We start from the raw sequence: 60948 nt of genomic DNA, 5'->3' as shown, positions 1-60948 counted from the left end.
TAATCACAATATTGTTTTACTCAGAACAAGGTCAATAATTAGATTACTGCTGTCCATATAAACACAGTCATACAGTGGGGGCGCACTAGGCATGAAGCTAGATGCCATTACTAATTTTACTGTTTGTACCTTTTTGGCTTTTTCTTTGTTAGACAACTTTTGTGGATTTACCCTTTCTTCTTTTATCGGAGGGTTCATCATCCCATTGGGTTTTACTATCTTCCCATAAAGATAAAGCGAGTTTCATGTATTCATAATCCCAGAGTTGGGATCTCCCCAACTCTCAGAAACACACAGCTCTGCCGTGAGTAAATGTGCCTCATTAAAAGTTCTATCACGGGGCTAAGGATGGAACTGGGGCTGACTTTCTGTTCAGCCTGCTAAATTATCAACAAAAGGTTACACAAAAAGCCTTTACCATAGTCATACATCCACTGATTTGGTGTGATCCTAGACTGACCATTTCCACCCATAGTTATTAATTTATTAATTTAATTAGTTTATTAATTTAATAATCACAGCTTATAATTTAAAATTATGAGAGGATATCAGTGTTGGTTCAATCAGATGACAGGTATCAGATGCTTTGTCACATCACGTGGTAACACTGTGGACTAAAACAGAATCTGTCGAATCACATATGCACAGCGTCTCTAAGACAATGATCACGGAAACACTGTGAGCCAAAAAGGCAGGGTGATTAGAAATGTTCAAAACAACACATAAATACACAAAACAATTTGGCTCTGGTACATTGTGACACAAACTGGAGACTTTCAGAATTGAGACTCAGAGATCATGCCTAAAACTCATCTGGACTTGAAATGAATTGAGCCTTTAATGGACAAACTTCTCATGTTGTTGAGTCAATTAAAGATATAAGAAGATATTAGAAAATGAACAAGTTTTGGTAATTTGTTGCCTTCTGTTGGTCAGTGAACTACAGTAACACAGTATGCTGACCAATAACCGGACATTAGAAGATATCAGTCTAAAATGATAAAGTAATGGTGATATTTCCACCACAGATAAAAAGGCAAGTCGCTGGGACTTGTTATTGACTTGAATTATTAGGCTCAACAGCAAGCGTAAATTAGTCAAACTGTAGCATGTGTCATAACGCCAGTGCTGTACCATCACCATCATTGGTCCTTAATGGTATCCACTGGACATAACCTCCGACAAATAGAAGGACTCCAGAGACTTGTCTTTTTATCAGTGGTGGAAATATCACCTTGAATCTTTAGGTTCTGTTTTTTTTTTATTTCTTAGTGGTGGGCTATGTGGGCTACAACTTGATTATGGATTGTAATGGTCCCTGTGGGTCTCTACTGGTAATTTGTTGCCTTCTATTGGTGGGATGTTATGTCTAGTGGATACCATTAAGGACCAGTAATGGTGATGGTACAATAGCAGACTGAAAGCTGTTCAGGCAACGTGACTTGGAGTTGTTGTGCGTATTGGAAAAAGTTGTCATGGAGGAAGTGTGAGTTAGTGTTCAAGAGCTCCATCTGCTTCGCTGCAGCATGGACGACTTCTGGGTGGCTGTGACCCTTCTGGAAAATAGTGATGTTCGCTACAGTATTGACTCCTATTGTACAGAAAATAACAGTGTTGACTTACAGTTTTACTAATTTACACTTACTGTTGAGCCAAGTCAATAAAAAGTCCCAGCAAATTATCTTTTTATCAGTGGGGGAAATTTATTGTAAGTTATAAGAGTATATTTTATAAAAAGACAAGTGGCTGGAGTCATTTGAAATAAAGAATACACACAAAGATTTTAATTGAATTCCCCATCTTCTACTCTATTTAAACATCTTCATTGGCCATTACTTTATCGTTTTAGACTGATATCTTCTAATGTCCAGTTATTGGTCAGCGTACTGTGTTACCGTAGTTCATTGACCAATAGAAGGCAACAAATTACCAAAACTTGTTCATTTTCAAATTTAGAATTTGCCTCATGTTAATAATGAGTGTCCATAAAAGGCTCAATTAATTTCAAGTACGTTTTATTTGACAGTGCTGTTGAGCCAAATAAACTCCTCCATATATCTGCTGCAGTGCTTTTGTTTCTTTGTTAGTTTAGAAAATACTTCAATCTTGATCCTAAGAATGGTGTGGAGTGACTGAATTTAAAACTGATGTGCAATGAACTACGGTAACACAGACCCAAAGTCACCCTGTGGTCTCTGGCTAGCACACACTCTCTTTGTGTGTATTTTTTGTTTCAAATGATGCCAGGGGTGGAAATATCACCTTGAATCTTTAGGTTCTGTTAATGAGTGTCCATAAAAGGCTCAATTCACTTCAAGTATGTTTTATGTGACAGTGTGAAAAAGAAAGCTGTTTATTTGTTATATAAAATAAGCAGTCACTGATGTTACCATAGTTCAGTGACCAATAGAAGGCAACAAATTACCAAAACTTGTTCGTTTTCTAATTTCTTTAATCACCACACGTTGTTGCTCAATTCATTTCAAGTATGTGGCACACATCCCACCGTATCACCTTGAATCTTTAGGTTATGTTTTAATGGTTATAATGAGAATTGTATTGGCTTTAATGGAAACTGTAATGGTCCCATTAACGCCAATACAATTCTCATTATAACCGTGTCCATAAAAGGCTCAATGCATTTCAAGTAGGCTATGTTTTAAGTGACAGTACTGTTGAGCCAAATAATTCAAGTCAATAAAAAGTTCCTGCTGAAAAAAAAACCCCAAAAGAAACCCTCATAGAATTTGTAATGGTTTTAATGGTTATAATGAGAATTTTATTGGCTTTAATGGAAACTGTAATGGTCCCTGTGGGTCTCTACTTGTAATTTGTGAAAAATTCTCACAAATTCTAATTCTATTTCTAATTTCTTTTAATCACCTCATGTTGTACTAATTTTAGTGTCGTTTACAATTAGCCATTCATTTCCTATACTGTGAAACCGGATAGTTCATTTAACTCAAAAAAAATTGAGGAAACTAATTACCTCAACATTTTTTTAGTTGATAAATCAATTTCTTTAAGCCACAAACACTTAAATATAACAAAAATTTAACTCAAACTTTGTCATTTAAAATTATTGTTTGTTATATTTAAGTGTATGTGGCTTAAAGAAATTGATTTATCAACTTAAAAATTTTGAGGTAATTAGTTTCCTCAATTTTTTGAGTTAAATAAACTTATGCGGTTTTACAGTGTAGTAATGAAATTAAATCGTTATATCGACCAGCTGACGCAGCTGCAGCAGGCCTTCAGATAAAAACAAAAACAAAAACAAAACAAAAAAAATACAGAACCTAAAGTTTCGTGATATTTCGTGTTGGCGAATCGATTCTCCGAATCGAGTCAGTTTAAGGAGTCGTTCGTTTATATATATATATATATATGCACTTTCTCTCACGCGCACTCTATCTCGCGCGCTCTCGCTCTCTCTTCCACTCACTGCGAGCTTCTTCTGCATTCTCTGCACTCTCCGAGACTCTGCAATGGCAACGGAAATTTTTAGTAAGCAGACAACCATCGATCTGAGAAAGAAGCACATTGGGTAAGGAATCAACTTTAGCGTGGGTTACTTTTACTGGAGTAAATTACGATGCATCGCTCTGGATGTTTAGACAGAGCGCACGAGCAAAAGCCAATATTCCCACATAGATCAATGACTGCTGATTTTATATAACAAATAAACAGCTTTTTAAACTTTAATATATATATATATATATATATATATATATATATATATATATATATATATATATATATATATATATATATATTTTAGTTCTCCTTTCTATTAGTTTCAATTCTAATTTCTGTATCACTGGTTAGAACGTAGGTTGCACGGTATTGATGCAGACTAGTTCATTAGGATGAAAGTTCCCATTCTGTCTCTTCTGTTTAGTCCCTCCTGTAAGGTTTTCTTCAGCCATGACCCCATCAAGATCGTCCGAGCCAGGGGTCAGTACATGTACAATGAAAAAGGCGAGCAGTACCTGGACTGCATCAACAATGTCGCCCATGGTACATGCATAAGGCATTGCACTTATTTTGTCCTCCATGCCCTGTCATATATTATAGCCACTTCCACCTTCCTGGCTAGTAATATAAGCAAAGAACAGGAGTATGTGTACAAGAAGTAGCCAGCGAAAAAGTTTAAATAAAGTAGAAGATGGGGAATTAAATACTCTTTGTGTGTATTCTTTATTTCACATGACTCCAGCGACTTGTCTTTTTATCAGTGGTGGAAATATCACCTTGAATCTTTAGGTTCTGTTTTTTTTATTTATTATTTCTTTATTTATTATTTCTTAGTGGGTCACAGCCACCCAGAAGTCGTCCATGCTGGAGTGAAGCAGATGGAGCTCTTGAACACTAACTCACGCTTCCTCCATGACAACCTTGTCCAATACGCACAACGTCTCCAAGCCACGCTGCCTGAACAGCTCTCAGTCTGCTACTTTACCAACTCAGGGTATGTCTGTTCACCTGCCATGCCAGAAGAATCATGAGATTGTGAATGCAGCTCTTTGACATGCTGAATATCCATTCCTCACATATGGTCAGGAAGCACTGAGGTAGCTTTTCTCTGGAGACGAGAAACAGATCTTGTTTGCTCATTTTCCTTATATAACCTGTGAATGTTCTGTGAATCTGTATATTATATGTTGTTGCCATAGATCAATGATCAGAATATATTTTATATATATAAATACAAGCAATCCATCCATCCATCTTCTACTGCTTACTCCTTTTCAATGCTGTTTTCAATTCGAAAATGACTTGGAAATTGTAATCTAATTCTAATTCTAATTCTAAAGTTCAAGTATCAGCCACTTGCTATAACATGTACATGTGCTGGGTGAGATCAAAAGGCCAGACAGTGTTCTTACAAAAATAGACTCTGAGCAACGAGAGACCAAATGGAATGCTATGCCAACCAATCACTAGACATGTGTATTAAGGCTCTGAGACAGCTAAACATGGTACTGTAAACATGTGCAGGTCATACAGAGAAGATGTCACTCTCCCATAGAGTTCAAATGATTTGTACATTTCTCCCCATCTTGATTACAGAAACCTTGAACCTGTACAATATCCATGTGCAATCCAGTACTGTTTAATAAACTGATTGGCAACAATCAGTATGTTTAGGAACTAGGATAAAGTTGCATAACTAGCCACATTAAATCACTTTTTTTTTTTTTAAACACAAATCTGTGCTTTTACCTTTTAATTTTTCTGTAAATAGCAGATAAGCAAAAATATTGTATTCAATGCAGTAAAATTAGCAATAGTCTGACAAGATCATTCACTAACACCCTGTTATACTGGGCTAAAGTTACAGTTTAGATGAGTTAAGGTGGTTATAGAGTAGCACAGCTGTGTGTCTAACGAGAAGTAAATGGATTACTGTAAGAAAAATATTTAGCAATGTAGGTTTTTTCATGACTCCTTGAAAAGTGTGGAAAACTTTCAAAATGGCTTTTGCCGTTAGAGGACTAGGAAATCCTTAAGTGCCTTATACACCACAGCCAATAATCACTTGCCCCCATTCATTTTCAATAAGAGGAGAGTAAATGATTTGTCATTCTGTCAGCCTGTCATGTGAAAAGCTCTTAATGCAAATGCTGAATATTCAGTATCTCTGAAGACTGGAAGACTGGACTTTACAATTACAGTTGACATTTAAAAAAAAAAAAAAAGTCTACACACCCCTGTTAATATAGCAGGTTTTTGTGATGTAAAAAATTAAACGAAGACAAATCGTGTCAGAACCTTTTCTACGTTTATTATGAACACCTGTGCACAGCCCTTTTCAGGTCACCCCTCAGATTTTCGATTGGATTTAGACCTGGACTCTGGCTGGTTCTTTCCAAAACCTTGATCTTGTTTGGGTGAAGCCATTCCTTTCTTGACTTGGGAGTGTGCTGCAGGTGATTGCCATACTGGAAGCTGAAATTCCTCTTCTTTTTAAGTGTTACAGCAGAAGCCTTAAGGTTTGGGGCCAACCTTGACTGGTATTTGAAGCTATTCATTATTCCCTATATCCTGATAAAAGCCCCAGTTCCAGCTGAAGAAAAAAAAGCCCCAAAGCATGATGCTTCCACCTACATGCTTCACCATGTGTATGGTGTTCTTTTGGTCATGTGCTGGGTTTTTTGTGCCAAACATATTTTTTGCTATTATGGCCAAAAAGTTCAAATTTGGGCTCATCAGATCATAACACATTAGTTGTACTTTATTGTATTTATTTATTTATTTGGGTTAAAAAAAGGCTTCCTCACTTTAATTTATGGCAGGTGTTTACTAATTAGTATTTAATTTGAGTTTGAATGTGATCGGTTGATTGAACATCAGTTAACATCAATTGGCCACATTCCCAATTAAAAAAGGGTGTACACACTTATGCAAGCTGGGTATTGGAAGTTTTTTGTTTTTCTTTTATTTCCCCTAAAACATTTCTGGTTGTTTGTCACTTGGTTTTATATGTTGCAATTTCACAATAAAAGTGAAAAGGTTCTGACACTGTTTAACTTAGTTTCATATATATATATATATATATATATATATATATATATATATATATATATATATATATATATATATATATCACAAAAACCTGCCATTTTAACAGGAGTGTGACTCTGACTGTGACTACACTTTGTAAATCCACTGTAGTTATATTAGCTGTAAAAAAAAAAAAGAAAGAAAGAAAAAAAAAAAAGAAATCATTTTATAAAAAGTACATATCTGAGGTTAAAGATAATAAATTAAAAGAAAATGAACTGTTTCATTGAAAAGAACAGCTCTTCAGGTCTGACTGAAAGGCACATTTTAATTATTTTCATGATGACTCAGTATCTCAAATGACTTCTTACACCTTGACCTTCAGCTCTGAGGCCAATGACCTGGCCTTAAGATTAGCTTGGCAGTACACTGGCCACAAAGACATCATCACGCTGGACAAGTAAGTCAATACTACAGTCCATCTCTGTCTGTTTTTTCTCTACATACATAAAGAGTAACCATGTTCGTAGAAGTGCTGAGCTGTCAGCTTACACATTAACTCTACCAAGTGTCGCCTATCTGCTGGTGAACACAGACAAGCTGTGTCAGCTATTAGTCATAATGATATGTCATGACAGTATTATATATTGTATCCTGAAACCACTCTGGCAGGCCATTAGTACTTATATGTGAAATATACCCTTGAACTAGGTATTTAAATTTGCCCAGATGTGAAAAAGATCATTATTAGCTGCTTATTTTCAGTGTTTCACTTAAAAGAAAATTATTAGAGAGTTTTTTCATTACATGCTCATGTTCACTGTGCTCTTCCTGCAGTGCCTATCATGGTCATCTGTCATCACTCATTGATATCAGTCCCTACAAGTTTCACCAGCTGGGACAGTGTGAGCAAAGCCAACATGTGCATGTGGTGAGTGTTGAAAAAACCCTCAAACCCAATGAAAAGCACAAACCTGCACGTACATACACACCCACACATATTTGCCAACTCTCAAATCTACTCACAATCTTTTGACCCTGACTCAAGCTCAGTATACTGTTTACAGCTATATTATTATAGTAACCACACGTTCCAGCTTTATAGCTCAGCAGAATCAGGAGGAGATAACCATAGGTGCATGGGAGCATTTCCCATTCACTGCTACAGTATATTTCAACACATTTAAATGAGTGTATTAACACAATGAATTAGTACCCGAGACTGATTGTGGTTTATGGTAATTACATGGGGGGGGGTTTCAGTACAACACCTGTGTCTAGAAGGTTATATGTGTATAAGAATTTCAAGCTGATTGGAAGCAGCAGCAAAGATATAGAAAAAGCCCCTGCCACAAAATGTAAATGTGCCCATTTGGTCATAGTCAAATAAATAAGTAAGTAAGTAAATAAATTAATAAATGAATAAATAATAATAATAATAATAATTATTATTATTATTATTATTATTATTATTATTATTATTAATAATAATAATAATAATTATTATTATAATAATAATAATAAGGGATAACAATAGCCTATGTTTCTACCATTGCCACTAACAATAACAATAAATACAAAATAAAATATTCTTAACAAACTTGTAATGAATAGTTGAAAGGTGCATGATAATTAGGCAGAGGTGGAACAGTGGGCAGAGCTTCCTTTAAAGAGCTATGCAGCAGTATCTTAAGTATTAGTTACCAGTGAGTATTGGTTACTTATTTAATGACACTTTCTTATGCTTATTTCTTATGCTTAATTATTTCTTATTTCTTAAGTTTTATAGTATGTTTTGGGGAAATACATCTAAGTGAAATGAAATCTAAGTCCAAGTCCAACTCTCTAAAGTGAAAGGCATTCTTATCTTTGATTTCATGATAGCTAGCAGTTTCATCCATATAATACAAACATAAAATTTACATCAACATAATTGAACATGAATTCAACATGATTACCTTCTTGATTTTCACCGTTTTGTTTGGTAAAATAAAAGTAAATAATATTTAGTAATATTATCTCCTAGGTCTTCACAGAACTTGGTTTCATGCATCCTACTCCTTCCCCAAAAGTCCAGGAAATGCTCAAGTGCCTAAAAGACAGTGATATTGAGACTGATTTTCACTCTCTTTCACAACTTATAAAAATATATGCCACATTATCTGTCTCCACATCTTCTGTATTGTTGAACGGTCATTTTCAAAGTTTAAAAAAAATTGTGAAATCCAGACTTTGAAGTCTATGTAATGAAAAGATGCTCTCTGACCTACCACTACTCCCAGTTGAGCGTGACATTCCAATTAACCATGAGGAAGTCATTCAAATGTTTAAAAGCACAACAGACTAATACTATTATAAATACAGGTGATTTATTTAATAAATAGCTACATGTTTAAATACTGTAAAAAACAAAAAACAAAACAAAAAAACACACATTTGGTTATGTACGTTAAAGTAATAATATTTATTTATTTGTTTGTTTATTGAAGTGCATTTTTTTGGTCCTTCCGCCCCTGCCCCAGCAGAGATTTGTGCACGCCACTGCAGAAGGCCTTTTAAAGACTTTACTATTACCACTGTATATTTTTCTGAAGTTAAAGAGAAATGAAGTGCACTTAAGTGAAATGTAATATTCTTCTTTACTGTCTTTTTTCGTTTATATTCCAGATTGTTCCAATGACAACATTTTTAAAAAATAAAATTGTATATTTAGTACACTGTAAAATTACACCTTTGCCTCTTTTCGTTTTCCTAAATAACTGTCTCAAACTGGTACTTTCATAAAAGTTGGCAAAGTTTAGAAAACTCTGTGTTGATGACTTCAAAAATCTACAAGACCATTGTTTTATTAGGCTCCAAGTCCAGACATCTACAGAGGGAAATACAGGGAAGATCACGCAGACCCTACTACTGCTTATGCAGATGAAGTTAAAGACATCATTGAAAAAGCTCATGCAAAAGGACATAAGGTATGGTCAACAATACATTACCTCATGACTGTTTAGTAAATACTATAAAAAATAATACAAATATGTATGATCAAATTCAATACATTTTTGGATTATGGATTAATTCATGGATTAATTGAAGTTAAATACTTCTTGGACTTTCACACTCTCATACAGTGTTTTTTATGACGTCTCTCCGGTTCCTCATCATTATTTGACTTCCTCCTTTTCCCTATCTACACCTGTCTCTTTGTGCTTTTTTTCCAGGTTTTATAAAGCCTTAAGATCTCACTGATTTGCACATGATAAAATGGCTCTTAACCCTCTATTACAGGGAAGTGAATGTCTGTTCCTACAGACAGACATATCTGATAAGTGAGATCCAGACGTCCCATGATGGAATGAAGACCGATGTGAATGGATGGAGTTCTCAGATAAAGAGAAAAAAGACTGGGTGTTTATTCCTGGATTCTGAAAGAAGTGCCCTTTGTACATGATAACTTCTTTAAATGTCCTTTTCTTGCTCATTCTGTTGCACTGCCTTCTGCTTACAGCAAGTTTTCCTTTTTTTTTTTACTTTACTCTGGCTCTTGCGTTTAGCCAGATGGCTCCTGAAAGGAGCACACATTATTAGATGGGGTATGCAACCTCTTTGCACTTTTTGCAGTTGGGGTTTGTGGTTTTACATGGTCTTCTCTTGTGTAGATTGCTGCTTTCATTGCTGAGTCACTGCAGAGTTGTGGAGGGCAGGTCATTCCTCCAGTGGGCTACTTCCAGAAAGTGGCACAGTATGTACCAGCAGTCAAACAATTCAAGCGTTTAAGTAGCAAAATACAGTATAAAAATGTCTTCCTGATGTGCTTTAGGTCAAACACAGGGTCCATTGCTGGCTATGGAATCACTTAGTCATTTGGCTTTTCTAAAGTAATAATCTTCTTGACCCATATTAAAGAAAGCACTGAAAAGCCACTCTGAAACACGTTAAATATGTTTATATTGAAATATTTCGGGTGTGGTTAGATGACTCTGGTGCTATTTTTTTTGTTCAGAGCTGTATTTTCATTATTCATGTAAGAAGTTAGCAGTTGTATACTGACTGCTTGGGGGAGGGGCATTGTGAGCACAGTTACTGTGGTTTTAATAGGAGAAAAAAAATATAACATAATTGCTCACAGTTGGGTTTCACTATTAGCTCCTAAAAACAACAGAGCAGGATGTTATTTTCTCACTTACTATTCTCCAGTGACATTCAATGTTATGTTAATGAGAAATCCAGCACTGAACTTGGGCTCCCAGTTTCCAGAATGCTAAGTTATTACAGAGACTCAGTTTGGTGAGTTAGTGATCTAAGAGATGAAAAGCATGATGGCAGTGATGGCAGTATTAGCAGGAAAATTGAAGCTTTGGAACCTGATGTGTTTGGGCAGAGTGTACTGGTGTGGAGGTGAGAGACCTTAAGAGACTAAAAGAATAAAGCACTGATGCATTGGTCTCTTGAGGTAGAAATTAAGCGAGAACTAATTCCCACTGACAGTACTGTCAGCGAGTAGTCAAACGGCATTGTGGGTAATGTAGGAAACCGTCAACCAAAGTGAAAATAGACCAACATGTCCTTGAAAGAAATTTAAACTAAAAGAATCAACTCAGTATTTCTTTACAAAATAAATAGACAAGTCTTTCAGGATGGAGTTTGTTTTTTTCTGTATTTGTACGTTTGTACAACACAATCCTTCTTTCCACAGACATGTGAGAAAGGCTGGGGGCGTCTTTATTGCTGATGAGGTTCAGGTTGGCTTTGGAAGGGTAGGCACTAATTTCTGGGCCTTCCAGCTGCAAGGGGAAGACTTTATACCTGACATTGTCACTATGGGCAAACCGATTGGGAACGGACATCCAATGTCCTGTGTGGTGACCACCAGAGCGGTGGCTGAAGGCTTCATGTCATCTGGAATGGAGTACTTTAACACAGTGAGAACCAGAGCTACATTTGAATCATTTTCACTGGTAGAATGACACTTTAAAACAATGAGACATGAAAACAGTGCTTTTATAATGTTTTTAATTTTATAGATTGGACAATTTTAACATGACTGAAGAATGTCTGTTTATGTATGCCTCAGTTTGCTGGCAATCCTGTATCCTGTGCTATTGGGCTAGCTGTACTGGATGTGATTGAGAAAGAGGATCTCCAAGGCAATGCCCTTCGAGTAGGGAGATACCTTACGGACTTACTGGAGAAACTGAAACAGAGACATCCTTTAGTGGGAGACGTCAGGTCTTCTTAAAATGCTTTCTTCTTATTGCTTTCAGGCCATTGTTCATATTTTTCTCATTAAATTTTTTTAAAATCTTGATATCCATCTCAATAATTAACCGCTTAATTATGAAACTTTCAGAAACTTTACCAACATAGCTACATGAACTCTATTTTATCTTAATACCAAATGAGTTGTGCATATTAATACTGTCTTAGCCATAACAAAAGAATTTCACCTCTGAGCTAAATGAGTTGGAATAAGGTTTGTGAATATTCTAAGGAGTGCCAGGTCTGAGAGAGGCATTGTTTCATAGGTTTAAAGTCAAATGTTGAAGTGTGAAAAATGAAGGATGTGTGTTTTACAGAGGTTGTGGCCTTTTCATTGGGGTGGAGCTGGTGAAAGATCGGTTTAAAAGAACCCCTGCAACAGCTGAAGCTCAGGATGTCATATATAGGTGAAAACCTTTGACAGTTACCTAAACACCCTAAAGCAAGGGTCATCAATCTTCTCTCCAAGTGGCTAGTGCGGCTACATTCATTCCAACCAAAAAGGAGCCACACCTGATTCCACCTGTTTAACAGTTAATCTTTGCTCTAGAACAATTATCAGCTCCAGCAAGACTGCCTGGTTGGAATGAAAACCTGTAGTCACACAGGCCCTTTGCACATAAGATTGATAACCCCTCCTTAAAGGATTATTTATGCTAAAGTTCACCAATCAAAAGTGATATAGATATAGAAATATCTCCTCTGAATGGAGATTAACATTTTATGACCCTCCCACAGACTGAAAGATCAGCGGGTTTTATTAAGTGCAGATGGACCACACCGTAACATCTTGAAGTTTAAACCACCTCTGTGCTTCTCCAGAGAGGATGCTGACTTGGCAGTTGAAAAAATTGAACACATTCTAACAGGTAGCCAAATATATATATATATATATATATATATATATATATATATATATATATATATATATATAGTTTTACACACACATACATAGTTTTTGTTTTGTAGTTCACAACTGTATGTTTAATGCATTCATGCTTTTACTTTAAGACCTTGAGAAGGTTTTGGGCCTCAATACTTCTGACACTACGGACCCTGTAAATGCACAAAGCAAGCGCAAGGTAAGTTGGAGTCAAAGTTAAAGGAAAGGGTTTTTTTGTTTGTTTGTTTTTAAAGAAAAATAACCTTTGCTACATAGTAATCTACTGCATCATTATTTCTAACAGTACCAATATTATTTAACTGTTGCAGACATAGTAGCAATTTCTACTATTTGATGGAAAAATAATATAAAAAGTGATATTTTTGATTGTCAACTGGAAGCACTAATAAAGTCATTGAATTTTCATTTGTCCCCAGGAGTCAGTCAAGGAAAATGGCCATGGTATTCATTCAGGTGGCATCAGTGGCAACCGTCACATAACTAAGACTAACAAAAGACAAAGAACATAACGAACATAACATTATATTATATATCTGTCCAAAGTCCAACCCCAGGGCAGCCTGTTGCTTCTCTCTTAAAATGTATGAAATTTTTCCATTCACCTGAGAGTGGCAGCAGACTGTGTTAATACAGTTAGCTTAATTGCTAACTGTATTTTTTCTCTGACTACACCTGCAAATTAATTTACTGAATGATATTTAATCATGGTTACACACAAAAAGTGCAAAATTAACAGTGAGAAGGAGTGATATCAAATGAGCTGGAAACAAGAATACTTTTTCACAGGGAGCCATAGCAAATGTGTGCCTCATCAAGAGCCTGTTGGAGTAATTATGGAATTTAATATGATGAGACATTCTGAAACAAATCACGAGCAATGCAAAAGATGAGGATGAGAGAGCAGAGAAACACAGAATGGGGCACAGAACATTACCAGAGCTAATAGGTAGCAATGCTTCCAACCACTAAGCATGGACAAACTTTCATTAATTCTTGAAAGTCCTTAATTAAAGTAGTCAATGTAATTTGTCCTAAAAAAGTAACATGAAAGTATAAATATAATTTTGCATGTCACAACCACAGCTGTCAGGTTATACCATGCTGCAGTTATTCCATGAAAATGAAATTCACTATATATAATATTATATATATATAATAATATTTTGGTGACACCATATTTTGATGTGGGAAGTCTAATCTGGCCCCCTTTGAAAAAAGTCTGGACAGCCCTGAACATATATTAATTATACATTAACATAAAATAGGAAACGTATGGATCAAGATCAATCTTCTGATATTAATTTCCATGTTTTAATGGATTTATAATGTGCCCCATGATCTAAAAGTAAAGCGGGTGCTATTTTACATATAATTGCTCACAATTGTTCTTTTTCATGAGGGAATGGAAGTGGCACTAAATATTATTAATTTCATTAACTAATTTAATGAAGCAATGTCAGGTGGAAATGAGATTCAAAACCATGTTGAATTTAGAGGGGTTTCATCCACATACAATATGCTAAGTGCAAAAATATTTTTAACCACATAAGTGTACAAATTTTTAAAAAATGAAATTCATAATCTAACATGTTATGTAAAGATTGAATTGGATGCCTACATCAGCATCAGGCAGTAATGATGGGCTGAAAGTGCAGTTTTGCAATTCTACAAAATAAAAAATAAAAAACAGGAAATAGCAGGGGCAAAGTGCTAAAAGGCAACCTAATCAACTGTGCAAAGTTCACATTGTTCTTTTAAATGTAAACATTACACTGATGTATTAGGCAAGTGTACTCCTCTGCACACACTCTCTGAACACAGCCGCTGGTGCGTAAGCTGTTGACATGAACACACACTGAACTGAGTGCACTCAGCTCTTTCAGCATGACCTCATATGATCAGAACAGCTTGTGAAACACTGGCCTATGCAGCTGTAATAGAGTGGAAAGGACCTTAAAATGTCCTGCATGAAGGCCAATCATGGTTGTACTTAGTTATCACAAAATGTTAGTAAAAACATTGCCTATAGTTTTAGATTCTTTTATTCTAATTGTGTGCAAGATAAAAATGACTAATAAAGTATTTGTGTTATTTTGTAGTGATTAAGTAAAAAAAACAAAAACATCTCAAATATAGGAAAATGTATCTAATTTTGAAATTATGGTTAAAGCAATAGATAGTATGAGTAGACCTTTTTCTAGTCATTTTAAAAGTGTCTTATTCTGTAGGCAAAATGATTTTGCTTATTTAAAGCATCTTTAGATTATAAGCAAAATTATCTGCAATCATCTTCCTTGAGTGCAGGGCTGGTTCTAGACATATGGAGGCCCCCCACACCCCACACAGTGACTTAGTAATTAGTACATTCGCCTCATACCGCTGTTCCTCCCCGAGTGCAAAGACATGCATGGTAGGCTGATTGACATATCCAAAAGCCAAAGTATCCGTAGTGTATGAATTGGTGTGTGAATGTGTATGTGAGTGTGCCCTGCAATGGACTGGCACCCCGTCCAGGGTGTACCCCGCCTTGTGCCCCATGCCTCCTGGGATAGGCTCCAGGTTCCCCGCAACCCAGTAAGGATAAGCGGTATAGAAAATGGATGGATGGATGGATGGATGGATGGATGGATGGATGGCCCCCCATACCACTCCCCTCCACCTTTCAGAATAAATAAAAAGCACTTGAAACAAATATGATATGTAATCTTTTTATTTATACAACATCTGTATTAATATTTGTATATTTGTACTTATATGGCCATATTAATTAAACTTTAACCAAGGTAAACACTAAAAAAAAGAATTAAAGAATGAAAGATCATTTGGACCATCTCTTATTCCATTGATAAGAATGCTATCATGGCTATGGCCACCTACAGATGCACTCTGCTGGACAGGATTTCCCCCTTCTATTGAACCAATATAGACTATAGATATAGTCATATTATGGGCTGTAGTGCAATACCTTAAATATGCACTGCAGTATATACATATAAATCAACTGCTAGTGGAAGTGAAAGAGACAAACTAAGCAGAAAGAATAGTTTATTTCTTCATAAAATTGTATGCTTATGTTTAAAAAAATATAAGGAATATTTATGATTTGAAAACTAAAATGAAGTATTATGTTAAAGGATTAATGTAAACAGCGGAATTTAGAAGATCTACAGACAGTAGAGGTACTTTTTTTTAAAAACATTTAAAAAATGCTCTAGTGTGTTTGCTCTTTGACTTTCAATACAAACTTCTTTACTTTTACTTTAGTATTTTGCTAGTCAGCTCCTGACACAGTCATTGTACGCACAAATTCGTCTGGCAGTCTCTGCATGGCTATGGCGCTCACACTCTTTTGAACTCAGAATAAACCGGAAATTATCTATCCCAAAATGACGCCGATCAACACATACCTGCATCAACGATCTACAGTTGTTTAGCCTTTCGTCCAGCAGCCCCTGAAGGATGTGATCGTTTTGACGAAGACTTAAAGTCAGTCAGCTGCAGAAACGTTGCATTTTTGCATTTAATTTATCGTACCTTATCTCTTCATACATTCAGAGGGTGGGACCCACTTTGAAACAGTAATATCAATTGGTTTCACTACAGGTGAGTGACAATTCATCTATATTCAGTGGACAAAGAGCCTAATCTTTTGCTGCCAGTCTTGATTGGTAGACTAGGATGTTACAGTTATGCAGGCCCCGCCTCCAAGCCCGAGGGCCTACTCAATTGCCTACTCTGCCTATAAGTAGCGCCAGCACTGCTTCAGTGCCTGATGCAAGTATCACACTGAAAACCCACATTGCGTTGTTAAAGGCACAGAGCTTTTCATTTTGGCTGATCCTCACCATAATGCCATGGTCTTACTGGTGCTTTAGAAAAGAAGGTCCGAAAACACTGGCTGTACCACTGAGTTCTCGGCAGACTTTGAAAGAGTTTGGTGTATATGAAACGGTTCCCTACCACAGATCCTGTAATGCTAAATGTCCCCCTCTTGTGTATGAGGGAAGTGCAGCATTTTATAACATGTAGAAAACCGCAAAATATCAAAAGCAAGTGTTTTGGCAAGAAATGTGTTTTTGAAAAGTCAAGCAAATGATAAATTAATACACCGCATTAATACATCCTAGTTCACATAATGAATATGCACATAATGCGATCAAAGCTCTGTAAACTATTCACATGTTTTACTGATGGCATACAACACTTTTGTCTGAAAACATATTTGTGAATACATAGTGATTCTCATTATGTGTAATCACTCACTCACTTTTAGTTTTATCCTGATCAGGGTCGTGGTGGTTCTGGAGCCTGTCCCAGGAACACTGTCTATGAGGCCCTCTGGATAGGACACCAGCCCATTACAGGGCACCAGGCTCGCACGCACGCACACGTGCACACACAAACAGTCATAAAATGAGTTATAAGTAGTAATATTCATTACTACTCATACATGCTCAGAGTTCATATTTAGGCTCAAAAACTCATCTTGGACCTGCACCACTTTCTGATAAAGTTTAAAGAATAAAGGCTCATCTACAAGGAAATGATAATGATAATAATAATTATTATTATTATTAATAATAATATAAATAATAATAAATATATATATATATATATATATATATATATATATATATATATATATATATATATATATAGTAGTGCTGCAACTAAGGATTATTTTCATAATTGATTAGTTGGCTAATTATTATTTCAATTAATCAGATGGGGGCAAACATTTTGTTTATTTAAAATAAAATCCACAAACAGTGTTACAAATATAAACTTTATACTAAAACTTTACACAACTGTTATAAACAATTATATGAGACTGAAAAGAACCCAATACACACAGACACACACCAGAATATATATTATTCATTTAGGACTGTAGTTTAATTCAGTGCTTTTTGTGCATCCATAAAAAAATAATGCATAAATACTATATATATATATATATATATATATATATATATATATATATATATATATATATATATATATAGTATTTATGCATTTTTTTAATGGATGCATAAAAAGCACTTTTATGGATGCACAAAAAGCACTGAATTATATATATATATATATATATATATATATATATATATATATATATATATATATATATATATATATATAAATAAAATAGTATTTATGCACATTTTTTTATGGATGCACAAAAAGCACTGAATTAAACTACAGTCTTGCATTAATAATAAAAACTCACTTTTACTGCACCTTGAGGTTTCTGTTGCTCGCTGCCTTTAGGAATATTATTTTACTCGTGTTTACTTTTAATCGTAGTGTTTTAATTAGACATTCCATATCTTACTCGCACTCCCAGTGTGTATCAGCACGTCTACACCGCGCGTGAGGAGCAATGCGGCCTCGTAACTAACAGATCACTTCCGTTATAATAAACAGAATTTACACTGATACAGCATATAATGACAATAAACTTAAATGAAACTAAACTTTTTAAGCAACTCGAGACAGCATCACTGTCGTGATTCAGTGCTTCACAAACTCCGCTTCATGAAGTTTGATCTTCTCCGCGGTGTTTAATATAAAATGCTCCTCTGCCTTAGAGGACTTGGAGGTCTCGCACTTTCTTCCTCAGTCACGTGATAATTTTTCCTCCTTCTGATGGTGACTGAGGTCATAGACGATGACAAACAGTGAACTGAAGGTTATTGTCGGTGACTGGCTATTCTGGCTAGCGGCGTCGCATTGCGTGCGTATGACGTCATACGCCACTGACTAGGAAGCGGCTTATACTTCCGGTTAGTAAAAAAAACCCGCTAGTGTTCCATTTGAGATGATATTACCTTTCTAAAATTCATACACAAGACGGTAGCGTACACAGTGCATAGTGTAAGTGTATAGTACTTCATTTGGGACACGGCTTTAGTATTTACTCTCCGGAAGAGAAGCAAGGTATTGAGTAAACGCACCCCGTGCTGCACGCAGACCAACTAATCGATAATGAGATTCGTTGACAATGTTTTCATAATCGATTATTATCTATTTTATCGATTAGTTGTTGCAGTTCTAATATATAGTAAATGCATCATTTATACATTTAAAAAAATCAAACACATCAGAGTTGTATAAAGAGCTTTTATTTTAATTTTATATAGAAAAAGCCACTCCCACAGGACAGATTTAAATCCCTTTCTAGCTTTCTTTAACAAGCATGTAATTTACTCCATATGTAAACTGATTTTTATCATTTAGCACAGAGCTCACATACAAGACATGTCTTCCTTTCCCAATCAGGATATGCACATTTTGCATAAACTCACTCACATACACACAAAAAAAATCATAATCACGCTGATCCAGGAAGGAAGGGCATTTTCTGTTCATATGCAGTCATCCTTCTGTCTCTGCCTGTGGCGTGTGCCACATGAAAAGGCCTTGTGCAGATTTAACCCATGAGATAACCACTGCAAAGGAGACATCAAACACAATCATAAATGTGCTACACTTAATACATTCTGATTAGTTCATGAGAAAACAATATGCACGATTTGACACAAGCTTTGATATTTACAAGGGTATTGAAATTATTCAAAGGAATTATCTTCACGTTGTTTTCAACCATTATCCTTATCATATTTGTGAAAGAAAGGTGGCAACACATTGTACTTGTAGTCAAAAGTCTATTCATTTCACCAAAATGTTTGAGATTTACTGAAAATACAAGTGCATTTTAGAACAGCGTTTTTGTTGTTTTTTAGGGGGAAAAAACGTTAATCAGCAGTTTTCATTAAAAAAATAAATCATTTTTAAAATGACAAATTACTTTTGAAAGTAATTCAAAATTACCTTATTTTTTTCTTAAAATTGTACATTTACTCAGTTGAAACATTTGATATGTTTTCTATGTTCTATTGTGAATAACATGGGTTTATGAGATTTGCAATTCATTGCATTGTTTTAATTTACATTTATTTACATTTTACACAGCGTCCCAACTTTTTTGGAATTGGAGTTGTACTTCATATATTCTTTGTTGAGGTTTACCTTAACGATGGTTTCCAACCTGCTTATCAGTTGATGGCTGTAACTACCATCGACTTCTTCATTACCAGTACAGAGAAATATCCAATCAGTTGTTTCATTAGCTTGGCAATGAGCATCTGTCACACACCAATCTCAAAAACGTTTGTCCAAACACTGATTGTTGATTGGCAGGTCATTCATGTTTGGCAGCTTCCTCTCACCGTTGTTTTTACATTCATTCTGATATGTCGCCTAAATGCCTTTTTATGTTCCTTCTACTTAAGGTGGTCCACGAAACCACTTAGGTGCTGTGCCTAAACCTTTCAATCGTAGGGAAAACCCTGCATGTGATTTTAGCAGCCTCCTGTAGCAAAATAATTCTGCACTCATACATAAACCTCGAACCTATTAAGAAATATTTCCTTGAGGATTTCATGTATCCTTCAAAGCAACGCTGAATTAGTGGAATCAAAGGTACAGAAGACTAACTGATATATTGGGATAAATGTTGGACTTACGGCAGCTTCATCCTCATGAAAACTCGGGCCATGAAGAAGCTCAGCAGCACACTCACAAATCCAATGAAGAGTAGCAGGAAGCGGTTGAGTTTAGGAATATTTGGCGCATTGGAACGGTCCAGAATGATGAAGCCGAGACCGCCCATAGTGAAGAGGAAGCTGGACGCCAGACCCTCCATGATGTACTGCCCGTTGACCCTGAGACACAGACAAGATGAACGGATTTGTCAGAATGCATTTAAACCTCACACATATTTGCTACAGAAAAGTGGGTGCCATTATTGAGGTTCTCACCTGTAAGCCAAAAACGCCACAGGTCTCTGATGACCGTGTTCATCAGTCATTGAACCCACACTGGGCGGCTCAACGATGACATCATAGATTATACCTGGAAGTAAAACACATTTGGGATTAAACTTATTAAGCAAACATTGTTTTAATTCCACCTGCATGATGGCAGAGCGGCTAGCATTTCTGCCTCACAGCTCCAAGGCTTCTAATCAATCCTGAGCACGACTTAGTCTCTCTGTGGAGTTTTTGTGCATGTTCTCTCTGCATTCACCTCTCGTTTCTTCTGGGTTTTCAAGTTTCCTCCCATGTCAAAATATTTATTACATACATGCGTGCGTACGTGCGTACATGCATACATGTATATGCACACAAGCAGGTGGACTAAATATAGTAAACTGCCCATAGGTGTGAATGTGTGCATGTGCCTTTGATAGACTGGTGTCCCATCCATTTCCAGGTGTATCCTGCCTCATGACCAGTGTTTCTGGAATAGGCTCCGGATCCAGTGCGACCCTAACCAACATAAAGCGCTTACTGATGAAGATAAATAAATGTTTTATCCCTCTTTTTTTTTTTTTTTGGACCATCATTTTCATTATGAATATCCACATGCTTTTTATGATCTGTGGCACATCTGTATGTGTCCTTGGATACTGTAAAAGGCTCTCTTAAACAAAATGTTTTACTAGTACAATCATTATTATTACAATAATGGATATCATAATATCACCAAGCTTGCTATATGTAGCTAATGTTCAAAGTAGATAAGTCTAAATGTTGGTGGAGTGGGGGAGTGGTTGTATTATTAGATTATATGTATTAGTATATTCTAAATGTCATTTAGTTGCCTCTTTTTTTTTTAGTTTATCTGCTAATGCATTAAAAAACACTGCATGACAGCTAGATAACTAATTATATTACAGCCTGCAGTTTAGCTGAATGGGAGATGTGAGCCTAATAAGCTAACTCTGGTTACCTACTTACTTCAATAAACGTGGGTGCAAACTGTTAATGCGAAATGTTAGGCATCAAATAAAAGTTAACATCAAAATAATTACATTATATTATGAAGGGAGCAGAAAGTGAGCTTGCAAAGTATTTCCACAGCACAACTATCACAGACACACAGCAGGCTAACACTAGTTTAGTAATAGTAGCAGTATGAGTAGTACAGTAGTAGTAGTAGTAGTAGTAGTAAGAGTAGGAGTAGTAGTGATGAGTAGTACAGTAGTAGTAGTAGCAATAGTACAGTAATAGTAGAAACAGTAGTAGTAGGAGTACAGTAGTAGCAGTATTAGCAGTAATAATAGGAGGAGGAGGAGTAATAGTAGTGGTAGTAGTAGTAGCAGTAATAGTAGGAGTAATAGTAGTAACAGTAGGAGTAGTAGTAATAGCATTAATAGTAGCAGCAATAGTAGTAGTAGTAGCAGTAGTAATAGTAATAGCATTAGTAGCAGTAGGAGTAGTAGCAGCAGTAGTAAAAGTAATAGCATTAGTAGCAGTAAATAGCATTAGAAGCAGCAATAGTAGTAGGAGTAGGAGTAGTAATAGCATTAGTAGCAGCAGTAGTAGTAGTAGTAGTGGTAGTGGTAGTGGTAGCAGTAGTAATAGTAATAGCATTAATAGCATTAGTAGCATTAGTAGCAGTAATGGTAGGAGTAGTAGCAGAAGTAATACTCACCCCCAGTGATGAGAAAGTAGGACACAATCACCACAGCATACACGGTCATAGCAGAAGGCATGTGCAGCCAGGACGGCTTCTTCAGCTTGATATTTGGACATTCTAACAAAGTAAACGGCAGGCTAATTAAAGTTTCCATCATTCGTGTCCTTTTCACGCTCCTGGCCGGTTAGTGAAGCGCCGTAAGAGCGACGTGTACAGGAAGTAGCTCAAACACACAGGCGTACACAGCTAACCGCCACAATAAAGGACTGCCTTCAGTACATAACGCGATTTCTTTATATAGTTCATTACTAGACTACATTTACAAGTTTACATTTAAATTGGTACATTTATGTCCTGACCAAATTCTACCAAAATTTGAGCTAGGTCCGAAACTTTATCGACAAATAGTGTCAAAATAATAGCACAACGCCTCTGTAGCCGTGCCTTAAAACACCTGGCTGTGTTCCATTCTGTAGTGATCATCGCTATGCCCTAATCCCTCAGAAGGGAGCATTCTCTAGTCTAAACCATCTTTATGCACACCTGTTACTATACAAACCTGGTTAATTCTCATAAGGTTTCCGGTAGGTTCATATATGATAAAACAGGACGGACACAGTGTCTTAATAATAATAATAACTTCATTTTTTATATAACTATAAACTGTATAACAGCAGTAATGATATTGTAATAGATGAAGTGGATGAGCAGTACCCTTGTTGAGAAGTAGATGTATCAAGGACGCGGATTTTAAACAAAGAAAAAAACAAACTGTCCATGCCTAATTTCACCTCAAAATGCCCCGATCTTATCTGGTCCAGTGAAAAAGACTTTATTTTAAATGTGTAATACAGAATTACGGGCGTCACATTTGCCTCCGGGGTTTGAGGTTCGAATCCCGCCTCCGCCTATATATGGGTTTCTTGCCCCAGTCCAAAGACATGCGTTGTAGGTTGATTGACCTTTCCAAATTGTACGTAGTGTGTAAATGTGTAAGTGCGGTTGTGCCCTGTGATGGGTTGGCACCTCAGGGTCCAGTGTCTCTTGTCTTGTGCCCCGAGATCCCTGGGATAGGCTCCAGGCTCCCCCGTGACCTTGTGTAGGATAAGTGGTATGGAAAATGGAGGGATTGAATACAGAATTAATTCACAGTCCATTTTGATCAATGAAATACTGTATACAGTGGCAAATCTTTTATACAAACATTTATACAAATGTTTATCTAAAGGATGGTGCAGTGATCCTGACCTCAGGTAATTATCTGTGTGGAGGTTCATTACATGTCCTCTCCATGTGGGTTTCTTCCTGGTTCTCCAGTTTCCTTCCACCTCCCAAAAACAAGCTCGAGGGATAAATTGTTCCTTGGTGTGAATGAGTGTATGAATATGTGTGCACACACATGCATGGTGCCCTAATCAAGAAAAAGTGTTTATAGAAAATGAGTGAGTGAACGTTGATCTAAATGGGATGTCTGTACCTGGAATACTAGCATACTAAAATAACCAAATGTGAAACCCATTTACATCCAAACGCTAACATTATGAAAAGGTTTGTGTCTTTGCTGGGAAAGTTGTTCATTTAGTGCAATTTTGTAAATAAACTAAAAATTAAAAATAAATTAAAATGCACAAACTATGGACTGTTACAATAGGTAGGCATTTAATAGTAAATTATTAATTTCCTATTAATAATTTACTAAGTGTAACATTTCATACTTGTCCTTGACCTTCATTTACAGGTCAACACACTGATCACTGGCACAATTTTTATTTTATTCAGCAGATTCTCAAAAAATCTAACACCATTTCAAGTCAATTGTTTCAGTATTTCAACCCTATCAAGAACAGCCATGGGCAATTTACACTTAGAAGTGTACCGAGAAAGCTTCATCACTTGCACAGGTACAGTGGATGTTGACCTGCTATGGGGCATTACTACCAGTCACACCTCCTCTGGTGCCCATAGGATTGACCCTCACGTCCTTCAACGAAACCTCAAGCATACAGGCCACCCCAGTGATTAACGCTGTAGCTGTAAACTGTCTGATTATCTATCCATCTATTTATAAATAGTTTGAGTGGCAGAGTCAAAATAACTTCCACTTTTGCCTTTCAGCCTAGTTCATTTCCTGCTCCTAGCTGCATGTGTACTTGAATATCTACAGAGTTTTGTGGGTGTCCTCACATGCAAATGAGCTGTCCGGAAGGCACTTTGCATTTTATGGGGAATCAACATACATGTGCAAATATGGAGAACAACAAACAAACAAACAAACAAACAACAAAAAAAAACAGCCCTTTCAAACTTTTGTAAATCCGGCAGAAGGTTTTAGTTTGGTTTACACAAACATTTACACTCTGAAAGATTGATAAATGATGCCCAATGATTGTTAAACTCGATCAGCTTTGTAACTACCTGTGATGTACAGGAGGGTTTTATGAAGAAACAAAAAAAATTCAAACTCCACGATTTATAAAGCATAACAGGATACAAATGTCTGTTCCGAAACATTTATTTTAAAGTACAAACACTCATTTACTTCGCTTTCTGACTCTGTGCCTGTGCCTTGAGAACTTTGACAACAATCTTCTGCTCCTCAATAAGGAAAGCACGCTTGATCCTGGAAGAGACAAAACATGTCAGTTAGCTTCACAACATGTATATGCACTGCAAATAAATTATTCTAAAATGCTGTAAAAGAAATTTCCATATTGTGCACAAGTTTACATTTTACACAGGGATGGAGAACTTGTTAGAAATTGTACTATTTATCAACAGAAAAACAATCAAACTTCAAGCACTGTATCCTGTATGTGCATAACGGACATGACAGATGCCATCAATAGCCTACGTGGATCAAGGTAGGGTTACATACAGCTGCAGAGCATACCTGCTGTAAGGTTAGTCATCAAGATAGCTGGAATGCACATGCACTCAAGTGATCACATTACCCTATACATGCTATTCTAATAGCAAATAATGCCACTCAAAATGCTCTCAAATAATGTCACTTTTCACAGAAGAATCTGCTACGTGCATTCCTCAAATAATAAATAAATAAATAAACCCCATCTGCTGCTCACTTCCGGTGTAAAATTTTTTAGCAGTACAGAGCTTACCGAGATTATAAACTGCAGTTTTGTTGTCATTCCACACAAGAGACGACATCTTTACACACAGCACGAAGTCGATGCGTTTTCCCACCCTCGTGATTGACAAGATATAATCGGCCCTGATCAGCGGATGTTTTTAAACTATCGGCCGATACATCGGTGCATCTCTACCCATCACCCATGCATCACTGACATATATTTCAATATTAGTTTCTTGATAAAAATTAAACACTCAGTTGTGGCAGTAGTGTGACCGGAACAGACGGACATGTCCAGTATAAATTAAGGGTTAGTCAGCTCCAATGACTTTTTTGCACACACCAGGAAAGATTGGAATACATGACTACAAACTCTCCCAGATGTGTGAACACTTAACCTGCAGTCAACAGTTGTGAAACACTCGTTTTTCCCCCCTACATTTTATTATAATAAAGTCATCAAAACTCTGCAATAACACAAATTGAACTATGGGAATTATGTTGTGATAAATAATAATGATAATTTAATATTTCAGCATCTTCAAAGTAGACACCCTTTTCCCTCAGAAGTTTCAAAAATATATTCTTGGCATTTTCTCAACCGATTTCTTGAGGAATCTCCCTGAGATGCTTTTTAAACAGTATTAAAAGAGTTCCCACCTATGCTGGACACTTATTGGCTGCTTTTCCAGAATATTTCGCTCCAAGACGTTCGTTTAAAAATAAAAAAACATTTTTATAAATAAAATGTTGGGTACCATTAAATGTTACCGATTTCAAATGTTTAATCATACACCTTCTTATCAAAAGATTTTTAAGATCATAAACAATTCAGTCATGTGTCTCCAAACCAGTAGTGTATATTCTTGTTATATCATTCACGATCCCAGCCCACCTTCGTCTGAGATGCAACTGCATGAGTAATTAGAAAAAGGCAATTTGATCATTATCATTAACTGTTTGACAGTGTCCTGGAGTAGTCTGGAGTTCACACACTAAGCTAAGACAACCAGAAAAAAAGAACAAACTCGTATACAGAACAAAAATAAGTAAGGCTTTACTTACTCAAACTAATGTAACATATGAATGCTCTTACCTGTCACGCACACATTTGGCACACATGGAACCACCATAGGCTCTGCTCACATGCTTCTTGGTCTTTGAGAGCCTCATCAGAACCTGAGGTCTCACTGCACGGATCTGTTCAAACAAATATTTGAGCACTCAGAACTTTGAACACACTCAACAGGGAGATTATAACATATGCATCAATATTAACAGCACCAAGAACATTAACATGACCACAGAAAGTAGTTCCTAGCTGAACAGAGCTACATCCATTACGCTACCATTTCAAGCCTGATCAACTGTATCAAAGGATTTCAGGGGCAAAACATGTGCACTTTGACGTGTGGAAGACCGGTTTACTTACAACCTAATTCAGTTTAAACAGTACCGATCCTGATGGATGCAAATTAAAATGTTTGATTCGGCTGTAAATTACGTAAAGGCTTGAACAAGCAAAATGTATACCCAACTGATATTTAAGATGAAATTAAAAAGATAAATCAATATTTCGGATAAAAATGAAGACATTTCCTCCTTCACTTAAGTCAGATGCACAATTTCCTTTGTGCTCTTGTGCACAGTGTTACCGCTAACATTCACTTTGTCTACTTTGTTATGGTTCATTGTATTAAATGCAATTTTAAAGGCTTGTGAAAGCATGCACACCTACAGGGCTTTCAGATTTTGTTTTCATAAATAAGCAAACATGAAGCAAAAGAGCCATTACTGACAATACTATATTAGCCTATTTGATCACTTGAATTAAATGGGTTTAACCCAAACCCTAACGCAACAAAAAGTAGACCTATAAACAATGTTATATGAATCCAGTAGACAACGGTCAGGTTCAGGAAGTTCAGAAATAAACTCTATTTATTTAACAGTTACAGGGTTTCATGGTTGAAAAATGTTAAGATTTCCTCGCCTAAACTACGTACGTATTGGTCAACTGGACATCAACAACATGCAGGGTCTTGTGGACTTGTGCTTAGCAGTCTCTCCAAGATTCTGCGATCACAGGAATTAACGCAAAACCAAGAAAACGCCGCAATAGTCGGAGGAGCTTGCACGTTTTCAAAATTAGCACAGATTTGTGACAAGACGAGCCACGTGACATCAGCACAATGCACATTCAACCAAAGCATTCGTCGATTCATGGGTTGAACATGAGTACAGCTAAAAAGTCTCAGTTACCAATCATCACCACACAAGATCGTGCAAAACAAATTTGTGAAAATTGCAATTTTGCCAATTCAAGTACTTTTCTGCAAAAAAAAAGCATAAAAAACGCTACAAGTTGCATCACAAATTTTATTTTTAAAAAGCCGCAGAAAAATCTAACATTTTTGGCCGAAACAATCATAAAAAAACAAATCTATCCCGTACAGAATGATTTATGAGTTCTGGAGATTATTTTAAGCAAGATCACCTCTTCCAAAAAAAAATTCTCACCGAGCTGTTGGAAAACGGTGACCACTGTACCGCACTGTGACCATATTAGGTTAATATTTTTGGTTTGTACACCCAGTGACAAACTATTCTTCTTGATTATATCTCTTTTAACCACATTTAAAGCATCACAGCCTGAATACTATAGAGTAAACACGCTTGATATAAAGCAATACTTACACCACGCAGTCTACCGGGGCAGATTCCACATGCTGACTTGGGAGCCTTGCCAGTCTTCTTGGTGTACAGATATACGATCCGGTTACCAGGGGTCCGGGATCTGATGGCGAAACAGAAACAACTGTTAATCAAATTCAGCATCAATGCTGAGTGTTCACCACAGCAAAACTAGTGTGCTCTATAGGACAGTAACCTATGATAGGGTGGTGTGATGCTGTTAGCAGTACAATGTCGGATATTCTCCTCCAGCACATCCTAAAGTGTTTTTCCCTTTTAATAAGCACTTTGTGAATTAAGAATTCAATAGAGCAGCAAATTAACATAATTCAATGACCACTTGGTCCCTGTGCAGTGTTGAAGTACTGATGATAACCCACGATGCTTTCAGAAAAATATCTGTCATCACCCAGACCTAACATGATTGAACTACTCGATGTCCATGTTTTCTGTCTTTAAGCTGAAGACAGGCCATGAACACTTCCAGTGCTGTTAAATCGGTACACATGCAAGGCAGTACTAAAGCCTCTGGTATACTTCGTTATTTTTCACGTGTGCTAGCATATGTGAACAGTCATACGCATAACCTTTCACAGTATACACCACTTGGAATGTACACGTACACAAACGGTCGTAGTCAGTACAGAGCAGTAAAGTAGGTCTTTGTGTGAAGGATGACAATGAAGAAGAATACCAACACAAAGAACAATACTTGGGCAATCTCTCACCACGATTAGCACCCGTTTACAAATAACCTTGTATTCTTTAAGGCTAGAATTATACAAATGCGGGTCCTTTCTAAACTGCACTCCACTGTTTCCTCAACTGTTTCCATTTCTTCAGGTTTTTTCTTCAACTACCTTGACAATCGATGGACCCAGGTCACTGTTGCCACCTTGTGGAACAACAAAATAGTGCTAAAGAATTAAAGCACATGTTCGACCTGCATGTAGAAAGTACGCAAATTTGAAATTTCTAACGCAAGTTAGAAAATTTGGGAAGCGCGCGTACAGTACGCGCATACTCTGCTGATGAGGAAATTTGCATAATGCGTATTGTACACTGTCCCCAAGCGTACACGTAAAAAGTGAAGCATAATTTCTGCTTAAGGCCACATTTACACTACATGCTTCAAGTGACCCAATTCAGATTTTTCCCCCCTCCCATGTGGCACAGATCGGATATGACCCATGGACATGTAAGCAGGGGAAAAAAAAGCACATGGATTCTGAGATAGTCTCAGATCTGTTTTAGGCCTCATTCATATGTGGAAATAAATCTGATACGTGCATTTGCGTCAGCCATGTAAGCAGACAAATCGGATATTCCCGTCAACACGAGTCTTACACCATTAAAAAAACGACGGTGGTGAATGAGTTCAGCTCAGGTGGACACCAACCACGAAGACAACTCTCATTAAGGGCTCTCCTTTTTTCCCCCCTCTGCCTTAAGAGGCCAGTGTTTTGCTTACCTTTAAATACAGTGTGGGAAGAAAAAGCTTGTATTATATTTTCATCTGCGTCCATTGCAAACTGTGCCATTTTTATTTCCTTTACAGCCTAAGCTTTTCTGGTAACTTTGGGTTGTTTCACAAAGTGTATAGTGTAAATGAAAATATCGGATATGGGTGGCTTTTAAAAGATGTAAGCGGGTCATCCAAAAAAATCGGATATAGTCAACAAATCAGAATTGGGCCTCAAGACCTGCAGTACTAAATGTGCAGTGAGTGTTAAAAGAAACTGACTGGGTCTCACTCACAGCCTGGTCTTGTTGGAGGTGGTGTTGTAGGACAGCCTACGGCGGTAAGTCAGGCGCTGAACCATCTTGACCTGGAGAACAAAAATACGGGCAGTTATTAGAAATGCTTTGTTGAAAAACAACGTTTAAAGTGACACATTTCAGCTGCTAAATACTCGCATGTTAGAGTTCCGTTAAACTTAACCAAATTCCGTTAAACAAATCATACTTTCCTTTCAACATTTAATAATGAATCGTTTGCAAACATATAGGCATTTAATTCAATAAAGACTGTAAGCCTACATGTATATAATAAGGGCCCCGAGTGACACCGGTTTGAGCCAACTAGCTCACATTAGCGCTAGCACTCAAGCAGAGCAAATTAAAAATAAACTTCTCGACATGAAAACCAAGCCAATATCTTACAGGTTTAATTCTTTACACTGTAAATAACACGTATATACCAAAACTATGTGGATATGAAGATCCAAAATTGAAGATTACAAGCGATAGCTTTTTCGTTTCTTTCGCGAAAAGACGGAATCCGCCATACCTGGTATCACCGAAACGGAAGAGGAAGCCAGAGAGAAAGGGTGAAAGTTGAAAACTCTTCGACAACCGGAAATGGTTTTTGGTGTAGTCAAATTAAAAGTTCGTTGAAGCCGGTCATCATGTAGTTCACCACGTTTCTCAAAATGTTTGCAAATTGTTTAAAAAATAATAATAATAATAACGTAAGCGTGTGCAAACTCGCTGTTCTGTCTGAACGCCACGGCATTTTCAGCAGACTTTCTATAAGCCGAATGCTCTCCATTCAGCAAAACCAGACTCAATGGCAAATACTTTACATATAGGTCAGGGATGTGTAATGTCATTTTAAACTTTTATTGTTGACACTTAGACATGTGGATGTACACCGTCCACTTTAATAGGAACACCTGTACACCTACTCATTTATGCAGTTAACAAATCAGCCAATCATGTGGAAGCTGCACAATGCATAAAATCATGTAGATACAGATTAAAAGCTTCAGTTCATGTTCACATCAAACATCAGAACGGGGAAATGTGATCTCTGTGGCTTGGCATGTATGTTGGTGACAGATGAGCTGGTTTGAGTATATCAGAGACTGCTGATCTCCTGGGAATTTCTCTAGAGTTTACACAGTGTTCTGTGGGAAAACAAAAAACATCCCGTGAGCAACACACCTGTGGGTGGAAGCGCCTTGTTGATTAGAGAGGGTCAGAAGAAAATGGCCAGATTGGTTCATGCTGCCAGGAAGGATATAGTCACTCATATAATCACTTTTTAAAAACTTGGTGAGCAGGAAAAAAGCATCTCAGCATGCACAAAACCTTGAGGTAGACAAGCTTCAACAACAGTAGACCACATTGGATTCCACTCCTGCAGCCAAGGTGATTTTTTTTCTTCTTCTTCTAATCTTCAACTATCCAGTTTCAATGAGTCTGTGCCCATGATAGCACCAGATTCCTTTTCTTGGTTGACAGTAGTGGAGTCTGAATGTAGACCCTAAATGGATGAAAATAATGTACATTATGACTTAACCCCAACCGCTCCCAGTGGTTCTCAAAGTGGAGTCTGTGAGCAATTGTTATTTATTTATTTATTTATAATTAATTAATTATTATTATATATAATTACTTAGGTTTTTATGTAGAAATCACAACCCAAGTTTGTTTATTATTGAGTTTCTGTAGTTTTTAGCCGATCTAATCTCCCTTGATCATTTTTAATCACTTTAATCCAAACCTAAGTAACTCAAAAACATTTCAATATAAACTGACAATAAAACTACATATACTATCATCTTGTTTTGTTGGTGGAAGGTTCAGGAATAGCAAGATATACAGTATGTCTCCAATATATAGACTTATGTTTAGATATATAGATTTAAGTAATGCTAATGAAAATACATCTATACTCGGGGAGACCTGCGTAACTTTATTTTACAGTAAAATGGACCCTTGGCTACCACAAAATTTGAGTCACTGATCTAACAAACTTCACTTGAGTTAATAGAGTAATAGAAAGACACTGAAGATGGCGTCTGGGATTTCCTCAAGGGTTAATAGAAAGGGCAAGTCGACGAAGGTATGTCAAAAAGAGTATTGTCTCCTGTGTTGAGCGTGAACAAGGACTTTTACTTTGAAACAAGTGGTTGCTGCTAGCTAGCATAACTGAACTGTAAACATGAACCTCTGTAACTAGCAGCAAATTACACGTGACTTTTTAAGGATTGCAGTAAGTAACTCTTGTGTTTAGATTAAACGCGTATACACTCTGAGATGGACCTCGAGGTTAAATGCAGTAAGGAAAGCTTTTGGTCTGCGGTTGATATTTGGATAAAGAAGCCTCATGTAGTGAATAAGCGGCTGTGCGGAGTGACAGAGACTGAATACAGACATGTGAGTTGTGAGGAGCTCGAGCGCTGCCTCTGTAGTTTCACCGGGATTAGTCTGCGGGATTTACCGGAAATTTTACTTTTCCTGCAAGCGCACACTGCACCCACGAGCCACCAGACTGTACCAACCTGGAGTGTAGGAGGGAGAACCATCATCCCTAAAGCAGGTCTACAGAGCAGTGCAGCAAAGCTTTACAAGGAGATTATTGTTAAAGGTAAAATACCACTCTTAAACTGTATGAGATTTTATGGTTTTGCTATTGTACGTTATATTAATGTAATCCTTAATCCCACAGATGTGAATGGACAAACAGTGACATTTCTGCCAGTTGAAGAAAACACTGAAGGCCACATCATTCTGAGGGACAGTAATATTTATCAGATTCAGCTTCAGGGAAAAACAGATGATTCGTAAGTGTCTTCTCGGACTATATTAATGAGGGTAGATACAAACACAATGCTTGGAATGGGAGAGAAATATATTTCGAGGGAACTTAACCCCCCTGATGAGAGTCAACTTCCTCCTTCAATGTTTGGGTTTCTTTCATATTACTAAGAATGTGTCAATTCAAATACAGTGTATCAATTTCATGGCCAATACTGGCCTCAGATGCTGGATTGGATTTGAAAGATTTTCTCATCCGATCAACAGACATTTTAACGCGGTAATGTTTGTTATCTTGCACGTGAGTTCAGCACCTAAGTCTTAAAGCGCACCACCATTATCACACCTCTTCTTTGAACATGTAAATATTTCGATGGTGCAAAAAAGATGTCTTTTCTGACATTAGAGCTGAGCCAGAGTCAAAGCTTTTAAAATGTCTTTTTTATGACTGTTGTGTGGTCATATACAATATGTCAAACTTAATGTAAAACAAACCAAAAAACGGGCATAACAAGAGGCTCCATTGAGAAAGAACTCACCCAAATAAAAGTAAGGGGAACAGTAAGGGAGAAAAGACTTCTCCAAACTTGGTGTAATGAAACACCTCTTGAAATGCAATCTCGTATTCACACTTTTACTTTATATACGTCTTGAACAGGAACTAACACCCACATGCAAAATGTTTGTATTCTTTTGCCTGAGATGGTCCTTTTTATCCATCTCAGATGATCTGTCTTTGTTTACTACTTGGTTTCTATGATCATTTAGACATTTGCTGTAAATGATTTTTCACCCTATATCAGTCATTGTGGAAGATGGGAATTAGAGGTATTCGAATCGAGATCACACTATATCAAAATCCACTTTTTCCGGCAGCCATTGCAGTTCCTTACAGGACCAATAACAACATCAATTTATGGACCATTTGGGACATAAATGGTAAGACCAGATTGGTCCATGTAAATGAACATCCATTGATGTTTCTGGACAGTCTGTGCTTACTGTTTCCCATAACATATAAAGAGAAGCTTGCAAAGAGCAGGCACAATTATTAAAGGATACCCAAAATGTTATGATTATCTGTACAGATGTATCGAATGATTATGATAATGTTAATACATATTAGAATTATAATATGCCTTGCAGTAAAACACCTTGTATAGTTTATTTAAAAAAAACACCACAGAAACCTGTACAATCAGGGAAAACTAAAGATGAATTTTCGTAGCAGAACTGTAGCTTCGTGTGCACGTTAAGTCTTCCTCACTATCAGTATTGCAAACACAACTGTTACAGAAAGGATTAACAGTTGCTGTATAGTGCAGCCCTGTTATAATGTGTCTGCTGCATTATTATTAGACTGTTGACTGTATATTCCTGTTTTGCTTAGGATACTGTCTCTTCATGTCCTGAGACTTGATCAGTGGTATAGTGATGGCGTGGCCTACCCAAAACTCACCTGGTTGACTTCAGAGCTTCTCCCTAAACTAGCACGCTGGGCCACAGAGAGCAAAGCCACAGAGTTCAAGAGTACTCTGTCTCTCATTCCTATCGAAAAGTACAGCGTACTCTACCAGCAGCTGAAAAACAAATACAAAGAGCTTGTCAAGGTAAAGAATTGCTGATCAGTTTGTCATTTTGACATTTAGAATGTATTAGTTTTCTAGCTGTACTTTTCTTAGAAATATTTTGTACCATTTAATGCTGAAAATTGTCTATATATTGACTTTTGGTTGATTGCAGGGTAGCAAAGGGCAAAAATGCTATAAGATTGTATAAGACTGCAAATGAGTTTACAGTTTTAAAAAAATATTTTGTGTACCATTAATACCACCGTGTTGTAGGTCTGGCCTGAAGTTACTGATCCTGAGAAATTTGTCTTTGAAGATGTGGCCATTGCCACATATCTTCTTGTAAGTTTAACCTCACTTTTCCCACTGTGTTGTGGTGTTAATAAAGTTTTACATGTGTTTCCATAGCACAACTTGCGGTTGGACCACTTGTATGAGTTAGACCTCATGTATAAGTTAGTAAAAATTAATTTAATTTGTCATGTTCAAGTGAAGTGTTGAAAGGAAATTAACTTGTATTCACTGTCACCGTGCAGGTTTTATGGGGTGAAGAGCGAACTGAAAAAGGAATAACATCCAAACAGTCTTTTGTGGACCTTGGTTGTGGAAATGGCCTGCTTGTCCACATATTAAACAATGAAGGGGTATGTCTTCACTGTTATTTTCATTTGTTATGGTGTTAAATTATTAAACCATGCACCATATGCCCTCAATCCAGTCTGTGAATGACCTTTGCCACTGAGGACTTCTAATCTACCAAGATTCATTCAGCATTAAAATCAATGACATGGTAGAGGCCAGGTGAAGGGGATAATGAAACCACCTAGCTTTTCGTTCACCTTTTTAATTATACGACAGATTAGAAATCCATACCCTTCACAGTCCCCTACATGCATTCACACTTGGATGCTGAAATGTAATTATATATAGGAGCCTTTATGCGTGGGGGCTGATTAGTCACTGATTTTGTTGGCTAGAGCAGTCACAAACTCTTGTTTTACAGCATCCTGGAAAGGGAATTGACATTCGCAAGCGAAAGATCTGGGACATGTATGGACCCAATACACACTTAGAGGTAAGAGACTTAAACCAGCATAGATGCTGCATTTTTATGCTTCATAAGAAAGTGACAATAGGCCTCATTTATGAACGGATATATCAACTAGGTACAAACGGATTTATTAATTTAAACATGCATTTGCACAAGAAATCAAAAAATCCAGTTAGTTTGAAAAAATGTTTGTATCCTATGAAAGCTCATGAAAGTGTATCAATTAACGATTAAGCTAACTCAGTAATGTGACGCTCGATTGATCGGCGTCAAATGGTCTAACTGACATAAGTTAGTGCAATTTTATATATGGATTATTCTTTAGCTTATTTATTTAAAGTACACACATAAATCTAATGACAATTTTGTGAAACTCAATTGTTTCATATTCATGACTTTAAAGAAGGAAATTCAAAACAAAGCCATACATTACGACAAATAAGAGCATTGTATTATGACAAAGAACAATTGTGTGATCTTCTCAAAAAGAAAGTCTGTAGTAGCCGACGCTCCGCAATGGCTGCGCTGCATTACTAGAGGATGTTAGAAGGTGCTGTTTTGCCATTTGTTTGTCATTTTGTCAGCTTTGCCTTGTATGGAGAGAGTTTAGAAGAGAGTTTAGAATTTCAGCTTTTATTTCCTGGTATTTAAATGTAGATGTGTTAAACAACATTAAAATATGTGCATTTTGCATCAAACCACCCAATTTGTAGATGAGCAAAAATATTGGAGCATGTGGCTGACGGGTGTTTCTTGCTACCCAGGGGTGTCCTGTTCGATTGATTTTTACACAATAAATAGCTCTGAGCATCTACTCTTGGTTTTAGCCTTCAGTTGTGAGACTTTTAAAATCTTTTAGACTTTCTTAAACTTTTAGAATTTTAGACTTCACCTGTGAAGACTGCATTTGTTGTTGAAAATGATAAACCAACATGAAGATCAGAGAGCTGTCCATGGGAGAAAAGCAAGCCATTTTGAAGCAGAGATAAGCGGGAAAATCAATCAGCCGCATTGGGCGTAGCCAATACAAGAATTTGGAATGTCCAGAAAGTGAAAGAAACCACTGGTGTACTAACAATCAGACATTGAACAGGTTGGCCAAGGAAAACAACAACAGCTGATGACAGAAACATTGTGAGAGCTGTGAAGAAAAACCAAAAAACAACAGTCATGGCATCACCAACCACCTTCACAGTTCAGGGGTGAAGGTATCACAATCCACCATGTGAAGGAGACGTTGAGAGCAGAACTATAGAGGCAGTACCACAAGATGCAAACCACTCAGCAGTGGTAATAATCAGAAAGTCAGTCAATTTGCAAAGAAATACAAACGTGAGCCACAAAAGTTCTGGGACCAAGATTAACCTCTACCGAAGTGATGGAAAGGTCAAAGTGTGGAGAAAGAAAGCATCTGCCCATTCCAATAGTTTTGGAGGGGACTGTAGGGTAGCCTCTAGATGTCTCTTATTTTTCAATTCATCTCCAAATCTTTAAAGCTGATTGTCTGGCTCATCTGTTAGATACTGTAATAGTCTACAACACAAATATGAACTGGCTGGAAGCTCATACATTAAATCACCATAATGTGTGTTTGCCATAAAAAAGAGGTGAATTTTTAAAAGTGAAAAGGCATTGTCATAAAAACTATTTTGAATATGTTTAATAGTTTCATTGTGAGTATTGGCTTTCTGTGAAAAAAAAAAAGTAAGACTTAAGAATGAAGATGGTCACTGAAGTGATGCAAGACATATTTTTAGCGAAAGGCCACATTTTTATTATAAGAGGTTTAGAGATGTAACCATTTCTCAGAATACTCCCATTATACTGGTCTGGCCTTGAGATATTGTCATTTTTAAAATCCTAACCTTGTCACTCAGGCAACATGCCTCATATAATACATAGGCAAGGAATTCAGTTCCAGATATTTAACAGTGATTGTTTAACAGTTTTACAGTTCTATACATTTACTAGCCCTTGCCAAGGTTTTTTTTTTAAATATCAAATTCTCTGTAAATTTTGTGCAAACCCTTAAATGCCCCAGCTTATTATTCGGTTATTTCTGTTAAAGCATATTATTCAGTACCTAGTGAATTATTTAGTAATTACAATAAAGAAATGGGAACGGTATTGTATTTACAACACTGGGGAATTTTAAGTCTGTGTCCTGTAAGGTTAAAGAATTTAAATGTATAATTAAATATATTAAAGCATTTATTTTTAAATGAGACTGTGGTCCAACATTAGAGAGGTTATGTGTCAAAACTGAGAAATGGTTGTGTATGTCATATCATACTCTGTGGCCAAAAGTTTGTGGACACCTGATCAATTCCCCAAAAATCCCATTTCCAGATTTAGTCCCCCTTTGCTGTTATAATAACCTCCACTCTTCTGGGAAGACTTTCCAGTGGATTTTGAAGGGGGCTGTGGGGATTTGTTCATTCAGCCCCAAGAGCATTAGTGCAGTCAGTCACTGATCTTGGGTTAGGATGCCTGGGGTGTAGTCAGTATTCAAGTTCATATCAAAGGTGTTCAGAGGGGTTGAGGTCAGTTCTCTGTGCTGGACACTCAAGTTTCCCCACACCAATCTTGGCATACCATGTCTTCATGGACCTTGCTTTATGCACAGGGGCATTGTCATGCTGGAACAAATTTGGGGACTCTTAGTTCCAGTGAAGGGAAATTGTACACTACAGCATACAAAGGCATTTTAGATAATTGTGTGCTTCCATCTATGTGGTGACAGTTCAGGGAAGGCTGTTATGGTCAGGTGTCCACATACTTTTGCCATATGGTGTATTTATTCACAGTGTTAAAATGCAATTCAATCCAGACCTTGGCTCACCATAAAAATATCATAAAGGTATCGTAAAAATTAAATGGCTAAACACAACCAGTTATAATCATAATGGAGAATAGGATTTTTTTTCATTATTACTATAATACTGTGAGTAACTAACACTTTTGCTACTTAATCCACATAAAATTAAATAGTCAAATTATACAATAGGATTAAATTGTACTTTACCTTATATGGGGATGTGTCTTCCACATACCTTGTAAGCTGGGACGTGTAAAAGCTTGATACTAAATATATCCTTCTTAAATACTAGTTCTTTTGTAGGGTTCTCCAGCCATACCTTAATTATGTCATTCTTTGGCCACTTTATTCTCTGAGAACCATTTTCTTTAATGTATTCTCCTTATTAGAAAAACAAGACCCAGCTGGATTATTTATAATGTTTTTCTTTGAAAGGAAGCACAGAGTTTATTCAGTTCTGGGGCTGATGGGAATTGATGGGCTTTTAGGGTGAGCACCCATGTACCGGTGGAGTCCCTGCAGTGCTGAAACATTATTAAAAGATTTGGTATGTCCATCATCACTGAGGCATGCTGGGATGAAAATGGGATGTCCATAAAAGTGGTTTTGCTCTTCAGTTTAGTTAAATGATGCGACATATACATATTTATGGGTGTTGCTTGTATGAGCGATGTTTCTTGTAGTTTTTAAACAATTGAGGCACTGAGTTTTGTGGCAATTGTCTTAAATTATAAATGTGACAATGGCTTGATGTTTTTACTTTTCCGTCTCTGTAAGATGATCTGAGGATCATTAACAAGGAATAGGTTAGAAGTCCAGTAGCTCAGAAGTAGGAGGATTCTGCATTATGGAACAGTTTTTTTTTTTTTTTTTTTTCTTTTTTTTTTTCCCCCTCTGTCATCACTTCCTATTAACCATCTGAAACAGATGTATCTACACCATCATATATTTAGCACTTGGGGGGAAAAAAGAGAAATTATATATTTAATAGCACTCATTATGAACACAGCATGAAATTTTAACGTACCATTTTTACTCAAAATTGTTGAAGCCTTTCACCATGTGAAACTCCAACTGTGAACATTCAAGCACATCAGCTTTGTCCTTTTCCATTTTCAGCATGAGACGAGGCTCAGTGACTCTCAGTGTCATTACACCTTTAGCCACTGATAATGAAATGCACCGGCCACTCTCGTCTATTTCAGGAAAAGGCAATCACGCCCAGCGCTGCGTTCCTCTTCCCTGAGACAGACTGGCTGATTGGAAACCACTCCGATGAGCTCACGCCATGGATCCCTGTTATAGCAGCCAGGCAAGTCATCAGCTGGCAATTTAGTAAGAATGCTGAAGTGCCACCTGATCTCCACTAAATGCATGTGAAGGGGTATGAGCACTTTGCTGGTCCATGGTTGTTTAAGATCCATTGTCATGACTTTTAAAGGTCAGTCATTTTTCAGAACCAGAGTCAGGTTAACAAACAAACAATTGTCACGATGTGGGAAAGCATCTTAAAAATGACCTTAATGTAACTGAGAAGGTCATTGTGAATTAATCCACTGAGGTTTGCAGGGCAAATGGAAGAGCAGTGTTTGGTATACATGTACATGTACTGGGAAAATCCTTCACATCGTCAAATTTAGTCATTTACTTCTTTATATAGTTGTACAGATTTTCCTGAACTAAAATATATTTCCCTTTAGCATGTATCTCAATCAAAGGTTATAGCATTTTTAAAATCTTGTTAGTCCCAAAAAGTGAAAAGGGAGAAATTTTTCATTTCAAGATTCTATTCCGACTCCATTGAAAGATGCCCTGCCTACTTGTACATTTACAACCTTATCTAAATGGTGTTATAACAAAATCTTTAAAACTTGCAAGTTTACAATGGGAAATGAGCTCTCACTTTGATTATAAGCATCATCCTCATCAGTCTCTGCCTCATCACCCGAGGTAAACGTCACTTGCAGCATTTAAACACAAGCCTCGTCATTATCTCTTCACTCGAACGATCTCTGTTCACTCTAAAATTTATTCAGTTTTTTATTTATTCATTACTCAGTTTTGTTCTGTTGACTAAATTGCTTGTCTTTTTAAAAATATTTTAAACCTTTTGTCCTGTGTCATCTGTTCAGTATGCATAAATGCATTTTTTTTTTCTTGCTATTCAGCAACTTGATCAAATAATGAGGAAATCACACTTGGCTGGCCAAGTTTTAACCTTTAAGCACATTGACTGCATTTACTGCTGTGTTTTTAAACTGGATCCTTACCCATGTACATTTATGGCATTTGGCAGATGCCCTTATCCACGGCAACTTACATTTGTCTCATTCATACAGCTGAGCTGCTGAGGGCTATGGGGCTTGTCCCAGCCATCTTAACCATTGAGCTACCACTGCACACTACCCAACATGATCTATGCAGGCAGCTAGCAAAGGCTAGGTAATAAATAAAAACATTTACATGTCATTTTAGTTAATTTTTTCTTATAGTAGTGATACTATAATACTATAATTAAAATATATATATATATATATATATATATATATATATATATATATATATATATATATATATATATATTATTGGCAGACAAATAAAATTTAGGTCAAAACCTGAATATTTTTTCATTTTTATTTTGCTGGGTTCCAGAATTCATCTCTGCTGATAGTCGACAGATTTTCCCAATCCACCACACATACCGTATATGAAGTATGAGCAGCAAGTGTACTACATGTTTCAGTATGATATGTTTGACATGTGAAATGTTTGGCTCCTCAGGAGCATTAACTAACATATGGTACATTGTTCATGATCTTTTTCTAGCTTTGGGCTGGTTAAACACTAGGTGGAGATCTTTAGCTTAGCGCATGAGTCACATCTTGGCACTTGTTATTGTTTGAAGCTTGGCAGTATATGAGGAACCAGATTCAGAATATGTTAATCGTTTTTTCTTTAACCATTATATCAATTGCAATATATTTTTCTCTGTTTTATAGGATCATACTTGCTCTATATAGAGCTAGATGCATCTTGATGGATTGTACTTTAGAAGTTGTTTTGAAATAATGTGACTTTTTGCAGCATACTCAGATTTTTCAAAACCTGTTTCTCTTGGGTTCAGCACACAGCTGCAAGGCCTTAGATATAGAAAACCAAATGTTTTCTGTACTTTGAGATATTATTCAAAGAGTTGTCACGTGTCCACATTTTTCTATGCATAGATCAGCCTACTACTGCCGCTTCTTTGTGCTCCCTTGCTGCTTCTTTGACTTCTGTGGGAAGTACCAGCGCCGACAGTGTAAGAAGTCTCAGTACAGGGAGTATGTAGACTTCATCAGTGAGGTCAGTGCAGCATGTGGCTTCCAAACAGATGAAGATTGTCTGAGGATTCCTTCCACCAAGCGGGTATGTTTTTTTTTTTTTTTTTGTTTGTTTGCGCCCCCCCCCCCCCCCCCCCCCAAAAGTATTTAGCTTTTATTTATCTAATAATTCTCTCTTGGTAAGGTAGGAGATTTCTTTGAAAGAAATAAGATCTTATTGAAATAAATTTAATAAACCTTATAAAAAGAATAGTTTCAGTTAAAAAATATCTGAATGGCTGAGCCATGTTTGAAGCTGTCATAAAAATCCTTGATATACTGTATACACACGTGTGAACACATCATAATAATTTAATTCAACTGATGTGCTTTAAGACTTTTTAAACCAAATAAAAACATTACAACCATTGTTCTATCCATTCTGTCCAAATGAAATGTTTTATTGGGGCATGGTGGCATAGTGGCTTAGCACATTTGCCTTACACCTCTGTGGTTGGGGGCTCAAATCCCGCCTCCTCAGCGTGCGTGGCGCTTGCATGTTCTCCCTGTGCTTCGGGGGTTTCCTCCGTGTACTCGTTTGTTCCTCCAGTACAAAGACATGCACTGTAGGCTGATTAAAATTTTCAAATTGTCCATAGTGTGTGAGAGTGTCCCCCACCTTATGCTCTGAGTTCCCCGGGATAGGCTCCAGGCTCCCCTTTGACCCTAGAGATAAGAGGTACAGAAAATGGATGGATGGATGGATTATTGAACACTGGATCATATCATACTGTTTTTGTCTCCATTTTGCAAAAGCAATAAACCACACGACGGCATGCATTGCAGTAATTTAATCACGGGTAACAATGCAAAGTAACCGACATGCTCATCTATACAATTATTCAGACAGCAACACAATGCATAAAATCATGCAGACCCAGCTTCAGTTAATGTTCACATCAAACATCAGATTGTGGGGAAAAAACTTGATATCAGTGACTCAATGTGTCATGGTTGTTGCTGCCAGCTGGATTGAGTATTTTAGAAACTGCTGGGAGTTTCACACACAACAGTCTCTAGAGCTTACACTAAATGGAGTGAAAAACATTGAGCAGACTGCTTTGAGCTGACAGGAATGCTGTGGTAACTTAAATAACTTATTTTTCTTCTTCTTCTTTTTTTTTTTACAACCGTGGTGAGCAGAAAAGCACCTCCATGCAAACAGTACAGCAAATGCAGAGGCAGATACAGCCAAAATACCAGTCTTCAGCTGCCCACTTTTGATGAGTCTGTGCCCACTATAGCCACATATTACTGTTCTTGTCTGACTTGATATGGATCAGCTGTGCTCTTATGCTGTTGTAGCCCATCTAAATCAAGGATCAACATTTTGTGTGTTCTGAGATGGTTTTTCGATCAGCACAGTTATAAACAGTGATTACTTGAAGCTTCCTGTCAGCTCAAACCAGTCTGGCCATTCTCCTCTGTCATCAAAAAGACATTTCCACCTGCAGAACTGCCACTCATTGGATGTTTCTGTGTTTTAAACTCTAAAGACTGTTGTGTGTCAAAATCTCAGGAGGATCAACAGTTTTTGAAGTACCTGTCTGGCACCAACAGTCATGCCACCGTGGTCAATTTTTCCCCCATTCTGAGGTTTGATGTGAACATTAAATGAAACACTTGACCTGTATCTGCATATTTTTATGCATTACGCTGCTGCTACATGATTGGCTCATTGGATAATTGCATGAATGTATAGGTGTACAGAGATTCATAATAAAGTGGTTGGTGAGTGTAGCTGTATAAGTTGACAAGTAAGAAACTACAGTATTCAGTCATTTTGCACCTCAATTGTACAGGCATGCAGTTTCTTTTTAGGTCATAATTTGAACCTATGTGCTTGTGTACCATTTGAAAATACTACCAGATTGTTGTACCACATTAGACTCCACTGGTGGTGCTTAAAACAAGTAACTTACTGTGGCAAGACAAGCAGCACTTGCTGGAAAACAAAGTCCAAAATCTCATAGTGTTGCGTCATGCTTTTCTTTTTTTGCAGGTCTGCCTAATTGGGAAGAGTAGGAGTTATGAGCAGGCTCAGGAAGATTTAGCTGAAGTGAAAAGAACAGATTACATTAGGGGACGGCAGGTCTTAATCAACAACTCGGCAGTTGTCACTCAGAAAGAACACAGTGGACCTCATCATCATGGAGATGGACAGGAGATGGCCAAAGCAGGATGCGACTGGGGAAATGGCTTTCAGCCGAGGGAGAAGATCGAGACAGTCAGAAACTGTGCAGCTCTCCCTAGAGACTTTGTAGACGGTGTCGTCTTGAAGGTGGCGATGACCTTGTTGGGACTCCCTGGAGAGAAAACAGAGGAGGAGGAAGAGAACGAGATTGGAAAGGAGAGAATTAGATGGAATGCAGGAGGTAAGAAGAGCATGGCATTTCTTTTACTGTGAGATGTGAGTCATAGGTTTTGCACAGTGGTTTAAAGGTAATGACTGCATTAGTTAAGGAGCTGTGAAAAAGAAGATATAATGAGGATAGCTGAGTGAGGAGGTGGAATTTTTCAAACGTCTTGAACATGTATTCAATTTATTGTGTAAGGCAGTGAATTAGTGTCATAAAAGCACAATTGCAAAATTATGGAAGCTTTTTTAAGAAAAGGAAGATTATGAAAAAAGCTAGGTTCATTAGTGTTCATTATCATGAAAACGATTTATTTGAAGTGCTTCATCAGTTCCATTTCATGATCATGAAATCTCTTTTAGCTTTTTATTTTATAGCATAGCTTTTTCAGCATCATATGACGCAGTCCAGCCACACTGATTTACTACAGTTGAAATTTAAAGTGACCTGGATGACTGAAAACAGTCATTCTGTTGATAAAGTTAATTCATTTGAATAACGCTAGCTATATAAAGCAAGGCCAAAATGTGACAACAGAGTAAGTTCCCCGGTCTTGGACATCCTGTTTTGGATGCACACTTGGAGCACACAAATGTTCTCCATCATCACATTTATTTAATTACAGCCTGCACTGAGTGCTTAAACTAGTGAACCACATTTAAAAGCTTTATGTACAAACACATTTGAGACTGTTTTGGTGAACATCCATCCACACAGACAGTAACCTGAGCTCAGGATTGAATGGTGAAAGTGGAGCTGTGAAATGGCAAAATTACCTGCTGTCCCACCATACTGAGGTTATTATTTAACTTTTTTATTTTAATATTTTTATTTGTTTTTTTTTTTTTTAACATTGGAATGATTTGCATAAAGCTCATGTGTATTGGCAGTAATATTGGGTAGGGATGTCTTAAGAGCAATTATAGCACATTTTTAATCACAATATTTGGACTTAAGTTGACTTCTAAGATGTTTCAGATGTTAATTCTCAGTGGCTTTATAGATACTGGCCCAGAACTTAAGAAGCTGGACTGTGCACTCCCACAAGCGACAGCAGTTGTAGTCACTACACACGCCCACAAGAGACTTACTGTGACACACGTGCCTTGTTCATTAAGCATTGTTTTCTGTCTAGCTGACTATGTTGTAATTGTAAAGTTTGGGATGTTGGCAAACTGCAACAGAAAAGCAAAGCTCGATTACACTTTTCAAACCGTTTGACTTCTCTAGCACTTAAAAACTACACCGATGGTCACTCTCATATATACACTTTCTTTCACTTTGGATGCTTTCCTTTTCTTCATTTATTGCTGTTATAGCTGTTTTGTAGTGTAAGCTGATGTATAACAGTCGATCCAGAAGTTTTGCTATAAACATTAACTTCTGTGAGATAAATTAATAAATTTGCTATAATGGTAATCACATACTTTATCAACCTAGTGCTTCATTTGCTGGTTACATAGCCTATCACAGTCACAGAGAGCTGTTTGTGATAATATGGAGCATATATCCACATGTGTAGACAAATGCAGTATAATTAAATTATGGAAGGAAAAATATGATCAGTTTATCTTGAATTATGTGGTTTATATTGCTACCATTAGCTATCATAAAAGACCTGTACAATGCATTTTGCCTGTCTGGGTTAATTCCTGTGTGCAAAATGTATAGCGTTAATGACAATGAAGGATTCTCTCTTGATAAATGTGGCAGAATATCAACAAAAATTTAATTTTGTCTGATTTACAGTAAAGCTGAATAATAAATTCACATATCAGTGCCATGAAGCTGGAGGCATTATGTAGTTAATACAGTTACACTGGACATCCAGTTATGTAACCTGAAGCCGTGGTTAAAAGGAGGATGGCATTATGTGAACATAAACACAAACAGTGAGACTCCTTTCAGCTTCTTGCTCCACTCAGCCATAAATCCCCATTTGTAGTGTGTGCTCTAAAGGGCAGCTCTAAATGGGCTATTGATATTGTATTAGCACTGCAGATATTGTGGTGTCTGGCGTCAGGAATTCAAGGCCATTGTCTCCTGGATTAAATTATGCAGTGTATACAGCAATCCAGCATACTTAGTAGAACCTTCCCTTTATCCTTCTTTCAGATAGCTTTGACGGTGCAGGAATTCAGAATGCTGAAACATCACATAACATGTCAAAACAGGGTTTTGTTCTGGGAGGCAAGTTTCACTGAAATGTCACACAGAGTCAGTAGGTGTGCTGACCTCCTGGACATCATTATAGAAGAGTCGACTGTAGAGACACTATGGGGAAACTGTTTTGGATTCCCCACTGACATTCAGTATGTCACCGTAAGAAGCCTTGGGGTTCCTGCTGATAATAGTTGGGTTGGCCAGTCGATGTGGAAGAGACTTCTGCAGTACAACAACAGTCTCTTCAGTTAATGAGTGGGCCTTGTTACTCTCTGTGTGATCCTTGTACTAGATTTACCTGTTGGGGTTTGCTTGTAAGTACAAATCATTTCAGCAGTTAGTTTGCGTAAGGGTGAGTCCCCCCCCCCCCCCCCCAAAAAAAAAAAATGTAGTAAAGTCCTTTAAGGCTAAAGGGTGCATTATATACAAGTCCTTGCAAAAGTATTCACCCCCTTGGTGTTTTTTCAGTTTTACTGCATTTCAACCTGGAATTAAAACAAATTATACAAAATCGTCCAAATTGTTGAAGTGGAATGAAAAAAAAAAAAAAACCTTGTTAACAAAATGTAAAAGTGCATATGTATTCACCCCCTTTTCTATGAAACTCCTTAATAAGATCTGGTCAAAGCAATTAACTTGAAAAGTCACATAATTAGTTGATTATGGTCCACCTGTGTGGACACATGAGGTGACATCATGGACAGTGTCACACCTCTAAGCAAGAAACATGAAGAACCAGGAGCTCTCCAAACAGGGAAGAGACAAAGTTGTGGAGAAGTATAGATCAGTGTTGGCTATAAAAAATAATCCCAAACTGAAAATCCCACAGAGCACCATTAAATAACCATCAATAACAAAATGATATGATTACAAAATGATATGAATATGGCACAGATTTTCCATAGATTTGGGCCAAGATGCATCACGTCATCACAACATGCTATGTGACCTCATAATGCACATTCAACCAATGCCCCCTTCGATTCACGTGCATCAAACATAAGTATAGCTAAAAGGTCTCATTTCCCAACAAACATCACTGTGAAAGACCATGAAAAACAGTGTCGTGCAATTGCAATTTCATCAATTCAAGTAGTTTTCTGCAAAAAAGCACAAAAATCTTTGCAAATTATATTACCAATTTTGAAAGAAGTCTTAGCAAAACCAAGCATTTTTGGCCGCAGCAATCACAAAAAAACTCTGCGAAATCCTGTACAAACTTTGCAGAGATCCACAGCGGAGATGGGAGTATCTGTCCATAGGACCACTTTAAGCCATACACTCCACGCTTTATGGAAGAGTGGGCAGAAAAAAGCAATTGCTTAAAGAAAAAAAAATAAGAAAAACACATTTGGAGTTCACCAAACTGAATGTGACAGACTCCCCAAACACATGGGAGTAGGTTCTTTAGTCAGATGAGACTAAAATGTAACTTTTTGCCCATCTTGGGAAATGATGTGTGTGGCACAAACCCAACACTACCCATCACTCCGAGCACACCATTCGTACAGTGAAGTATGGTGGTGGAACATCATGCTGTGGGGATGCTTTTCATCAGCAGGCACTGGAAACCTGATCAGGATTGAAGGAACGACGGATGGCACTAAATACAGGGCAATTCTTTTTCACTTATATTTTTATTTCAGCTCAAACAAACAATCTCCAGTTTTATTTCTAGTGAACATTACTGCTGAACATTACTGCTGAACATTTCTACTGATCATGTCTGCTGATCATGTCTGCTGATCATTCCTGCTGAACATTACTTTTTTCTCCCTTCCCTTTCCCAAATATTTATAATAATATTTATTTATATTGAGAATCTGTGGCATGACTTGAAGTTTGCTGTTCACCAACACAACCCATCTAACTTGAAGGAGCTGGAGCAGTTTTGCTTGAAGAATGGCCCAAAATCTCAGTGGCTAGAGCTAATAAAGACATACCCCAAGAGAATTGCAGATGTAATTGCAGCAATTTGTGGCTCTACAAAGTAGTGACTTTGGGGACGGCTCTATAAAGTTGGAGTTTGTGAAGTCTGACAATGGCAAAATGGCCACTGGGATATGGGGCAAGTTAATGCATTTTGGTAAACATAACAGACTTGGAGTGGATTTGAATATAGTCACTTTAGCAGGCCCAGACTTTTGGTGCTATTGCTGCTAGATTTTCCCCTCAGTTTCCTCTCATGGCAACACATGGGAAGTCAAGAGCCAAATACGTTGAGAGAAGGCATGAGAAAGGTGTTAAACAGGTGTTTGATTAGGTTTTTGTTTCTTGTTGCCTCTCTTGGTGTACATTTTAATTAATGTTAATTTAGAGTTGTACCACACCGCTGTTTCATTCTGAATTCGCATTGGTCAGAAGGTATTGATTTATTTTCTGTAACAGCAGCTGTTGCAGTAGTGCGAATTCAAATCTCAGGTTTATGTTGATGCACTTATTTTAATATTATTTGTATAGTAGCAGACTTGTATGGCAGGTGCACCACATAATCTAGAATTAATAATAAACAGATTTTAAAACATGCAGTATTGGATATGGTGAAGCTTACTGTAAGCAAGATGTTTAACATTTAAGAAGTATCTTGGATGGCTGCAGTGGGACAGTCTTCAAGATGGAGGACTTTGTTTTTGTTGTTGTTTTTCTGGGTTTTTAAAAATTATTTTAAACTTCAGGAGAAAGAAAGAAGGGAAGCTGGTGAGGGAATTAGATCTTATATAAACTAAGTGATAACAAGGATTAACTTGTCTCACAGATGTTCTACAACATTAAATGCAACTTTGTACAGATAAAAAGAATGATGTGTTGTTAATTATTAAATATAAAAAGCAAATCGGTGTGTTATAAAAGGAATAAAACTTCACGCCATTTTCCCATAACAGCATGCACAGCACTTTGTTATTGCTTACTTTTTGCTCATTATTCATTTTGTGTACAATTTTGGCAAATGTGTGCAATTCCTTTTTGTACTCATCTGTTTTCTACCCATCTATCCATCCATCAGGCTCTCTCTCAGTCCGTGAGGTAGCTGAGCTGCTGGACCAGTCCACATTACAGACACTGAAGAAGGAGTGCGGAGGACTACAGACTCTGCTGAAAAACAACCATCAAGTGTTCAGAGGTATTTGGCCATTTTCCCAAATATGCATTTAGCTTCTGCCGTTTCGTTATGATTGATTTCGACAGACGTTTCTTTGAGTCGTTCTGTAAAAGCGCAAATGTATAAAAACCGAGGCATTTTGGTGGGAATAAATTTATTAATTGGATAATAGCTGAAGAATGATTCATTTAGATTCAAATAAAAAAAAATCTGTGCTGCTTATAGTGTATAATGTATCATTTCTGAAGGACCTGTCCAAACCAATGCGAACAAGTCAGCTCTAAAATCTGATGTTTGAGCGGACTAATACAGAACACTCAACTCATCCTTAAAATCATAAAAATAACTTGAAGGACTGTCTGGAAGACAATAAAATGGAATTCAGCGGCTCAGTTATAGCATAACAAAAATGCCAGACAAATTTGATTTACCAAGAAATTGAATATCTATCAAAAGGTAACATTTACAGGAATATTCTCACAAAGAGGAATCTGCTGGCCTCGTTTATCTCTAACTACAGGCCAAAAGTATGGAAGCAACACTACCTTTGTTTAAAATTTTTTATAATAAATAGAAAAACTTGCAAAATGTATTTTTTAGATGGTAACAGAAGTAAAATGTGTAAGGACAAAATGTTTTCACAGTAGTATAATATGTGCTTGATTTGCCTTTGCTCAATTTCTGTTTATTTAAATCTCCTCCTTTGGAATGACGTATCATATTTTAAATGCTTCTGAAGGATTAATTCACTGAATGATGTGTTAAATTACAATGATGTTTCTATACAAATAGTTAAATCTTTAACTAAAGTACTATTAAGACAGGACAAGATTTCCAGACGTGTTAAGTAATGTTGCAGGAAGACGTCTATAATGATTAACATTACAATTCACTAAATGCATGCTACATACACATTTTAATACAAGTTAATTGTTTTGACCTTTTTTTTCATGGGTTGTTGTTGCTGAAAACTTGATGATTAGTAAGTCACATGACCATAACATGTCTGTAGTGCTAGGAACTCAATAACATACCTAAAACCCTGAGAAGTATTGCTTCTTTGACAAGTCCTTTATTTTATTGTTTGCCATTTTAAACCCAGCCAACACTAAGTTTCGTTTTGGTTTTGCAAGAGATGATAGAAAAGAGCAAAAGCTTCCTCTTGTCTGTTGTCTTAATAATCAAGAAAAAGCACAAAGCCTGTTTTCTCACAGGATATTATGGAATCTTTACATTATTGCAGTCATTACACTTTTTTTTCCCTCTCTCTTTTCTACCCAAACAATGGGTCATTTAATATGGTTATTTTCTCAGTCTTGGGTAGTTTTTGGGTCGTTTTGTGTCACCTCACTGCTGGGTTAGTGGCTGGGTCATTTTCACTGACCGTTGAATCGATCCGCCCCTCCCACACCCTGACTTGGGTCAAATCAACTCAGTGCTGACCGTTTAAATTCGCCTCAGGTGGAGGTGATGGTGTTCACACTGACACTTTTAAATTTACTTGGAGAAACAAGGTTCGTATCAATATTTTTATCCACAAAACCGTTTACATGATATTAAATGCACCACTCTATGCAGTGGTGGCTTGGCGGTTAAGGCTCTGGGTTACTGATCGGAAGGTCAGGGGTTCAAGCCCCAGCACTGCCACTGTTGGGCCCTTAACCCTCTGCTCCAGGGGAGCTGTATCATGGCTGACCCCATCCTGACATGCTGGGGTATGCGAAGAAAAGAATTTCACTGTGCTGTAATGTATATGTGATCAATTAAGACTCATTTATTCATTATCTTCGTTAGCTTTGGCTTACTTGTTTGTAATGCCCACTGGATCGCAAGTTGGTTACTAAAAGTCTCCTTTGATCAAAATCTGATATTTTCATATTAAATATATAACTCATTTTAGTAATTCACTAAAGTCTATATATAAACACCACTTTAGCAGTTGTAGCAATACATTTTTGAATACCACCTTGTGTATAAATAAAGCAGATACCATGTTGACATATTTGTTTATAATGTGGTATATTTGACATTTTCAAAGAAAAACTAACCCTGAAAATATTAACCCATTTATGAAATAAAATGAATCCAGCATTTTTGTAAAAATGAAACCAGCCTTTGGGTGGAAAAACAACCCATTTGTTGGGTTAAAATTAACAACCCAGCTTGATGGGTTAATTTAACCCATGTCTTTCCCGTGTTCTGTCCTATATTTACCCAGCCATGGGGCTAAAAAATAACGCAATTTGGGTCGTTTTAACCCAGTGTTTTTAGAGTGTTTAAAAAAAATTTTTAGAGTGTACATAGTCTTTTCTATATATTACTTGGGATTTCTTTCTTTCTTTCTTTTACAGCTCACACTGTGTTTTTCTCTTCTTCACAGTGCAAGGTGGAAAGGTTCACATGCGTGACTGGCGCACTCAGGGCACTCAGACTGCCCTGAATCGTAAATCCCAAATCTCAGGAGCATTAAAAACTCGGCTCTGCTGGTTCCACACTCACCACCCTGATGGATGCCCACTGTCCAGCAAAGACTGTGTTTTTGCCCATGGAACTGATAACCTCCGACCCTCAACACGCCCCCTGAAAAAGCACAGTAGCTGAATATGATCGATGCACAGAACTTTTATATATTTAAACATGGATTGAAACTCCATGAAGACTCGCAGTGGTTTTGTTTTTAACCTTTAGCTTAAAGGAGAATTCAGAACAATTCTTGGCTTTGGAAATTTGTCTTGTCTGTGTGTAAGTTATCGATACTGTCTTGGCTTTTTATTTTTTGCTGTTGTTTGTATAGCAACAGATCAAACTGAATTTCTTCTTTAAAAATAATAACATTTAAACACATGAACTCAGTAATGACCACACAATACAACTCTTGCTTTTTGAAGGGATTTACCCCATTGGGACATAAAAACCTTTTGTGTATGTGCCTGGGGTACTATGTGCTAAATGTTAAAGGCATAAATAATTTGCCATGCGGTGTAGGGGGCAGGTCAATGTGTAGGTTATTGTCCCGCTTCTCAAATGTCACAGGACAGGATGTCTATGCTCTCTACAATAAACTGAGGCTCCAGGGTTTATATTGATGGTGAGGCATAAAAAATCAATTTAATTTACTTTCATTTTAAAAGTAAAGGGACATGTGAGAATAGCAATAGTGCTCAAGTTGCTTCTTGTGAGTTAATTTAAAGTGGGAAATCTTCCTAGAAATGTTATTAGGTTTCAGGAAGAACGTGGTGGTGCCTTTTCACCATTTGCCTGAGTTTTTCTGGTAATATGACCTACTTATTTCACCCCATGAAGATGAACCTTATTTCCTTTATGCAGTCTACTAAAGTAGTGCTAATTAGATATTAATTACTCATAATTGATGGAAGTTCATTCATGTAGTTTGGGTCATTGCATATGATTTTTTTGGGGAGGAAAACCTATTGAATGTTTCATAAAATGAATCTTGATCTGTAACAGAAACGTCGCTCTCTCTCCGTCTCTCTCTGTCTCACGCTCTCTCTCTCTCTCTCTCTCTCTCTCTCTCTCTGCCTCTCTCTCTCTCCCTCTCTCTCTCTCCCTCTCTGCCTCTCTGCCTCTCTCTCTCTCTCTCTCTCTCTCTCTCTCTCTCTCTCTCTCTCTCTCTCTCTCTCTCTCTCTCTCTCTCTCTGCCTCTCTCTGCCTCTCTCTGCCTCTCTCTGCCTCTCTCTCTGCTTCTCTCTCTGCCTTTACCCTGGTGAGAATAATAAGTCAAAAAGGCAGCCTGCTGTTTCATACTCGTATGGAAGAAGCTTGGCACAACTTTGAACAGGATCCTCTGGGACCATGCTAATGAAGGCACACAGTCCTGTAGCAGGCGGTAGATTCAAAAAGCATCACAGGTTCTTTTCATCTTGACTGGGTGCTTAATAAGTCTGCAGTGTTTGGGTGGGAAGTGTGGAGTAGCCCTGTAACCACCTTCTCTCTCTCTCTCTCTCTCTCTCGCTCGAAGTACACATACTAAGTCACAGAGCAGACCTTTCTGTGAGAAACACATTTGACTAATTGAGCCATTTTTGCAGTCAAAATACATGTGGTCTAAAGGAAAGCATGAAGTAACTGTCATGTGATGTGTGTGTGTGTGTGTGTGTGTGTGTGTGTGTACACCTCACACCATAAGACCCACTTGCTAACATTAATAATCTGAGCTCTTGGTCTCTATATAGTCATCAAACAATAGAGAATCATGAACTGTATAAAAAATAAATAAGACATAACTGCCCTTAATCTGATATTTGTCACAACAACAACAGATATCATCTCTGATGCGGTGGATCATGTAGTCTGTACTGTATCAAAGGCAGAACACCTTTTCCTTGAAGAACAGCAGACACGTTTCCCCAAGCTTGAGTAATGACATGAGGAGACATGGCCAGCTGTGGCTGAATCTGGGCCAATGGGAAGGATTTGGAATTAAAAATAAGCCTGCTTCTGCCTCCACCGAATATTACACACTAATCTGAGGTCTATGTTCTCTCAGTGCATGTAGCAAAAGTAAGAAAGATGCTGTCTTGTGATTATCAGAAGGAATCTTAATCTCAATATATATGCCATCTCATCCAAGGTGCCATCACAGCTTAGTGCATATAGTGTGATTTAAGAACAGCACAGATTTATATTGTGAAATGAGAGGGAGGCAAAACATGAGGGAGTTAAAGTTACAACACAGTGGAGAAGTTGAGATCATAACTGGCTGTGTGTGTGTGTGTGTGTGTGTGTGTGTGTGTGTGTGTGTGTGTGTGTGTGTGTGTGTGTGTGTAAAAGGAAGGAGAGGCGGGGAAATTGGTGTGGTCAGTCTGAGGTTATTGGCACAGTCACTGAACTTGGTAAACATTGCTTTAGAGACATGTGGATTAATTGTTTGTGGCTGTTGAAAACATTTGAAATATTCAGAAGTCTTGCTGAGAATATAAAAGGTCATGTTCTTGGCCCTCTTTCTTTCTCTGGATAAAAAGAGACAATCTGAAACCAACAGATGTGTTCCATTAACATCCTTTCATCCTACTTTTTTTCTCTTCTGCAAAGCAACTTGACACAGACATACCCATGTGACACCTTCATACCCACATATGAACTCCTATGACATTTCAGAAACGCCTCAGATGAGCTGGCTGAGCTGCTAGATGTGAGTATATACACTGCATCATCAGTGTGACAGATGCAAACCCTACGCTTTCTTTGTAGCCTGTATGGCATCAGAGCGAGTGTGTGCTGCCAAAAGCTAGAGAATGGCCATGGGCTCTGGCCAACCAAAAACCTTATGCTGCCTACACACATCTGTCGAGCTGTTACCTGAGAAAATGATAATACACAGTGACTAAGACTCTTTCCCCTCCCTGTGACAGTGTCTGACACTGACTCTAGCTGACAGGTCTCTGCTCACTTCATCTGAGGTGGAACTTTTGTTTGAATTTACCTCTGGGCTTTACCTGACACTGCATGCTCAGAATAGGAAGTACCTGTAGTTCAATTCTGAGAGTGTCATGACCAAAGATGACAAAATTCTCTTATATTAGTTAAGATCATGGTAGTAAATGTCATGCTGGCATACAAATATTGCTGGCATACTGTATATAAATGTGAGGATGTAACATTCATCTGTGTGTTCATTTTACCTTTACACTAGTCCTCTTGTAAATATACCAGCTCTCAGTAAACTATTTCAGCTCATCTCATAACTGAATGCTCCATCTACATTTTTCTCTTCTCTTGAAAATAAAATGTACTATACAGTGACTTGCATAAGTATTCACCCCTTGCACTTTTCCACATTTTTTAGTTCCACTTAGAACTAAAATGTATTTATTCGTTTGTTTTGCATTATATGTCATGAATCTACACAAAGTAGTTCATAATACTGACACAGGAGAAAAATCAGTATAGTTTGCAAAGTTATTTATAAATGAAAAATGTGTTTCGTCTGCATAAGTGTTCATCCCCTGTTACTGTGAAACTACTAAATTAGTTCTTGTGCAATCAGTTGCCATCAGACATAATTAGTTTTATGGAGTCCATCTGTATGCAAGTAACATGTCGTGATCTCTATATAAATACACTATAAATAGAATGTATCTAAACAAACAGCATCATGAAGACCAATGAGCTATCAAAGCAACTCTACATTAAATCCATTATTTTGAAATAATATTGTATATATAAATTGAAATACGAAGAATATAGCACAACTGCAACTCTGACTAGGAGGAGGCTATCCACCAAAAGAAGGCAGTAGTCAGAGAATCAAGCAAGAGGGCATGGGTAACTCTGAAGGGAGTTGATCTGTAGAGATGCACAGCTCAGATGGGAGAAGTTGTTCATAGGAAAACTATGAAAGAGATCTTTTTGGCCTAGGTTGGGGAGAAACACAATGCTGCGCATCACCTTTAGAAATCCAACCCCGCAGTGGTGGTGGTGGCATCATGTTGTTGCCTGGGAAACTGGTGATGGCAAGATGGATGAAGCCAAACACAAGGGAAAGAATCTGTTGAGAATGTGTTCGAAAGACTTCAAAAACTGCTGTTCAAAAACAAATCTCCAGTCAATTTAATTATAAGCATATTTGACAAGAATAATTAACAAAAATATTAGGAACCAAATGTGCAATAGAAAGAGACAGACAGGGATGAGGAGGGAGGTGAATACTTATGCAATGCCCTGTAAGTAAAATGCACGTGTGACAGATAAGCAGCTGTCCCATAAACAATTATTATAATTATATCCATACAAATCCTTGTGTTGTTTTAAAATAGATACACTACATTCATGTGGCTACTCTTTTTGTTGCTCTTAGTCTCAGCCTGTCTCCTCTTTTAAAAATGACAATTCATCCAACTTTTCCATATATTCTTATATACTTTCCTTGATGAATGTCATTGTTCAGGCAACAGACTACCGCAAATGGATCTACCCATCTGCCCACATGGTTCTGAATGTTACTGTGTACAGTATTAAATATGAAATATTTGTTAGGTGGAAAAGGTCATTGGTACGGTTGGATGGAAAGGAATTGTCTGCCTTATATGAGAAAGTCTTTATTTACCTTATATACTCAGCAAAAAAAGAAACATCTCTTTTTCAGGAGACTGTATTTTAAAGATAATTTTGTAAAATCCAAATAAGCTTCACAGATGTTTATTGGAAAGGGTTTAAACAATGTTTTTCGTGCTTGTTCAATGAACCATAAACAATTATTGCACATGTACCTGTGGAACAGTCCTTAAGACACGAACAGTTTACAGGCAATTAAGGTCACAGTTACAATAAGTTAGGACACTAAAGAGACCTTTCTACTGACTCTGAAAAACACCAGAAGAAAGATGCCTAGGGTTCCTGTTCACCTGCGTGAACATGCCTTAGGCCTGCTGCAGGGAGGCATGAGGACTGCAGATGTGGCCAGAGCAATAAACTGCAATGTCTGTAATATAAGACGCATAAGACAGTGCTACAGGGAGACAGGAAGGACAGCTGATCGTCCTTGCAGTGGAAAATTACATGTAACCATGTCCCTCCCAGACATGAACGAAAACTTGCAAATGTTTTGATGGAAGAGTGGACTAACATCTCACAGCAAGAACTGACAAATCTGGTGCAGTCCATGAGAATGAGATGCGCTGTAGTACTTAAAACAGCTGGTGAACACACCACATACTGACTGTTACTTTTGATATCAACCACCCCCTTTGTTCAGGGACTCATTATTCCATTTCTGTTCGTCAAATGTCTGTTAAACTTGTTCAGTTTATGTCTCAGTTGTTGAATCTTTTTATGTTAATACAAATATTTACACGTTAATGTGTTGGAAATAAAAGCAGTTGAATGTGAGAGGACTTTTTTTTTGCTGAGTATGTTTATGTCTCCATGGGATAAGCAATGCTGAGTAACTTTGCCTCATTTGCAATTAACTAAACATCAAAGAAGAAACACTTTTGCCTCTTTAAACCAATATGTACAAACACACCAGTTCAACAGGTGCCCAAGGGACTCTTCATGTCCCTAGTGTGCATAAAAGAAGTTTTTTTATATATACTTTTTTAGTGTTGCACATGTGCAAAACCTACCACTGAAGCATTATTTTGACTTCTTGAGTTAGCACATTAAAATGATGATTCACGATATTACACACCCTGTCCTCCATTTCTGCTGAAATGAGACATCTAAAAGATACCACATTAATCATATATATATATGAAATGGAAACATCTGTGATGTTACAGTCACTGTGTAATGCTTTGGAGACTATGTGCATTAAGAATGGTTAACAACAGCCAAACATTCTGGCTATTATTTTTTTCAGTTAGAGTTGCTTTCAGGGGATGTTCACGTATTCCCTTGGTGGGGTTTTTAATAGAATCCAGGTAATGGAAAACAGTGACTAAGAGGAGAGCTAAGGACAGAAGGACTGCTGAATGTATACTCTTGCCATGTGTCTTCTGCACACATGATGTCAGTTGTCCAAAAGCAATAGCTGCTACAGCTATTTAAGGAACAAAGTTTTGAACTATATATGCATACCAAAAGTCTGACAATAAATTTTGATTAACAGAAGAGACAGGGGTGAGGGTCAGGATTATAAATAGCATGTCCATGTTTGCACAAAATGGTCTTAATTTTTGTTTAATGTCCTTGGAGTTGAGTACTGTTTTCCAAATATAACTCCTCAGTATATACATTAATTAATTCATTAAATTATTAATCTTTGGTACAAGTTGTAGTACATCAGGACCCTATCCCTGGAACACTGGGTGCAAGGCAGACACACCCTGCTTGGGTTGCCAGTCCCTTTCAGGACACCTTGCATGCATACACTCACACACTTATTTACACTTGGGGACAATTTAGCATAGCCACCTGCTGGTATGTTTTTGGGAGGTGGGAGGAAAGCGGAGAGCCCAGAAGAAACCCACGCAAGGAGAATATATATAGAGAATTTGCATGAACAGTAACCTGAGCTCAACTGGGGACCTTAGAGCTATGAGGTGGCAATGATACCCACTGTGCCACCATGCTGCTTCTCCTCAATATAATTAAAATGTAAAGTGAAGAAAGTATAAATGTCACTTCTGTACACTATATTGGCAAAAGTTTGTGGACACCTGACCATCACAAGAACATTTTGTACAGTATGTGCTTGTTGAACATCCTATGCCAGAACCTAGAGTTGGTCCACCCTTTCCTGCTGTAAGAGCCTCCACTCTTCTAGGAAGGCTTTCCACTGGATTTCGGAATGTAGCTGTGAGGATTTATCCATTCAGCCACATGAGCATTAGTGAGGTTTTGCACTGAAGTTGGACAAGGAGGCCTGGGGTGCAGTTAGCATTCCAGTTCATCCCAAAAGTGTTCAGTGGGGTTGAGGTCAGGGCTCTGTGAAGGACACTCAAGTTCTTACACACCAACCTTGACAAACCATGTCTTCATGGAGCTCGCATTGTGCACAGGGGCATTGTCATGCTGGAATATGTTTGGGCCCCTTAGTTCCAGTGAAGGGAAATCTTAATATTGCTTCCAACTTTGTGGCAACAGTTTGGGGAAGAACTGCATATGGGTGTGGTCAGGTGTCCACATACTTTTGTCCATATAGTGTAGATCACAAGTTTTGCCACTGATTGTATGCATGTTGAGGTAGGTATGTAAACTCTACTATCATTTGTCTTGGAGTTTGTATAAAGTAGTCAGCTATCCTGATGAGAAGCTTCTTCTAGAATGTTTCTGATACTGTAGATACTATTACTAGAGAATTACTACTTTGTTTATAAAGCCAAAATGGTGGTGTTGGGTTTTTTTTCCCACATGATTCATGTGCACATTTAGTCAGGTGTAGCTAAACTTAGTGCAGCTAATTAGCTCTGTTTGCTAGAAAGACCAGCCAACTGCAACATATAAAATTCTCTTTAGCTGTCCAAAAGTGCATGCGTGAGGTCTTATATTAGGGTATATGAACAGTGTTGACAAATAAGCTCGAACATGGTTTTTCATTGTCAAACAGTGAAAACCTGAACAGAAAAAAGTTTGTATAAATCACACTCATATTAAGACAATGCTAGAATTTAGAAAACACTTCCATTATCCACAAATCTTCATACAAACATTTCATCTTTATCTTTTCCTTGCTCTGTGTGTGGGCAACATTCACTCAAAATAGCACCTTCTATGAACCGATGAATCAACTGGGCACCTTACGCTTTAATTAAAGATTCACGAGAACCCAGTGCTCCTGCACAGTGGTTTTTGGGAAGCTTCACTTACTCTCCTGATTAGAGTTATGTAACACTGGTTAATACTGCATGCTCTGATGAAATAGTCATGAGAATGGAAGCTGCGCAGGAATAATGTTGCCCTGTCTGAAAACGTGAAGCATGGTGTCCTGCTGATCTTTATAGATTTAAGTACTGTCTTTAAATAGCATCCCTACAAAAAAGCCTGAATACATCTGTCACTATTCTTGACATTCTGCATTGCGGTTGTCAGATTTCACCTTATGACAAGGAAACTGACACTTTTAATCCACTGGAGAGATATTGTGCATTAAACTCTAGGTGATTCTCATAAAAAATAACTACTACAATTCATTGTTTAGCCTGTAGTGCTGGTGAGTTATGTAAATTGCAGAATTCAACAGAATAAAATTGACACAACACTTCAAAGTATAGAGTTCATTAATACAGCACCAAATATTTTATATATATATATATATATATATATATATATATATATATATATATATATATATATATATATATATATATATATATATATATATATAAAATATTTGAGTAAATGCAGTAGCTATTCAGAGCCGTAACTAGTTATGAAGACACTGAGATTTAGACTTCTGTAGGTTTGGGAGATTTTCAATATGGAAATAGCAATGTCCTGATCATTTAGTGGCAGAATGTAACCTACTATACAGAAAAAACCTGCATTCCAAGACAGTGATGATTAATTCTTGACACAATGAAACACACATCGGATATAGATATGAAACAAATGTTTGAGTGTATGTGAGAACGTGATATAAATGTGATTGTTTACAAGGACAATTGGTGTTTTTTTGTTTAACAATTTTTAATATATGCTTTTTCAGTAATCAGGAAAAGCAAGAGAGAAAAGGAGGACTAACAGTATGACTTGAATTAGAATAACGAAAGTCTAACAAAACAGATTAGAAATGAGCAATTGGTGAAGTATGCATCATTCAGTATGGTCGTACAATAAATATGAAGTGTCAGATTTCTGCAATGTGGACCTCACTAAAGTTTTCATTGTGGTCATGGCCTTGTATTTACTGTACAGGATACACATAAAAATGCAGTGAAATCCAAGTGAGTTTGCATTAAGCTGAAATCAGCAGCATGACAGAGGGACAAACTCACCCGTGATGTATGAAGCTTGTTTTGCAGACCTTGAGTTAGACTACGGGATATGAGTCACATTGTTTTTCTTATATAACATCCCTCCAGACCTGAGCATACAGGGCCACAGCCTCAGGAGCAACTGAGCCCCAGACGGTGATGGATGTCCTGAGTGCCATGGCTGTCACATTTCTCCACAGCGCTCTCCTTCAGTTAAATCTACCTGCTGCAGAGGTGCCTTCAGGACCAAAATTTCCTGTAGGGACTGTATTCTGGATATAATATCTGCTCAGGAGATTCCAAGAAGCTTGCCATATTACTGTTACTATATTTGTGTTCCTGTTTCACTTTTGTCTTAAATTAACAGTCAGCATTTTACATTGGAGAGAATCAATCAATATACTTACTCTTACAGTTATTAACGCTATAAGAGTAGGCTTAAGCTGCCAGTCGAAGGAAGTGTCCATCAGCAGGCTGTATAATTAACCAATATGACTTATATGCTTATGAGGGGTTCTGTGATCATGCCTTCAATATTTCCAATTTACCTGGGAGATTTGCCAGCCTCCTACATGTGTGTGTGCGTGTGTTTGTGTGTGTGTCCAGGATTAACTGCAGTCCCTTACAGCGTAGTCACATAGACTACATAAGTTTTTCACATGTGATTATGTTAA

At 37.2% G+C, this 60948-nt stretch overlaps 4 protein-coding genes across 7 annotated transcripts; 2 read left to right on the top strand and 2 right to left on the bottom strand.

Moving 5' to 3' along the window:
- The first annotated feature begins 3387 nt into the window (after positions 1–3387).
- Positions 3388–15485, top strand: etnppl (ethanolamine-phosphate phospho-lyase). Of its 2 annotated transcripts, XM_017471862.3 has the most exons (13): positions 3388–3547; positions 3902–4020; positions 4312–4471; positions 6893–6967; positions 7345–7438; positions 9360–9476; positions 10161–10243; positions 11198–11423; positions 11576–11730; positions 12078–12167; positions 12499–12629; positions 12772–12842; positions 13081–15485. In XM_017471862.3, exons 1-13 carry the CDS (start codon positions 3489–3491, stop codon positions 13171–13173), a joined length of 1473 nt encoding a protein of 490 aa, XP_017327351.1. In that variant the 5' UTR covers positions 3388–3488; the 3' UTR covers positions 13174–15485. The 2 variants fall into 2 exon arrangements, with proteins under 2 accessions (XP_017327351.1, XP_017327352.1); XM_017471863.3 differs by lacking the exon at positions 3902–4020 and having other exon boundaries at positions 3409–3547.
- Positions 15486–18770: 3285 nt separating this feature from the next.
- Positions 18771–22352, bottom strand: ostc (oligosaccharyltransferase complex subunit). The gene is given in 4 exon segments (NM_001200534.2): positions 18771–19113; positions 20191–20388; positions 20485–20578; positions 22163–22352. Coding segments are annotated over 4 exon segments (453 nt in total). The 5' UTR covers positions 22305–22352; the 3' UTR covers positions 18771–19094.
- A 2291-nt stretch (positions 22353–24643) lies between these two features.
- rpl34 (ribosomal protein L34) lies at positions 24644–30236 on the bottom strand. 3 transcript variants are annotated; one of them, XM_017470956.3, is made up of 5 exons: positions 30134–30236; positions 29691–29761; positions 27936–28035; positions 26335–26438; positions 24644–24767 (listed from the first exon to the last, which is right to left on the bottom strand). In XM_017470956.3, the coding sequence occupies exons 2-5, from the start codon at positions 29753–29755 to the stop codon at positions 24683–24685; spliced, it is 354 nt and encodes a 117-aa protein (XP_017326445.1). In that variant the 5' UTR covers positions 29756–29761; positions 30134–30236; the 3' UTR covers positions 24644–24682.
- Positions 30237–31835: 1599 nt separating this feature from the next.
- On the top strand, positions 31836–51979 carry trmt44 (tRNA methyltransferase 44 homolog). The gene is made up of 11 exons (XM_017471861.3): positions 31836–32307; positions 32389–32503; positions 33868–34087; positions 34322–34390; positions 34585–34692; positions 35052–35123; positions 39123–39229; positions 41142–41325; positions 43282–43654; positions 48804–48920; positions 51280–51979. The coding sequence occupies exons 1-11, from the start codon at positions 31977–31979 to the stop codon at positions 51498–51500; spliced, it is 1917 nt and encodes a 638-aa protein (XP_017327350.1). The 5' UTR covers positions 31836–31976; the 3' UTR covers positions 51501–51979.
- Positions 51980–60948: the final 8969 nt, after the last annotated feature.

This window comes from Ictalurus punctatus, chromosome 7 (assembly GCF_001660625.3).
Source record: "Ictalurus punctatus breed USDA103 chromosome 7, Coco_2.0, whole genome shotgun sequence".
NCBI lineage: Eukaryota > Metazoa > Chordata > Actinopteri > Siluriformes > Ictaluridae > Ictalurus > Ictalurus punctatus.
This window is presented reverse-complemented; position numbering and strand designations above follow the sequence as displayed.

Excerpts from the sequence above, each read along its gene's own strand:
- etnppl (XM_017471862.3), top strand. The coding sequence starts at position 3,489 with ATGGCAACGGAAATTTTTAGTAAGCAGACAACCATCGATCTGAGAAAG. Across the intron at positions 11,731-12,077 it reads CCTTTAGTGGGAGACGTCAG|AGGTTGTGGCCTTTTCATTG; the intron begins GTCTTCTTAAAA and ends TGTGTTTTACAG. Across the intron at positions 12,843-13,080 it reads ATGCACAAAGCAAGCGCAAG|GAGTCAGTCAAGGAAAATGG; the intron begins GTAAGTTGGAGT and ends ATTTGTCCCCAG.
- rpl34 (XM_017470956.3), bottom strand. The coding sequence starts at position 29,755 with ATGGTTCAGCGCCTGACTTACCGCCGTAGGCTGTCCTACAACACCACC. Across the intron at positions 26,439-27,935 it reads GCCCCGGTAGACTGCGTGGT|ATCCGTGCAGTGAGACCTCA; the intron begins GTAAGTATTGCT and ends TTGTTTGAACAG. Across the intron at positions 24,768-26,334 it reads GCCAAATGTGTGCGTGACAG|GATCAAGCGTGCTTTCCTTA; the intron begins GTAAGAGCATTC and ends TGTCTCTTCCAG.
- trmt44 (XM_017471861.3), top strand. The coding sequence starts at position 31,977 with ATGGACCTCGAGGTTAAATGCAGTAAGGAAAGCTTTTGGTCTGCGGTT. Across the intron at positions 32,504-33,867 it reads CAGGGAAAAACAGATGATTC|GATACTGTCTCTTCATGTCC; the intron begins GTAAGTGTCTTC and ends TGTTTTGCTTAG. Across the intron at positions 48,921-51,279 it reads CAACCATCAAGTGTTCAGAG|TGCAAGGTGGAAAGGTTCAC; the intron begins GTATTTGGCCAT and ends TCTTCTTCACAG.